Source organism: Solanum lycopersicum, chromosome 6, assembly GCF_036512215.1.
Source record: "Solanum lycopersicum chromosome 6, SLM_r2.1".
NCBI lineage: Eukaryota > Viridiplantae > Streptophyta > Magnoliopsida > Solanales > Solanaceae > Solanum > Solanum lycopersicum.
In genome coordinates this window covers 31,618,704-31,690,792 of record NC_090805.1, presented here as the reverse complement: position 1 = coordinate 31,690,792, position 72,089 = coordinate 31,618,704, and positions in this window count along the sequence as shown.

Genomic DNA, 72,089 nt, shown 5'->3' with positions numbered 1-72,089 from the left:
ATGCTTGAATTCAGAGAATGTTATGGATGTGGGGAGACTGGACACATTAAGAGGTATTGTCCAAAACAGAGTTATAGATCCCCAATAGCTAGAGGTAAAGATGGTCATGGTAGAGGCCGTTATTCTGGAGGACGTGGTGGCCGAGGTAATGGTGGTCACCAAAACGGCAGGAGTGACGGACAAATGGGAACTACTGCAGCGCAACATGGTAGGGGCATCGGGCAAACAGGTGATAGGGCCCATTGTTACGCTTTCCCTAGGCGGTCGGAAGCGGAGACATCAGATACTGTAATCATAGGTAATCTTTTGGTTTGTGATTGTATGGCTTCTGTATTATTTGACCCTGGCTTCACATTTTCATATGTATATTCTTCATTTGATACTAGTCTTAATTTACATTGTGAATTGCTTGACATGCTTACTCGTGTTTCTACTCCGGTGGGTGAGTCTATGATAGTTAAAATGGCGTATAGGTCTTGTCTTGTGACTTTTGTGGGGAGCAATACTTATGTAGACTTGGTTATGTTAGAAATGGTTGACTTTGATGTAATTCTGGGTATGACTTGGCTTTCCCCAAATTTTGCAATCTTGGATTGTAATGCTAAAACTGTGACGTTAGCCAAGCCTGGGACAGATCAGTTAGTGTTGGAGGGTGACTACACTTCCAATCCGGTTCGTATAATCTCCTTTCTTCGTGCTAAGAGAATGGTTAGTAAAGGGTGTTTAGCTTTCTTGGTACACCTCACGGATGACACTACCCAAGTACCTTCAATTGAGTCGATTTTGGTAGTCCGCGAGTTTCTGGATGTGTTCCCTGCAGATCTTCCTGGTATGCCACCAGATAGGGATATTGACTTCTGCATTGATCTTGAACCGAATACTCGCCCCATTTCTATACCCCCTTATAGAATGGCTCCCGCTTAGTTAATAGAGTTAAAGACCCAACTTCAAGAGTTGTTAAGTAAAGGTTTCATTAGACCAAATGCATCCCCTTGGGGTGCTCCGGTGTAATTTGTGAAGAAGAAGGATGGGAGTTTTCGGATGTGCATAGACTACTGGCAGTTGAACAAGGTAACTATAAAGAACAAGTATCCCATTCCTCGCATTGATGATTTGTTCGATCAGTTACAAGGTGCTTGTACCTTCTCAAAAATTGACTTGAGATCTGGTTATCATCAATTGAAAATACGGGCTACAGATGTGCCCAAGACTTCTTTTCGGACCAGGTATGGGCATTATGAGTTCTTAGTAATGTCTTTTGGGCTTACGAATGCCCCTGCTGCTTTCATGAGCTTGATGAATGGGATTTTTAAGCCATATCTGGATCTCTTTGTGATCGTATTTATTGATGATATATTGGTATACTCAAAGAGCAAGAAGGAACATGAGGAGCACTTGAGAATTGTATTGGAAATGTTAAAGGAGAAAAGGCTTTATGCCAAATTCTCCAAGTGTGAATTTTGGCTAGATTCAGTGTCCTATTTGGGGCAAGTGGTTTCTAAGGATGAATTGATGGTGGATCCTTCTAAGATTGAAACACTGAGAAATTGGGTAAGACCTACTAATGTGTCAGAAGTAAGGAGCTTTGTTGGTTTAGCTAGCTACTACCGCCGATTTGTCAAGGGGTTGTCTTCTATTGCTTCCCATTTGACAAGCTTGACTAAAAAGAATGTTCCATTCGTATGGTCGGACGAGTGTGAAGAAAGCTTTCAGAAGCTCAAGATATTGTTGACTACTGCACCAATTCTCACCTTGCTTGTGGAAGGTAAGAATTACATTGTCTATTGTGATGCATCCTATTCGGGTTTGGGTGCAGTGCTAATGCAAGAGAAGAACGTAATTGCTAATGCTTCGAGGCAATTAAAGGTGCATGAACGTAACTATCCGACCCACAATTTGGAATTGGCCGCAGTTGTGTTTGCATTAAAGCAATGGAGACATTATCTATATGGGGTCAAGTGTGAAGTCTATACAGATCATCGTAGTCTACAGTATGTCTTTACTCAGAAAGAATTGAACTTGAGACAGAGGAGATGGATGAAACTACTAAAGGATTATGATGTTACCATCTTGTATCACCCAGGAAAGGCTAATTTTGTGGCAGACGCCTTAAGTAGAAAAGCAGGGAGCATGGGTAGTTTAGCCCACTTACAAGTTTCTAGAAGCCTATTGGCTAGAGAGGTTCCGAATCTGGCTAACGCCTTTATGAGGTTAGAAGTAAATGAGAAGGGAGGATTTTTGGCTAATACGGAGGCGAGATCTTCTTTTCTTGACAAGATCAAGGGGAAACAGTTTGATGATGAGAAACTAAGCCGAATTCGAGATATGGTTTTGTGAAGAGAGGCTAAAGAAGAAATAATGGACGAGGAAGGTGTTTTGAGGATTAAGGGAAGGGTATGTGTGCCCCGTGTTGATGATTTGGTCCACACTATTCTTACAGAGGCTCATAGTTCCGGATATTCTATACATCCTGGTGCAACCAAGATGTACCGTGACCTAAAGAAACACTTTTGGTGGAGTAGAATGAAGCGCAACATTGTTGATTTTTTCACCAAATGTCCAAATTGTCAGCAAGTAAAGTATGAACACCAGAGGCCCGGAGGAACACTTCATAGAGTGCCCATTCCTGAATGGAAGTAGGAGAGAATTGCAAGGACATCCTGGTTGGTCTTCCAAAGACATTGGGGAAGTTTGACTCTATTTGGGTAATTGTGGACAGATTAACTAAGTCTGCTCATTTCATTCCGGTCAAGGTGACTTACAATGCAGAGAAGTTAGCCAAAATTTACATCTCAGAAAATTGTTCGATTGCATGGAGTTCCATTTTCCATCATATCAGATAGAGGTACGCAGTTTACTTCTATGTTTTGGAGAACATTGCATGCTGAATTAGGTACTAGTTTGGACCTTTGTACTGCATTTCACCCTCAGACCGATGGTCAGTCTGAGCAAACAATTCAGGTGTAGGAAGATATGCTTCGTGCATGTGTGATAGAATTTGGGGGTCATTGGGATAACTTCTTACCCTTAGAGGAGTTTTCATACAATAATAGCTATCACTCAAGTATTGAAATGGCTCCTTTCGAAGCATTGTATGGGAGGAGATGTAGGTCTCCCATTGGTTGGTTTGATGCATTTGAGGTTAGACCTTGGGGTACAGATCTTTTGAGGGATTCATTAGAGAAGGTGAAATCTATTCAAGAAAAGCTTTTAGCGGCTCAAAGCAGATAGAAAGAATATGCGGATCGAAAGGTTCGAGACATGGAGTTTATGGAGGGTGAGCTAGTCTTGCTGAGGTGTCGCCCATAAAAGGGGTGATGCAGTTTGGTAAGCGAGGTAAGCTAAGCCCAAGGTATATTGGTCCATTTCAAGTTCTGAAGCGCGTGGGGTAAGTAGCTTATGAATTAGCCTTGTCCCTAGGACTGTCTGAAGTGCATCTGGTATTTCATGTGTCTATGTTGAAAAGGTACCATGGGGATGGAAACTACATCATTCGTTGGGATTCAGTTCTGCTTGATAAGAATTTGTCTCATGAGGAGGAGCCTGTTGCTATTTTAGATACAGAAGTTCGCAAGTTGAGGTCAAGGGATATTGCATCTGTCAAAGTTCAATGGAAGAATCGGCCGGTTGAAGAATCTACTTAGGAGAAAGAGGCTAATATTCAAGATTGATACCCACACCTGTTCACAGATTCAAGTACTCCTTTTCGCCCTTGTTTTTCTTCTCGTGATCGTTCGGAGACAAACGATGGGTAAATTTGTATCTATTGTAACGACCTGTTTAGTCGTTTTGAGCAGCAGATTTTATTTTGGGAAAAACTACCTGAGACGACGGATCCCACGACGGACCGTCGAGGGGGTCTCGTTCCAAAACACATAGAACTCTGAAATTTGGGTACTGAAATCGACTCTCTGAACTTCGCGACGAAATGACAGGATGGACCGTCAAAAGCATGACGGGCCGTCACAAACTCTTTAATAAAATGAGTCTCTGAACTTTGTGATGGAAGCAGTAGGATGGATCGTCACAGTCACGACGGCCCTTAAAGACTGCGTAATCCCAAGCTATGTCGGATTTCTGTTAAATGTTTTAAGGGGCGTTTTGGACTATTCCTGCTATAATTATAAATTTAGTGGGTTAATGTTAATAATTTAACTACTTGAAAGGGTTAAAGGAGATAACCTTGAATTAATTAATGGGTTAATTCATCATCTTTTATACTTAATTATATGCTAATTAGGGTAAAAGAAAGAGGGTTTGAATAACAAAAATAGAAAGAACAGAGGAGAAAGAGAAGAACGATCGAGATAGAGGAGAAACGAAGAGGAAAACAAAGCCTTAGGGAATTTTCTTGCTTGATCACTAATCTTCGGTGGCGGTAGGTTATGGTTTTTATGTTATTCGTAGTAAACTCTTAATAGCGAATGATATGTATTGGGTAGTGTTGTAAACCCTTCTATATGCTTAATTGTATGCTTGCATGAATGTGATTATATAATTGTGATAAAATAAGCATGATGAAGCTATTGAATTCTAAATCTTGAAAAGCCCTAATCTACTTTGTTAATGATGATGCCTTGGTATAAAAGAAGGTTTGATGAACGAAAGTAGTGAGATTAGGGGATCGGGTGCCACGTTCCGGTACCAGGATAGTATATGAGGATCGGAGTGTCACGTTCTGACACCAGGATAGTATATGGATCGGGTGCCACGTTCCGGTACCACGACATTATATGAGGATCGGAGTGTCACGTTCCGACAACAGGATAGTATATGGATCGGGTGCCACGTTCCGGTACCAGGATAGTATATGAGGATCAGAGTGTCACGTTCCGACACAAGGATAGTATATGGATCGGGTGCCACATTTTGGTACCAGGATAGTATATGAGGATCGGAGTGTCACGTTCCGACACCAGGATAGACTATGGATCGGGTGTCACGTTCCGGCACCAGGATTAGTAAAGAGAATGAATCTTGAAATATGTTAATATACTCAATTTAATGAACCTAATTTCCAAATGAGAATGATGGGGAGGCGCGAGTCCTCATTGATGTGCTTGGTGTTGTGACCAAGAGTTATGGTAATTGTAAATGCCGCATGTTGAGTATTGTAGTTGATTTTATGATATTATCTGATATATAGTGTTTTCTATTTTGAGTTGGCCGATGATATCTACTCAGTACCTGTGTTTTGTACAGACCCCTACTTGTATGTTTCTTTCTTTGTTATTTGTGGAGTACAGCAAACGTACCGTCACCTTCAACTCAACCTCAACTCTAGCCAGTCTTCATTACACCGGATTTCAGGGTGAGCTAACGCTTCTAGCTTGGACTGGATCTTCTTCTTCATGTCTTGATGCCTTGAAGTTCCGGCATGAACTAGCTTTTTATTTATGTTTAGTTTCTTAGATACTCCTAGCTTTAGTAATTTGAGGATAGATGTTCTTGTGATGATGACTTCCAGATTTTGGGAATAATAAGTAACAAGTTTTTAGAAGTTATTTAATCGATTTTCATTAATGAATTTAAGTCTTCCGCATTATATTTTGTTCATTATGTTTGAAATGATGGGGTTTAGATTGGTTGGTTCGCTCACATAGGAGGCTAAGTGTGGGTTCCACTCATGACGCGTTTTGGGTCGTGACATTGTTACGACAATATTTTTGGACAGTATTTCTCTTTTTGAGTGTATTTATATTATGATGTTCTTATTTTTCGTTATTTTCATTAAATTGTTTAAGTAACTTCTCGTTGAGTGTTGTTTCTACCCATTATGTATGTTACTTGTCATTCCACAATATGGGTTGTCTTACCTACTGTTGAGTTATTGTAGGTGTCATCATCAATCGAGGTTTCGGTCATGACACAAAAATAGTCCACAACCAAGCAAAACGGAAGAATCGCCAAAGTTGATAACCTTCTTTTGATGAAAATGTACAACTCAAAATTAACGATTGAAAGAGGTGTAATAACTTTTACCTTATGAAAGTAACTTATAGCTTCTGCTACTTACAACTAATTTACGGGGAAACTAACTGTGCAACCCACAAAAAGAAGAACCACATGAAACGAAAAGAAATTTATTTCATGTGATGAGTTTCAGTGTACAGAATAATTTTTGTGAAGCACTTAAGTTTTAGTAATCAAACCCTAAGGAGTATTTGAACAAAGGAGAACATAGAATCTCTTTTTCAGTCTTAGGAGGAAGATGGTTTTGAGTGACAATGATTTTTGAATATTGTTTATATAGATATCAATTTATTGCACTAACCTGGGGCCACCTTAAACTACATGCTTTGGCAGTGTGTACGAAATTTGAATATCTCTTCATTTTGAAGTTGTATTTGTGAAGAGTTTAATGCTTTGAAAGTTAGATTTGTAGAACATCAATTTTGTAGGTTATATATTGGGAGATATGATCATCCAAAGTCAAACTACATAATAACCTACATATATCAATTTCATGGTATGATCACTCATTTGGAAGTTTATTTTAAATACAACTCATCAATGAACAATGTAAGGCAAAAAATTATAAGATAATTTTTGGTGCATACAACTTCAGCTTAGCGAGTTAGTTACGTTAAAAATATGTTGCGTGTTATGTATTCATTAATTATTGTTGCGCTAACGTGATTTGTATGAGTGTGTCAAAATTGAACCGATCTATAAATTAAACTCAAAAGAGTGTTATTTGATTATTAATCGTTATTAGGTTATTCGGTTAAAAATTTATTAATGAATTTATTATAAAAATTACCGGGTTATTTGTGAGTTTTGATTTTTTATTATTGAGTTATTGCGTAAACCGATAACCCATAAAGAATATAATAAATTACTACTTTACCTGTACAAAAATATTAAATATTAATATCAATACCTTACTAGTTACTTTCATTTGTCCTTTAGCCTGCACTTCACAATAACTTTGTTTTTAGTAATTAGCTTTCCATTAATCTCCAAAAGAACATTACAAATCATAGCATGCTACATCACAGCAATTCTATCCTTAATCAAACAACAACCTGTCTAGAATATAAACTTATGTATTAGACTACTTATTCTTGCGGGGGGGGGGAGGCTTTTTCAAAACATACATATATGATATCTTTAGCTACAGTTTCCCAATTTTGCCTTCTTGTTTAAAAAATTCTTAGATTTGTCTCATTCCAAATCCCATAGTGATATCTGTATACATCATCTTGAACACCGGCGCCTCCTTGGATTTCCCTTTTGCATTGTTGATAGTGCAATGTATGTATTGCTCTGATGTAGTAGCATTATACATTGGCATGTTCATTCATCTTAAAATCCTATCCCACAAACTTCTCACATAAGTACATTGCACAAAGAGGTGCTCCCTCCTCCTGAACCTGGCAAAGGCAGCATGTTTTTTCTAAATCAAGACACCATTTGCTCAGTCTTTCAGTTGTTAGCATCTTTCCACTAAATTTAATCCATGTTGTAAACTTTGATTTTTGTCTAGAAACATTTCATATACATTAGAAATTTCCATGACACTTCATGTTTATCTTATATCATAATGTTATAGAGCTGTCTTATCACACTTTTCTCAGGATTGATCGTAGATAAATTGAGATGCAACAGCCCTTGCCTCTGATATTTTCCAAATCATCCAGAATGCCTGCTTCAGTATTTAGATATTATCTCCTTGTTCTCCTTTTATGTAGTATGTATGTATCAATCTAATCCACAACTTGTCAACTTTGTGCTCCACATCGCAGTAGTTTTTAGTTATAGCAGCCTTGTTCCAGATTCTAAGATTAGTTATGTGCAGACAACCCACACACATAGGTAAGCCTAGTGTTTCCCACGCCACTAGAGCTTTTTTGTTAATGGTATTACTTCCTGACCAAAGATAGCTCCTATAGTAAGCATCGATCATCTTCATCACCTTAGATAGCATCATAAACAGTTGCTTCCAATAACAAGAATAACATTGAGTTCACAACTTCAAATTATACAAAATGTCAAAACATAAAGTAAAGACAATATTCCTCTTGTCACATCAAATTGTTGGAGGATTCACACAAATATTTCACAAGAAATTTCTTATTGGTTAAATCGAAAATCAAAACATTAAGATTCAAAATCGATAAAAAATATCTAATCGGATTCTCTCTTGGTTTATCATACTTGAAAACCAAAAATCAATAAACCGAATTGATAATAGATAAATCTGAAGTAAAGCGACCAATGCACATCCCTAGTGATTTGTCATCATCAAATCTATTAAGAATATATCGAATCATAATATGATTGCACTTTAATATATTAAAATAATAAATCAAACTACATGTATTATAATAATTATATCCAAATTACACTACAGATACATATAATTTACTAGCGAAATTATTTGTTAATATTCATAATATCAACTAACATCTCTACTTGATCCATTTAGTACATAGGAAACGTATTAGACCATAAAGTTGTGTTATTACCACTCTAGTGAAATTATTTATTAATACTAAAAGTACAAATACATTTAGTTGACTAGAGAAATTATTTACTAATATTTATACTATAACGAACATCTCGACTTAATCCGTTCGGTACATACAAAATGTACTAGCGCAAGTAAACATTTATTTATAATTTTGCATGAGCTTATTAACAGTCCATATGCCGAATGGTTTATGATATATGTAAAATTCAAACATACTAACACAGTGATCTATTCATATAAAAACATTATATAAAGTAGAATAAAAAAAGTGTTTACTAAAGATTAAAAGGTAATACTATAACTTACCCACATGGCTAATAATATACCCAACAATTTTATTTCTTTGGGTGTGTTCTAGGAAGGAAAATATTTTCTCACGGATTTACTTTCAAAAACCTAAATGGATTAATTAGTTAATTATTAAATTTCGTGTTGTAAACAGATAATAGTATTATTTTAAAAGTATTCATATATAATGTATAGAAACATTATGGAATTGGTGGGTGTGGGTAGAGCATTCAATATGTGTTAGTCCACCCCATCCGGGCTTATCCATACAGGCTTTAACATTTTACGGGATAGGTCGGGCTAGCTCATTTTTTGTGTGAGCCAAAAAACGATCAGTCCAACCCACAAGTACGCGGACTACATGCCAGCCCACTTTCTAAAAAAATATATTTTTGTATAATTGTTAAATTAAATTATAAATAATTATTTAAAAATAATATTATAAATATCGAAAAACAATATTACATTATGTTTATATTACTACTTGTTAATAAAATTAACAAATAAAATTATCTTTATAATATTTATTAAGTTCTTTTTTCATGTAAAAATATAAATATCTAAATATAAATATTATCTAATTATTTTGAATTTGGACTCTTTTTAATTTTAAATTTTAATATTATATAATACTTTTTAATTAATTTTGATCAGCCCACAGGCTAGTCCTACTGATATTTCTCAAGCCCCACAAATTAGCAGGTTTATGCCGCCAGGGGTAAAAAGTCATTTTCTTAAATGGGCTGCGAAAATCTTAGCCCGACCCTATTAAATCTCGGTTTATGCAAGGCCCTCTAGAGTCCATTGGTGCCTTTCTGATGCATCAACTAGATTAGATCCAGTATTTATTAGACCGATGTCCAAGTCTGCTCTTCGACTGATAACCATACTTCAACATGTCCAATTCAACCATTTTTTCTGCACTTAAAATTTTACATCAGTTGACTCTACTTCCTCGATGACCGTTGCGATTTGCATGATCTCCAAAGGATAGAAAGTGGATCCGTCTAACTCATTGGTGATTGGGATAGAACTAACAGAATTAATGGGAAGGCTAAGCTCTCCATGGATGGAACTTCTATGCGACCCCATTCAAACGTCACACACTTAGAGTAGTCAATATGGTCTAGGCCTGTTGGATTGGCCTGGCCTGGCCTGGGATTTGATAGGGCTGGGCTACGATTTTCGGAGCCCATTTGAGAAAAGTATTTTTTAGCTCGGCTTGAATAAGTTTATTGATTTGTAGGGCTTGAGAAATATCGGTAAGACCTGTCCATGGGTCAACAAAAAATTTTCAAAAATTTAATATTAAAATTTAAAATTAAAGCGAGTATAAACTTAAAACAATTAGGTTAATATTTATATTTAGGTATTTATACTTTTTACATAAAAAAACTTAATAAATATTACAAAGATAATTCTATTTGTGGATTTGAATAAGAAATAGTAACATTAACATCATGTAATATTGTTTTGTCGATATTTAAGATAATACTTTTAAATCATAGTTTATAATTTAATTTAATAATTGGATTAATTATGTGTTTTGAATCCTTTTAAAAAATAATTAGTTATTTTAAATATACTCTTTAAATAATACCATTTATAGCAACTTCTTTAATTTTTTCCTTTTCTCTATGTTGCACTTTCTTTCTCCTTTTTTGTGCCTCACTCTCTCTTTTTTTTCTTTCTTTCTTTCTTTCTTTCTTTCTTTTTATTTAGTATATTCTTTCTTAATTTTTTTTGTTCTTTTTTTTTCTCCCCTACTATTGCTCTTTTTCTCTCTTTTCGTAAAATAGTCAATGAGTCTAGATTGTAAAAAAAACTTGTATTAATAGTTAATTACACAAGTAATATAATCGTACAAAATGAAGAGGCATAAAAACATTAAAATTAATTAAACTTTAATTAAAATGTATTATAGACATTTTAAAGTTGAATTATTAGAAGAGTAGTAGTATAATCTTAACAAATGAATCGGCATAAAAAACTGAAAACCAAATTAAATTTGAATAAAAATAGTATTACAAATATGTTAAACTTGAATTTTTAGAAGATAATTAAATATGAATGCATAATGTAGAAAACAAAAGAGCATTCTTTGATTTGCATGTAAACTGAATAAAACTTGTATAAATAATGAATTAAATAACTAACTAATCATAACAAATCAACCGACAAATTGCAAAATGAAATAAAAATACAAAAGTGTATTACACAAGTATTAAAGTTGAGTTAAAAGAGAAGAGAGAATTAAGCATGAATAAAGAAATGTAACAAATAAAATATTAGACAGTGACTTATAAAGTGAATAAAATTTGAATCAATAATAAATTAAACAAGTATCCAATAGGAACAAATAAATAAAAAAATCCTGCAAAATGAGTTAAATTTGTATTAAACGGTATTAAATTATTGAATAAAAAGAGAGAATTAAGAATGGATGGTAAACATAACTTGACGGAAAAGACAATGATTTGTATAGTGAATTAAACTTGTAACAATAATGAATTAAACAAGTATCCAATAGTACAAATAAATCAAAAAATTGTGAGATGAATTAAATTTGAATTAAAATTGTATTACACGATAGTTAAAGTTGAATTAGAAAAGAGAATTACAAATTAATGAAAAACGTAACTAATGAAATATATGAAAATGATCAATAAACTTATAAGTTATATCGAATAATGAATCAAACAAGTAATCAATAGTAGCTAATCAATCATAAATCTTTAAAATAAATTAAAATTGCATTAAAATTTGTTATGTAATGCAACTTTAATACAGTTAAAACACAATTTTAATTTAATTCATTTCAATCTAATATTTCTCCTAAAATTAATTACAAACTTCACCAAACCCTCTTAAAATTGAGGTATAAACTATAGACGACATTTTCTACTATTTGTAGGAACTACATATTAAAACTTATTACAACTTCGTAAAATTCAAATAATGAATCCAAAATTTAAAGATTTAGAATGACTATCAATGGTGAACTCTTTGAAATGTAATTTTAAAGGTTTGAATTTTCTACTTAAAAACGCGATTTTATACAAAATTTGAGTGTTTTTGTTCCTCTTTTCATCTTGTTTTTTAATAAAAATAGTGACATGGACAAAAACTGATTTACGAAATATAGTTATTCAGATGAAAATTTTAAAGAAAAGAACAAGAATTATAAAAAAAAGGGGAGGAAGAAAAATAACACTAGAGAATGAAACAGAAAGTAGAAGAGTAAAATAAAGAAGAAGAAAGAGATGAAGAAACAAGATTGTAAAAAGAAAGAAAAAACGAGTCAAAGAAGCAGAAGAATAAAAATAATAAGAGTAAAAAGGGTTGAGAAATAAGCGGACACCGTACAATTTTCTTAATTAAAAAATAAATATATTTAGTTAGAATAATTATATTGACATAAATGGTAAATTTTTTTATATCACAACATATTCATGTGATTTATCCATAATAATTCTAAATATAATATATTGTTTAAATAAACTGGGCTTGCCCGGCAAGTATGTAGCCCACGTACTTGTGGGGCGGGCAAGTCATTTTCTGGCCCACACCAAAAATGGGCTAGCCCGGCCTAACCATAAATATCGAAGACTATATGGATTAGACCGGATAGAGTGAGCTAGCCATATTGACAACTCTAACAAAGTGATGAAGAGTGGAAGGAACTGCTCTTGCCATACGAACCCACGGTCTTCCAGACAATAGGTTGTAGTTTGATGATACATCCATCACTTAAAATAGAATGGGGAATTCGGCAGGCTCTACTTGCAATGTGAGATATAAAAAAGGAGAGAGTGAGACACAAAAAAAGAGAAAGAAAGAGTGAGACAGAGAAAAGGGAAAACTAAAGAAGTTACTATAAATGGTAATATCTAAAGTGTATATATAAAATAAGTAATTATTTTTTAAAAGGAATTCATTCCCGTAATTATTCCAATTATTAAATTAAATTATGAATATAATTTAAAAATATTATCATAAATATCGACAAAACAATATTACATGATGTTAATGTTACTACTTCTTAATCAAATCTACAAAAAAAATTATCTTTGTAATATTTATTAAGTTTTTTTTTCAAATAAAAGTATCAGTATCTAAGTAGAATTATTAGCATAATTGTTTTAAGTTTGTACTCTCTTTTATTTTAATTTTGATACTATTTTTTTTCATTAATTTTTATTGGCCCACGGGCCGGCCCTATAGATATTTCTCAAGCGCCACAAATCAACAGTCTTATTCAGGTCAGGCTAAAAAGCCCTTTTCCCAAATGGGATCAAAAAATTGTAGCCCATCCTTATTAAATCCTTGGCTATTGCCCATATTCCAGCCAAAGGCCAATGGCTTATTCCTACTTGAAAAAAGGATTGGAACTATTCTATTTATTTGGTTTCCAATTCTATAAGGAAAAGGATTGGAATTGTAATCCTATTTGTAGTTGGTTTTGGCTTTGTAAGGAAAAGCCAAAATTAATTGATCATTAGTATTGTCTTTGAAATACATTAGAATATAAGGTTTTTGAGAGTGCTTTCAACAAGAGAAAAGAGAGAAAGAAAATGGTTCTCTTGTTGCAATCTTTTTCTCTGACCAGCAATGTTCAGGTCGTGTTTTCCGATTAACTAATCGTTGGATCGGGCTGATCTTTGGACTGAGTGTTCCTGACATCTTGATGCTTGATTTGAACAGTGGAGATCGGATTCGGAGGTTAGCAACATCCTTTTTTAGGTCCCGAACAGAATCTTGGTTTGGGTAGTGTTTCTTTCTGTTTATCTTTTGATGGTGTATCTATTGTTTGTTCTCTTTTGGCACTTTTTGTGTAGCCATTAGAAGAATCTTTGTAATCCTCTTATTGGTATAGTGAAGCAATTTGGATCTTGTCACACCCGTGGTGGTTACCTTCGATTTGAAGGGTTTTTCCACGTTAAACTTAGTGTTCTTTATTGTTTGTTTTTCAGTTTCATCTTTTCGTCACACCAACTGGTATCAAAGCTAAGGTTATTCATATGGAGGGGAATATGAGCAATATGTTATATCTAAATGGTAGAAACTACAACATATGGAAAAGCAAGATGAAAGATCTATTGTTCGTGAAGAAGATGCATCTTCTGGTTTTTTCTGATCATAAACCCGAGAATGTGCCCGATGAAAATCAAGAATTTGAGCACCAACAACTATGAAGATATATAAGACAATGGTTTGAAGATAATATTCGCAACCATATTGTGAATAAGACACATGCAAGAACATTATGGGAAAAGTTGGAGACACTTTATGCTTAAAAAATTGGCAATAAGAAGTTGTTCTTGTTAAAGCAACTGATAACCTTTAAATACAAGGAGGGAAGTGATATTGTTGATCATATAAATTATTTTCAGGGTATTCTTGATCAGCTATCAGGATTAGGTGTTAATTTTGATGATGAAATAGAAGGACTTTGGCTTCTGAATACTCTACCGGATTCTTGGGGAACTCTTCGTGTTTCTTTAACGAATTCCGCTACAGGTTGAAAGGGGACTATGGAATATGCACACAGTAATGTGTTGAATGAAGACGTTAGAAGAAAATCTCAAGACACATCTTCACATTCAGATGTTCTATATACAAAAGATCGATGGAGACATAATACAAGAGATCTGAGGAGTAGAGGTAAAAGTAGAAGCAAGTCAAAATTCAAGAATAAAAATATTATATGTTATCATTGTGGAAAGAAAGGACATATTAAAATATTCTTTAAACAATTGAAGCAAGATCTTAAAGAAGGGAATAAGGAAGAAAAAATCAAAATAATGTAGTTGTTATTGTCCAAGATGACCTTTTCTTCGCTTGTGATAAAGACTTAATCAATATTTTATCTCTAGATACAAGTTGGATAGTAAATTCTAGAGCTACATCACATATCACACTAAAAAAAAGACTTCTTTTCATCTTATACTTCTGTTAACTTTGAGGTGTTAAAGATGGGTAATGCTTGTGAGGTTAAGGTGTTTGGTGTTGGCACTGTTTGTTTGAAAACCAATTCCGGTTCAACTTTGGTCCTTCAGAATGTCAAGCATGGTCCAGACATTCCCTTAAATTTGATCTCTGTAGGAAAACTAGATGATGATGGCTATCATAATGGCTTGTGCAATGGACAATGGAAACTCACCAAACGCTCACTGATTTTAGCTCGAGGAAGAAAACATTCAAATTTATATGTCACACAAGGATCAATTCTTGGTGACTCTATAAATTTTGTGTAGAGCGAGACTTTATCAGAGCTGTGTCACAAGAGGCTTAGTCATATGAGCGAGAGGGGAATCGCCTGTTTCGAAAAGAACAATTTGCTTGCTGGTATGAAACAAACAATGGTGAAAATATGTGTTCATTGCTTTGTAGGGAAATAAAAAAGAGTTTTTTTTTACAGTCATCCTCCTTCAAGAAAGTCTGAGTTATTGGAGCTAGTACACTTAGATTTGTGTGGTCCTTTCAAAGTGATTTCAAAAGGTGGTGCACTTTACTTTGCTACTTTCATTGATGATCATTCTCACAAGATTTGGGTATATCCTTTAAAATCCAAAGATCAAGTGCTTGATGTGTGTAAACAGTTTCAATCCTTAAATGAGAGACAAACGGGAAAGAAAACATGTATTCGCACTGATAATGGTGGTGAGTATATTTGTCCCTTTGATAAATACTGCAAATCCCAAGGAATACATCATCAGAAGACTTCTCCAAAGACTCCTCAATTAAATTGTTTGGAAGAGCGGATGAATATAATTTTAGTTGAGAGAGCTTGATGTATGCTTTTATAGGATAAACTTCCAAATTCCTTTTAGGCTGAAGCATTTAACATTGTTACTTATGTTGTCAATTTGTCTCTTTTTGATGCTTTGGATGGTGATGTTCCAAAGAGAGTTTGGTTTGTTAAGGATGTTTCTTATGATCACTTGAAAGTGTTTGGGTGTAAAGCCTGTGTGCATGTTCCAAAAGATAAGAGGTAGAAATTGGATGTTAAAACTAAGCAATGTATCTTTATTTGTTATGGTCAAGATGATTTTGGATATCGCTTTTATGATCCAATTGATAAGAAAATCATTAGAAGTCCTGATGTTGTGTTCTTTCATGGTCAAACTATTGAAGATATTGACAAGACTGAGAAACTAGATTCTCATACTGATGAGAGCTTAGTTGATGTTGATCCAATTCCGATTATTGATACATCTTTTGCACATAAGGGATCCCAAGGTAATGATAAAGATAATGATGAGAGTGTAGACCATATAATTGTTTCTATATGATGATGTTGTGGTTGATAATCAACCAAATCATGTTGGGATGACCGCTTCGGATGCTCTAGAAACCTCTTGTAGAAGATCTACTAGAGAAAAGCGAAGCTCAACACATTATTCTCGTAATGAGTATATCCTCTTGACTGACATGGGAGAACCTGAAGGTTATGATGAAGTCATGCTAGATACTCATTAGAGATAGGTGAGTAAAAGACATGGAAGACGAGATAAAGTCATTTCACAAGAATGGCACATATGATCTAGTGGAGTTACCGAAAGGTAAGAAAGCTTTAACAAATAAATGGATATTTCGATTGAAGAAAGATCTACATACATTTTAACATACATACAAGTTCTAGTTTAGTCGTCAAAGGTTTTGGTCAAAGAAAGGGGATTGACTTTGATGAATGTTTATCTCCTGTTGTGAAAATGTCCTTCATTCTATGGTTCTAGCCTTAACCTCAAGTCTAGATTTAGAGGTTGAGCATATGAATGTCAAGACTACCTTTTTTCACGGTGATTTAGAAGAGTCGATCTACATGGACCAACATAAAGGTTTTGTAGTTAATAAGAAAGGAAATCATGTTTGCAAATTGAGAAAGTGTTTGTATGGATTGGAAACAAGCTCTAAGGTAGTGGTAGTTAAAGTGTTAATGTGTCATTGAAAATCAAGGATACAAGAAAACATCTTTAGATCATTGTGTATTCTTTCAGAAGTTTTCTGATGGTGATTTTATTAACTTACTACTTTATGTAGATGATATGCTAATTGTTGGCAAAAATAAATCTAGAATTGCATTCCTCAAGAAAGAGTTAAGAAATTTGTTTGAGATGAAGGACTTGGGGACATCGAAGAAGATCTTAGGCATACAAATCTATTGAGATAGACACAAGAAGAAGTTATCTCTATCCCAAAAGGAGTATATTGATAAAGTACTCAAGAGGTTCAACATGACAGAGACAAAAGTGGTTAGTACACCTCTTACTAAACACTTTAAGTTGAGTACGACTCGAAGTTCATAGACTAATGAAGAGAAGAATGAGATGTCGAGTATGCCATATTCTTTCGCGGTTGGTAGTTTGATGTATACTATGATATTCACTAGACCAGATATTGTACATGTTGTTGCTACCGCTAGTAGATTTCTTTCCAATCCTGGAAAAGAACATTGGGGTGCAGTGAAATGGATACAACGATATTTGAAAGGTACGTCAGATATGGAGTTGTGCTTTGGTAGTGGCAAGTCTGAACTAGTATGCTACACAGACTCTGATTTGGGAGGAAATCTTGACAATTCAAAATCCACTTCTGGCTATTTAATCAATTTTGGAGGAAGAGATATTTCTTGGAAATCAAGAATTCAGAAGTCCATAGCTCTATCTACCACAGAAGCCAAATATATTGTGATTACTGAAGATGCCAAGGAATTTCTTTAGATGAAGGAGTTTATCAAAGATCTTGATTTTTAAAAATCAATATTTGTCTTATTTTGTGATAATCAAAGTGCTATTTATCTCACCAAGCACTCTACCTTTCATTCTAAGTCCAAATATAGTAGTAGAAAATATTATTGGTTTAGAATTACCCTAGATGAGAAATTATTTGTGGTTGAGAAGATACACACTAATGACAATCCTTCAGATATGCTTATGAAAGTGGTGATCGTAGATAAGCATGAGTTTTGTAGAAGTGCGGCAGGCATGAAGCCTGCGTAGAGATCCTCCACTTGAAGTCCATTTGGCCTCTTGGTTGGAGGAGAAGGTTTTTGGGATATTGACCATGTTCCGGCCAAAGGCCCATGGCTTCATCCTACTTGAAAAAAGATTGGAATTATTCTTTTTATTTGGTTTCCAATTCTATTAGGAAAAATATTGGAATTGTAATCCTATTTGTAGTTGGTTTTGGCTTTGTAAGGAAAAGCACAACTATATAAATCGAGGATGGTCTTGAGAGAATAATTAATTGATCATTGGTATTATCTTTGAAATACATTAGAATATATGAGAGGTTTTTGAGAGAGCTCTCATCAAGAGAAAAGAGAGAAAGAAAAGGGTTCTCTTGCTGCAGTCTTTGTCCCTGACCAGCAATTTTCAGATCGTGTTTTCTGATTAACTAACCAGTGGATCTGTCTTAACTTTTGATTGAGTGTTCCTAACATCTTGGTGGTTGATTTGAACTGTGGAGATCGGATTCATAGGTTTGCAAGATCCTGTGTTAGGTCCCGAACAAAAGCTGGGTTTTGGTGGTGTTTCTTTCTATTTATCTTTTATTTGTGTAGCTATTTTTTTTTCTCTTTTGGCACTTGTTGTGTAGCCATTAGAATAATATTTTTAACCCTCTTATTGGTATAGTGAACGAATTTGGATCTTGTCGATCCCGTGGTGGTTACCATCGTTTTAAAGGGTTTTCCACGTTAAACTTATCGTTCTTTATTGTTAGATTTTTGATTTCATCTTTTCGTCATAATAGGTGTAGGGATGTGTGTTGGGTTATGAACCTGTGGGGTGAGGTGGAGATAAACTGTGTTTGGATATTGGGATATTGCTGAGGATATAGTTCAATAAAAATTATTGCCTCTCCCTAAATACTCTACATTAAATAGGCACAATATTAGACATCCTATAACGTACTCAACCACGTATTATACGAGTTAGTTTTACTCGACACTAAATTTAATAATAATAGAATACCTTCCAAATTTTATCTCCTTAGATAAAATGAATGATCCCAAAATTTCTACTATAACCATATTTAGACGATTAAATGCAGTAAGGAACACAAGTCCTTTTTCCTTTATTATTGTTAATGAAACACTTACAAGATAACAAAAAAATACAAGATTACAAATGAAAATAATGTAAAGAAGATAAGTCTCTTAAAGGCTGAGGCGCGAATATCTCGCTCTCTTTAAGGAGATCTAAGCCTACTGCAGCAAATGTTTTTCACCAGTCCAGCAGTATTACTCTTTGACTTATCCCCTCTAGGATACAACATCCTTCATAAAGTATAATCAAGAACATTGGACAACAGTTGAGTCCAAAACTTCACACGTAAGAACACATCCATTCAACAAATAAGAACTCTATTTTTAACTAACTCTTTCTCTCTATATTTTCTCTAGTGTCTTGTGTGTTTTAAAATAAATCAAGACCATCAATATTTATACTAGAAGAAGTCTTCCTAGCAATGAATAGGAAATAACTAGTGTAGTAAATAGTGAAGATAATGGTCTTAGGAGTTACATAGGTTATAAAGAATAATGAAGGAATAATTTGGAGAAGTAATGGTTAGAAAAACAAATGTATCTCAACATGAATATTAACATATTACCTAATTCCAAAGTTCACTACAATGTTTCTACTACAAGTATGAGTTAATACACCAAAATAATTTTAAGTTAGGCAGAGTATAAAATGACATATATAAAATTGTAATAATATTAAAAGGATAACAATATTAAAGTTCTAGAATAATCCCCCACTCGTTTAATTATTAGACAAGAGAGTATATCAGCTGAAGGAAGACTATCATGCATAATGAAGGTGTGCTCTGCATTTAACCTCCACTTAGTGAAACAGTAACTTTTACTCCAATGTCGTACTGGTCTTATACTTGAACTATGATTGCTTAAGGGAAACAAAATATAACTACTCACACATAATAATCAAGGTGTTGACATGAGCTTTCAAGAAAGCATGTTATGGCCATGTGCTATCCGAGTTTCATGAATGCATCTTAGAATAAGTAAATTCTCATAGGAAGCAACCTACTTCCACACATCACATATTTGTCGAGAGTGGACCTGTTCAATAATAGTTTTACCAACTCAACCTCCACAAACAACAGGAAACAATGCACTTATATCATAGAAAGGGAATTAAAAAAAATAGTGCATTTGTCACAACAAGTCATCATATGATTTGTTTTTTCCTTTGAACCTGGTCATAGGATCTCTAGTCCCCATGTTGGGTTTCCCAATATATGACTCAAGGATTTATATGTTTCTATACCATCCGCCTCTATGTGTGCCAAACCTTTTCACTCATTAAGGCCTTAGTAAGAGGATCTAAAAGATTATCATAAGATTTGACATAATCAATATTAATGGTACCATTTGTCAAATACGATCTTACACTATAAGACCCCAAAAATGAGATAAGGTGTCTAGAGACTACCATGTTTTTCTTAAAATTTAATGTCCTAAATATTCTTAACATATAGTACATAGGCAGTAGCTAAAATATTAGAGGTACGGGAAGTCGAACGTTAAGGGACGACTAAGTCATCTAGATGACTATATGTGGTTCTATCTGCTTATGGGTGTTCAATGATGTTATAAGGTTCTACAATTTTTTATTATATGGTTTAGAGTCAGTGTAAAAAGTTGGAAATAATTTTGAAGCCGAACGTCAAGGGACGACCAAGACGTTCGATGACTAGTCGCTTATGTGCCTCAAGTGTAAATACATGCTTAAATTTGTATGAAATAGGTCTAATAAGTCTTGAAATTGTTTTGAATTATGTTTCATGTTTATATATGAAGTTTCATGAACTTTGGAGGTCAAACGCCCAAGAACGTCCAAGGCGTCGAAACACAACCCCTAATACGTTCACCATATGTCATGTTGGGGACAAGGCTGTTTGGGCGTCTTAAAGGTGTTTGTTTTTGAGTAAATTTATGTGGAAGGTATATAAATTGTTAATATTAATTATCACGTTGGAAACGTCTGGGTAAGACTTCTTAAGGTCTCCACAAGAGGCCCCAAAAGAAGGACCCAAAGCTGTCTAAGACACTTCATCGGTAGTGTCCATTGACGGACCCAACGACGGATCATTGGTTCATCAACAACCTTTTCAGCAGGTATCGTCAAGGTATAAATAACTTGGGAAGGTCTTAAGAAAATTTTGGCTAAGTATCAGGCGACAAAGTCCAGGCATGGCCCGTCATGGCCTCGACGCCCCGTCATTGCCATCGTCGCAGGTTGCCTTCACATGGCATCCTCTGTGTGTTTCATTAAAGGGGTGAATGGTAAATTTACCCCACGTCCTAAACTTACCATAACAGATTTATGTATCTATTTTGGGTGTATAAAAGTCATCAAAAACGTGATCACCCCATTCTAGAATCCTCTAACAAGATTGAAACCTTTCTCTCAAAAAAAATTTTCCTTCAAACCTCCTTTGTTGGTGAAGCTCAAGAATATCTTGGAGATGGGTTTTCAATGGCTGAATCATCAAGCTTTAGAGGTTTTCAACTAGACAAAGGTATGGTGATCTTCATCTCTAGTTATCTTTTCATCTAAAGAGCTATTCTCAAAGATTTCAAAAGAGAAAAATATGATCAAACACTTTCTTCTTCAATCTGCCATGGATTCTTTATTAAATTGATCTCTAAGGAATAATATGAATGTATTTATTATTTATATGCTAATTTGGAAGTGGTTTTCCATCCAATTACATGATGAACCCATGCTCCATCACTGAAACGATTAGCCTTGCATCGGCGATATGATCTTGAATTGCTATCAATTGAATTATGATTCTATTACATTGAAGTGATTGCATATACTACTACTTACATGAATTTATGTTGAATTGATATTGAAGGATCCATAAGGATCAATGTATGAAGATTTAAACCTGAATAGTCTATGTTTCTATGTGTTATCTTGAAGTAGATTGTGGAATCGTTTGTGTAAGGTTGTAATAATGTATGAACAGCCGTAGATATTGTATTACTGTTATATAATGGATGAATTTGATAGGTATAAATCCTTAATGAACAATCCAAAAAAGCATGGATTAATTGATCAAGATTTCTTTAGGCTATGAAGTCAAAAAGCTATGTGTGTGATGGATCTTGGGTTGTCGTTATATTAAGCATGGTTTCTTCTTGATTTCTTACCGAATTAGCTACTGCACAATGAGTGTATTGTTTATAATGTATGAATGATGATCAAAGTATTAGAAAGTTCATAGTATTGGTAAATTTTCCTATACTCTAGCAAATCGACAAGCCTAAATGCCTATGTCGAAACCTTAATCTTGAGTGTATGTCATCATGATTTCAATATGGTTAAATATAGGTTTATATACTGACTTATATTGATATTTTATATACGTAATATGATTTAAAATCAATGCAAGGGAAATTCGCTAATGATCTATGTTAGTCTACTTTCCTAGTATGTTGATGTGTTGTATTATGTTATATTATAATCTTGTAGCGGCTTGTACATGGTTTCTTATATGTTTAAAGTACATTTATCTAGTTCCATATATGTAAATTATTGGCAAAATGGGTGTATTTATCAATGATAATCAAAGGGTGAGAAATTGTTAAGAATGCTTATTCCCTCTACTCTTCTACTTCTCTATTTGTGTATAGTAATGTTGATAAATACTTGTATGGAATTGTCTTGTATGGTCCACTTATTGTGGAGGTGTTAAATTTATTTTCATTATATATGTTTTGATCATGCCCTTGAAGGCAAATTGATGAATATATGATTTAGATATTTAGATGATCACCTTATAATGTAATTGTGCCTATCTTCCTATCTCGTTGTGATGTAGGTTATGTTGCTATTGTATGAGTATGTGTATATTCATGTTAGGGTATTTTATAGGTGCTGAAATTGATGTTTTAAAATTGTGAGTAGCCCCTACCCATGTACCCCTTATATGGAAGTGTAAATCGCTAAAGTTAGGAGCCTGGGTTATAATATTTATATATTCTTGCCTCTTATGCTATTATGTGTTGTGTGGTATGTTCTTGGAAGTATAATGTATTATAAGAGGGTGTCTTCCTCAATGAGTAATTTACAGCGATTATGTGATCATATTGACCAATGTACACACACTGTCACTCACATGCATGTTACAAGTAGTATAGGTCATGGTGTCTAAATTAAAGTTTTTTCTCATATTAATAATGTCTATTACTATACATCTAAAGTATATTTTTGTGAAGTATGTTATGTATTCCTTGCTAGGATTAGTTGATAGGTGTACTAGTATGGGAAATGGTACGGGACCTTGTCTATACATTGCACATGTGTATTTTGATAGAATAGTTCCTACGTTTTGTTTTTATGATTATGAAAGATGAGTATATGAACATGTTATAAATATTATGTGTATGAAATGATGAAGTATGAATGTGCATAGTGTCTTAATGGGTTTAAATGAAAGGATTTCTCATATAGTTATTGCATATAGACTCATTCATTGATATATGAACTTATCTAACTTAATGTGTTATGTGAAAGGTTTGCTCACATAGATGTATAAACACACATACATGTATGAATATCTAGTAAAGAGAGGGGCAATGAATGGTGTATTCGTGTTTACCCTAAAGTAGATGATGTTTTACATATGCTTTGTTCATTTAAATGATTCTTTAGATGATTTAGGATGATGAACTTCCATCAATGACCTATGAGTTGAGCATATGAGGGGATGACTCTCATAAACCTATGATTTATAAAGTAAAAATATAATAAAGTTTTTCAATGAAGGGAACTTAGCTTAGCACCTAGTGAACTTGAATATGATTGTGTGTCCCTTCCCATGGTAGGAAGGTAGGTCACCATAATCAGATGAGGTGGATAATCAGAACGCCTCAATGAGCATAATTAGGGTAAGCATAAGTGCATAGCTACAATGCCTAATCTTGGCATAAAGAGGGGTTTCACATGTACCTCTAAGTTCCATAACTATGTTGTCACTATAAGATACTAGATAGTGTATCCTCCTAGAAAGCTATGTCACATTTGGTTCTACGTTGGCCGGTAGACCACCCTTTATCGGTGTGGGGTTCTATGACACCAGATTCCATGTTTAGCATCACATGGTATATGTCAGTTAAGGCTATAATTTCCCTAATATATAATGGACAATGGATTTTAATTACTAGGACCCTAAATAAATGACTTAAGGAAGGTTATTTTTGATAGGTGGAAGTAATGAACCCATCTAGATATTGCACAAGTAACTACATAGGAAGTTCTAGGAAGGTGTTCTAATGCATGTCACTATGTACATGTTTTCTGTGCATGACATAAGAGTATTTGCCTACTTGTTATGAACATGAGCATGATATGAGTGTTTATATATGATATTGATCTTGTTGACTATATGATGAAGGTCTTGACTTCACTATGTCTATGTGGTATTATACTTCTATGAAGATATTTGTTGACTTGTGAAATAAAAGGAACAGTTCACTATAAAGAGGAATGACCTCACTGTAAAGTGACCTCAAATTGGACTTAAATTCTATAAGTATTTTTCTATGATGTTTTTGACTTTGATTGTGTTTATATTAAGTATGAAAGTTATATATATGCTATTGATAAAGGTTTTATGATGATTTACTCAACATGGCATGAAGTATGATTTAAAATAAAATTTCCCTTTTAAAAGCATGTTTTTCATGGTTGTCATACTTATTACATTCTTGCGCTAATACATGTTTTCTCTACTTTTTATACAAAGTGTAGGTTATAGATGCATAAAGGGTGTCTTTAATGATGAAGATCTTGATAGGTGATTCCGAAGCTCAAGGAAAGGAATCCTTAATCCAATGATATCCTAATGTGTACTTATTATAAAGTATATTAAATATTGTATAATTTGTATTATGTCTTATGGGCCGTGTCACTAATGTACTCCAAAGTTATCGAGTCTAAGATGGTAAAGAGACTTTGAATATATATATGTCTTATGACTTATATTTTATATGTATATGAAGTAATGTTTCTAGCATATGAGGTGTTGTGAAAAGTTTTAAATTTTCTCTTAAATTTACTATGCCGATGCGATGAATGATAACTATGAGCTTGTATAAGACCTCAAAGAAATCAAGTACGCCATGTTAATTCTAGGGGGTGCTCCTCCATCGTGACAATTAATGTGTTTCCTCCTTATAGGTATGGATTTACCGTTATAATAACAATTTTGAACACTACCAATTGTAGCGGTGATATCACAATCTATTAAAATAAGAGGAATTAGTTTTTCAAAATAAGGTATTTAAAGTATTGAATCTCTTAACGAATTCACTTCCTCACTACCTAAAACTATAGCAATTAGTTCAGCCTCCATGGTAGAGTTAGAAATTATAGTTTGTTTTTTCATCTCCAACAAAAAGCACCACCACATAAAGTAAAGACATAACGAGTGGTAGAACACGAATCACTTGATAAAGTGTTTTAATCTGCATCACAAAAGCCATCAAGTATTGCAGGTATTTTTTATAGAACCAACCCCTAACCTACGCCGTGGACATGGCCATCACCCAATGACCATTATTTGCCTTGAGCGAACCGTTGGTATAACTTAGTTAACTCAGTGGAAGACTTATTCATTAATAAAACAAGAACATTCTCATCAATAACTTAAAATCAATGTCCTTACCAAAATGACACTTTAGTCTCAAAATGAAATATCTTAAATAAATGAGACAGCTGATCTAACTTACTATCTATCTATAAAGCCTTGATAAATACTAATATTAATGTTAGGACAGGCCCCACAACATTATAATAAAGAAATAAGACGAAAAACAATAAAGGGAATCCTCCATAATGCAAGGAGTCTTAGCAATGACTTTGAGAGTTTAAATTGGATCAACAATGCGTTGGATGCTGATCCTAGTTACCTGCATCTGCATCATAAGACGATGCAGGCCAATTGGCATCAGTACATTCAATGTACGAGTATGCTAGTTGGAATTCTAAAATAGCATAAGCTTCAAATGAGTAAGGAGAACACTTAACTTGACTCTTTTCAACTCCTGGATACTCAACACAATATATATAAGGCATTAAAAAACATGTGATATAAATATAAATAAAACTTTAAAGCTAATAAACCATCTTAGTTCATTAAAATAAAGCAATAACGAACTTAACTTTAAACATTTAAAGTATTAAAACTTCATTGGAAGATTCTCTAACTGACAACCATCATTGTGAGCCTAAGATAAGATACAATGTTTTACCTATTTTACTTAACTTAGTTGATCCACTAGCTTAACTTATGTGATAATTTAAAAAGAATGACCCATTAACACTCATATTGTCTACAGGGTATACATGGGTACTTTAGTTAATATAAAATCTTATCCCGATGACGGTGCTAAATACTACTCCGAAAATATACTTAGCGCATGCTTTTATAATAACTTCATTTCTTTTGGTTGATATAATTGCTCAACACTTGGCTTTAAAATATCTCTAGAAATCAACGTTCCATTTTCCTTTTCAAAACTCTTTTGGGAAATCTTTGTTTTCTCTTAACTTAAATGTAAAAATATTTTCAAACTTTCTAGGGAATACTTAGTTCTCTTATATATTTTGACAAATGAACTCAACTTTTTACTCTTTGTTTGACTTGAAACTTTTGAACTTAATTAACTATTTAGGAAATACTTAGTTCCCTTATATTTCTTTGAAGGATAGAATTCACTTTATTAGTTCTTTCTTTAACTTCAAACTTGATCCTTAAATGAAGTTAAAACCCTTAAATAAGACTCTTGGAGACTTTAAGAAACTTTACTTAGTTTATTTTCTTTTAAACCTAAAGACTTAACTCTTACCTTCATAGACTTTCATCGTAACTTTTCTTGAATTGGATTATGGATTCAAGGTTCATGATTTCATGTTTATGGATAATTTCATAAAGCTTAGATGTACCTTAGAGTATTTCCATTGATTAATACTTGTAGGTACAACACTTAAGAACTAGTACGAAGAGATGGGACGAAAACGGGGTCTCTAGGAAACACTGGCGCTCTAAGTGGCGCGAGGCGCCAGAGCTTGAAAGACAGAGACTTGATTGAGAGGCTCTTCTTGGCACGGTGAACCAGGAAATGTCGGACTTGCTTGCCATGAGGGGCTCCTGCAGGCGTGGCACCCCTGGTCTTATCAAAACAGATGTTCGTCTTTCCTTCTCCGTTTTTCAACTCTAAACTTTCTAAACTTTCATGGACCTTTTCACAATTACATATGATAACTAATAAACTCAATACCAAATGTATTAGACCCAAAAAACAACCTGAAAACACAAATCAAATCAACTAAAACATACTTCAACTTATCTAACAAGAATTGTTCCACTGTTCATCAATAACTTTAATTTCATTATTTAATCTATTAAAACTTCACTGAGTTTAACAAATTGGTGTGTGGGTGAATTAACCCAATACAGAAAGATCCATATATCAATAAAGATTACCCCGACGAATTCCACTCGTGAAACCTTAGCGTTCTTGCTGAATTCTTGATTTTATCTCCTTTTCTACTGCTCTTATCTTTTCTTCTAATCCCTACGTGTGAATTGGTTCTGTAAACTAACTTAAGGCTTATTTTTACACCTAATAGACCTTAAACCAAATTAGGAAATAGTTGGGTCAAATGAAATGTTTACCCTTTCTAAAATCCGGATTCGAACCTTCCTCAACCCAATGGGCCAACTTTTTATAGACATATCACCCTCATTGGATAATTCTCACACTCGGTCGCGTTGAAAATATCTCCCTGAGGAATTTTTAGTAGTATAAAGAACTCACTCTAACTCATCCTGAGAGAGAATTTATGGCCATTCGAAAATGGAAAAAACTCACTTTCTTAACTTAGGAAATTTTCTAGATTTTTCATATTTTTTAAGAGTGATTTTTTGTATTGGTTAGCTTATTATTGGCTATTATGAGTGGGAAGATGTTACAATATTTCCCCCTTTGGAACATTCATCCTCGAATGAAACTTCTTTAACTATGCTATGAATAGTGACATTTAGTTCAATACTTCACAATCCAAAAGTAAATTACAATCATGTTTGCTCATAGTTCATAATGAACTAAGAAGAGAATTAGTACAAGAATTCAGCAAGAACGCTAAGGTTTCTTTTTATCCTCCTCAACTTCCAAGTTGTTTCTTGAACAAATTGAATCCTCCAAAGGACTTTGACTAAGGTATATTTCTTTGTTCTCAACATGCAAACTTATCGATCAAAAATTTGACCAAAATCTCATCATATTATAAGATATACCTAATATCAACTTTCTGAATTGGTACTATCAATGATGGATCACCCATAAAATATTTCAACATGGATACATGAAATAACGGATGAAACGTGGGTAATTCTTGTGGAAACTTTTACTCATAAGCAACATTGCGAACTCTCTTAGATATTATACAAGGTCAAATATACAAGGTACTAAGTTTCCCCTTCTTACCAAACCTCAAAACCCCTTCATGGGTGAAACCTTAAGATATACCCAATTGTCCACCTTAAACTCTAACGGCCTTCTCCTAATATTAGTGTAGGACTTTTGATGACTCTTTGTGTTGTTCAACTTCTCTTCAATCACTATAACTTACTCCATCTCTGTGTGAACTAGATATGTCCTTATCAACCTTGCTTCACCAACATAGAACCACCAAATAGGAGATCCACATGTTCTCCCATAAAGAGCTTCCTATAGAGCCATTTGGATGCTCGAATGATAGGTATTGTTGTAAGCGAACTCAATGAGAGGTATGGGATCATCCCAATCCCTTAGAAATTAATATCACAAACTCAAAACAAATCTTCCAAGGTCAAGATACTATGATCTACATATTCATTCATCTGAGGATGAAAATTAGTGCTTAAGTCCACCATCAAACCCAAACCTTTATGACAGACTTCCAGAACTGAGCAGTAAATTTTTCACCTCTATCAAAAATAATAGAGAACAGGGACTCCATGAAATCTTACCACTTTTTGAATGTACATCTTAGCATAATAGGTAGTATTTACGGCAAACAGTGGGCTGATTTTGTAATTTTATAGACAATTACCCAAATAGAATCATGTTGCCTACGAGATCTTGTAAAGCCTGTGATGAAGTCCATATTAATCATCTCCAACTTCCATTCGGGAAGTTCAATTTCCTAAGCAAACCCTCCAGGCCTTTGGTATTGTACTTAACCTGTTAGTAATTTGGCACTAGGCGAAAAAGTCTGCAATCTCTTTTTTATGCCTTCCCACTAGTATACCCCTCTCAAATTGTGGTACATATTGGTGGAACTCGGATGAATGGAATATCTAGATTTATGAACCTCGTCCATGATCCTCTATTGGAGTCTATATCCCCTAGGTACCCATAATGTAACTTGATACTTCAACACACCATCTCCCCCTTTTTAAAAAGCCAATACTTTTTGTTTATGAACATTCGACTTTAAATCAAGACAAATGGGGTCTTGTTTTTTTGTTTTCTTGCACCTCTAAAACTAGTGATGATTCTACCCCATTAGTCACCACTATCCCTCCTTCTGTGCAATTCATAAGTCTGACTCCCAAACGTGTAAGTTTGTGCACATCTTTAGCTAATTCCCTATTTTCTTCCACAACATAGGTGGTACTCACATGTATAAAATTCTTAATGAATCAACAACAATATTAGTCTTAACAAGGTGGTAAAGAATACTGATGTCATAATTCTTGAGCTTTTCTAATCACCTTCTTTGTTTGAGATTGTACTCCTTCTGGGTGAACAGATATTGTAGGCTCTTGTGGTCAGTGAAAATGTCCACATGAATGTCGTACAAATAGTGATGCCATTTCATCAATGCGAAATCCACACCACCTAACTCTAAATCATGGGTTAGGTAGTTTTTTGCATGAACTTTCAAATGTCTATAGGCATAACCTATGACCTTGCCTTTTTGCATTAACACACAGCCAATCCAAATCTAGATGCATCACAGTACAATACAAAACCTTGAGTACCATGCAGTAGGGTCGAAACTGGATGCGGTAGTCAATCTCTTTTACATCTCCTGAATGGTTTCCTCACAAGCCTTAGACCATTGAAGTTGAACTTCTTCTATGTTTGCATGGTCCAATGAGACGAGATATATTAAAATACTCTAACAAATCTCCTATAATAGCCAGCCGAACCCAAGATACTCCTTATATCTTTTTGAGATGGGGGTCTAGGCCTACTTTGAAGTGCTTCTATCTTTTGGGTATTAACTCTAATTCATCACTTGAAATGATATAGCCAAAGAATGGCACATACTTAAGCCAAAACTCACATTTGGAGAGTTTGACATATAACTCCTTGTATTTCAATGTCTGAAAAACAATGCTGAGGTTACTAGTATGATCTTATTCATTCCTTGAATAAATCAGTATGTATCAATGAAGACGATAACAAACTAAGTTACATAAGGCAAAATACTCTGTTCAAAAGATTCATGAATGCTGCTCCTAAAAACTCGTAAAGTCAATACATTGTCCTAAAAGTTTTCTTTGGAATGTCACATCCCCTAACTTTCAACTGATAGTAGCCTGATATGAGTTAAATTTTCGAAAAGCAAGAAGCACCTTAGAGCTGGTAAAAAAGATCATTTATCCTTGGAAGAGGATACTAATCATGATGGTCAACATCTTCAATTGGCAGTAGTATATAAACATCCTAAGGGAACCATTCTTCATTATCACAAATAAGACCTGAGCGCCCCAAGGTGAGACACTTTGTCAAATAAAACCTTTATCAAACATTCTTTGAACTATTCTTTCAATTTTTTTTATCTTTACTTGTGTCATTCTATATGGCGGAATAAAGTCAGGATGAGTATATTGATTAACATCTATGCCAAAGTTTATTTCTCTCTCATGAGGGACTCTACGTATATCATTAGGAAAAACTTCTTGAAACTCTTTTTACAATAGGAATTGAATGAATGGAAGGTGCCTCAGCACTTTAGTCACTTAATCGGACTAAGTTATAGATACACCCTTTTGAAACTAACATCCTTGCCTTAAGATACAAAATAAAACGACCATTAGTCACCTTGACTACTACTCCACTATATGACTGGTTCATTAGGAAGTTGTAACTTCACAACTCGAGTTATATAATCTATTGACGCATAACAGGCATGGAGTCAGTCCATACCTAGAATGACATCAAAATCTATCATGTCAAAGTTCACTAGATCAACCATGGTGTTCTTCTGACTGATAGAGATAAGATAATCACGACACACTCTTTCCGCTAAAATAGATTCTCCGAAAGGGGTAGATACACGAAAAGGTTCACAAAGTTTCTCATGAAAAATATCAAAATGCTTTACAACATAGGGGGTTAAAAAAGATAAAATTCCTCTTGGGTATAACAAAGCATAAACATTAAAATTAAAGACATTTATCATACTCGTGACAACATCTAGCGGATTCTCTTGCTCTTGATGGCTATGGATTGAATAGAAATGGTTATACCATATGCTGGTACCAGAAGTAGCTCCTCGAGGTGCAGCCTTATCGGGTAGACCAATTGATGAAAACTGAGCTTTGTAGTCCAGCCTTTGTTCCAGATATGAAACACTAAAGGATGTGGATCAAAAAGGTTATAAAACAAGAACTCAACGTGTCTCCAAATAGTTTCATGAAGAAATTCTATATTCTGAATGATCCATAACGCACAGATGTTGTAGGCAAGCAATGAAGGTGATTAATATGACGATAGAAGTATCGTCGATTCGATTTGTGATTCCCACTCACCTCACTGAATGATCCGCTGCATCATTAATTCTAAACACTAAAAATACGAGATTTATATTAGTATATAATTTAAAGATTCACTTAGAATACTCATAATTAGATATTTTATTTGGTAACTCTTATTTTCCCTAAAGTTTTATATGGTCACGAAGATTTGAACAAGAAAGGGTTGCATCTTCCAAAAATTGGAAGTTGGTCTCCTTGATTCTTCTTTCATTTCCTAAATCATGACTTATTTCTCTATACCCATTTGATTTCGACATAATTGAAGATATAATTTTCTATTACTTGATGTGTGGCTAGAAACCCCAATTTTTGAGTGTGATTTAGCAATTATGAGTTGATATTACTATTGGGTCTAGATTGCTGATACTTTAGATGTATTTTAATTGTGATTTTACCTAGTGGTTGTGGTTTAGATTAATGGGTTATAATCGCAAATATAAACCACCAATATGTTTTTTTCTTGCTCGAGAGGTAGGTCATGAAATTAAGACCGCTAGAGGAGTAGGTTGACGTGTGACTTAGAATGAGAGGATGAGACCTAGTCCCATATCCTAACACTCAGCTCGAGAGATGATAGGGATAAAGCATAGGCTGGTGTTCATGAGGCAAATGTTGTTTGAGAGGACCGCATGAAATAGGTTAAGTTGCTCGAGAGAGAATTTATTTCCATCTAAAGCTTAGCCTAGTCATTATTTTCTTTCAAATTTCCTATTAAAAAATGTACCTAATGATTTATTTTAACTTTTATTGCGGTCAAACCACAATAACTTCTACCCATACTTATTTTCTATCACATCCGGAAGAACCCCCTACACGTAACCATTGTTGTCGTCCTCGGAGAGGACTAGGACAAGCCTTTTAGCATTCGTGATTACATTCATAGGTTAAAAATGTGCAAAATTTAAGACTTTTCATCTAAACTACTTTATGAAGTTTAATTAGACCTCGTGCTTGCACATAATATATTCATATCAAGTATACGTAGACCTTTCGTATAAAAAGATTACATAGTCTTATACTTTTGTGGCACACACACACACACACACACACATATATATATATACATATATAAGATGCATAACATAGTCTTATAAGGGATGTCTCATATTATACAATCAAAATAAAGTCAAATCAACATGGGCATAAGACCTTACACAAAATGTATAATTGCCTGTTAGGGCTTATAACAATATCTTCAAACAACATGAATGAAATGATATTCTTTAGACAATAGCAATGTAACATAGGTAGAGTGATAGAAAGGCATCCACCTAGGAACATTAGGACATACCCGCTTGTAAAAATGATCCAAGCCTTCCTTCAAAGTCGTCACAAACCCTTCAAATACCGAAACTTAAAATGTTGGGGTAGCACATCACTTGTACTAAGTAAAAGATCATATGCACACAGAATATAAAAATCACGCCAATATGAAAATTATTCAAAAGCATGCAAAGTCACTTTGGAAATACCTTATGAATCTTCGAAAACCAATACAAGTTAATAATCACATATACTTAAGTCAAGACCATGTACATCATAAGACCAACATTACCAAATCTAGTCAAGTCAATATTCAAATCAGCATAATTGAGCATACAATCAAGACAACTCTATCATCAAGTTATAATATCAACAAGAATGCATAAGAGTTCATAATGTCATTAGTTAAGAAATACCATTTCTCATACACCCCCTATAGAGTCAACTAGTAGAGTCCAATCTCCCTACCTACATGTATATATGTCGGTTGTTTTCTTATATTAATGGAAACAAAAGTTTAACTTGTTAATGTAAGTAATATCTTTGTGGGGTCTTGGAAATTAATATGAGCAATTGGTTAATGTTTTTGTATGCGTGATTGGCTGGAAGATAATGGATCATAATTAATTATGATATTCTCTTCATTATATATATAATTTTTTATATGTTTAACTATATATGTATTATATTAAATGAACTAGAAGTATTTGTTGCAATATCTTTCTTTCTAGAAAAAAAAATTGTACAAAATTTTGAACGAAATAAAATGTTGATGACAATTCTTTTATTTAATCACAAAGATTAAATAGTAATGAAATATTGATTTTATGTGTTTTCTTAGAACATCCTCACCACCGAATGAATTTAATATAATTCACTACTTATTTAGTCGCTAGTTTGATAATTTGTGTTAACCCTCCTAAATTGAGTTATATATAATTCTATCAATGTAACTATAGGATTTTCACTTGAATTAAACTATTAGTAGACTCTCCAAATGAGTTATATCTTAATAAGTTTATGGACTGAAGAATCATTCATTTTATATGTATATCGTATGTATAGTTCTCCAATCCCAACGATTGGTTGTTCAAGATGCATGATTATATATGTATATGATGAGTTTGAATGTGAATATTTAAAGTTATATGAATCTTTGATTGATCTATTGTAACTATTTCTTCAATCTCATATTCAACATGTCTTCTTTTAATCCTATTTGTACTATTTTAGGTCAAAACTAACAAGGGGGTTCTAACTATTTTAACTAGAGGGGAAAACTCGACATCGTGTTGACAGCTGAAGAATATAAGTTTGTACTTCATGAGGAATATACATTGAAACCAAATGAATAGTGCAGTGATGAGGATAAGTTAGCTTATCAGAAATTGCATAAAGTTTATGAGATGGCGCCACGTAACATTATAGCTTTCATTGTCAAACTTTTTTTTTACATCAACATCAATCTATGTTTTTTGCTATTAAAATTCTGGAGAATCTCAAACAAATAACTGGAGACAAGGGTCGATACGCTAAGAAGATTGACATGAACTCTAATGAACACTAAGATGGTTGAAGTCACTCTTCCAAGAGACCATGTTATGAAGGTTATATGTCATCTAAATGAACTAGAGGTCATGGGAACTTAAATTGACATGGACTCAAAAGTTAAGATGATATTGCAGTCTTTACGTGAAAGTTTCTAACAGTTTTTCTTAAATTGTAATATAAATAAGATGAATCTATGTTTTGCACAATTGCTGAATGAGTTGAAGGTGGCAAAGACTCTAGTAAAAAACATGCACCATCAATGGAACTAAATGTTGTGAAACGTTCTACTTCTTAACTACAAGGTGGACAGAAGAAGAAAAAGACTCACAAAACTAAGGCAGTTACACCTCCAACTGGGGGCGTGAAAAAGTCTAAGGTCACTGTTTTCATTGCAAGATGTCAAGCCATTGGAAGACACACTGTCAAGTTTTCATATCCCAAAAGAAAAACAACCCAGGTAACTCACTTTCACTTGTCATTGAAAAAATTTTAGCGGTTGTTTCTACCACTTCTTGGTGTGTAAATTCGGGAGACACTGATCATATCTGCACTACTTTGCACAATGTTTCAAGAAATACGCAAGCTAATTAAAGGTGAAGTTATTGTTTTCAAGAGGATGGTGCAACAACTGCAGTTTTAGCATTGGGAAATATTTTTTTTTCCATTTGATAGTGGTAAGAGTTTTAATTTTAAAAGATGTTCTATAAGCACCTGCTGTTAGAAGAAATTTAGTTTCAATTTCTAAAGTTTTTAGATATGATTATGATGTTTGTTCTTCTGTTAACGTCTGTGTTCTAGCTAAAATAAACATCTTTTCTCTACTGGTACATTGATTGATGGTCATTTTATTATTAATGTATATCCAGTATTACAACAAACATTAGAAATGAATAATGTTAATCTATCAAGTAAATCAAACCATTCTTCTGATTTTAATACTTAACTATGACACTTGTATCTATGTCATTTAGATCTAGATAGGATTTCAAGGTTAGTTTGAGAATGAAATTTAGTTTTGATAAAAGTTGAGGCAATAACAGCATGTGAATCTTATTTACAAGGAAAAATGACATAGAGACCTTTCCCTTCAATGTAAAATAAAGTCAATGATAAACTAGAGTTAATTCATTATGATTTTTGTGGCCCGATGAAAATTCAAGCGAGAGATGGGTATGTGTTCTTCATGACTTTTATTGATGATTACTCAAAATATGAATATATTTGTTTGTTACACCATAAGTCTAATGTCATTGAGAAATTCAAAGAGTTTAAGGCTGAAAAGGAGAAACGACATGGAATATATCAAGTCAATGTAATCTTATCATGGCTGCGAATACGTTTCTAATGAATTCAGTACTTAATTATCAGAACAAAGAAATAAATCTCAAATGTCTGCACATAGAACATCATAATAGAATGGTATAATAGAAAGAAGAAACAGAACTCCTATAGAAATGGTTAGATCAATGATGCGTTATTGTGATTTGCCTTATTCTTATTGGAGATATGCCTTAGAAACTTCAAATTACACTCGGAACTTAGTTTCTTTTGAAATTAGTTCATTTGAGACCCATGGAACCGTGGACTGGACAGAAACCTAATTTAAAACATTTTTGTGTTTGGGGATGTCCAGCACATGTACTGAAAGGGAAGGTAGAAAAATTTGAACCTGAAATAGAAGTATGTGTTTTTATTGAATACCCTAACGGAACGAAAAGTTGTATGATTTATAATTCTAAAGAAAAGACAATCATTGTGATTACCAATTCCAAAGTTTATGGAAATGGATTTTTTAACAAACCATATTCGTAGAAGTAAACCTATTATACAAGAATTAAGAAAGAGATAAAATATCAGTCCACTAAAAATACTGAAAAACAAATTCAAATCCCATATGTTAGAGTTAAAAAACGGTTGCATTATAGTAGTGGGAGAGATGATAATAAACATCAATTCCCAAAAAGATCTTCGAAATTCGTTACATCAAGGTAATTGGAGTAATAATAAGCAAATTGTATTAGAGGATGAAGTCGTTGATATCTCTGCAACGCAAGGTGCTGAAGATAACATGGACACTCAAGATCTTAGAAATTATGTGATTTTACCATAAGATCATTATAACCTCAAATCTCTCCGAACCTGCCCCCACAATAGTTGTGTCTCATCATAATGGGAGATTTATAATAAAACCACTTCGGTATGAAGTTTTCGGATCGTCTTTGAAAGAATCCTTAAAGAATCAAATACCGAACCTGTGAGTTACGATGAAACACTACAAGATAAAGATGCAAAAAAATGGATTGTTGGTATGAAATAAGAAATGTAGTCCATGTACACTAATTAAGTTTGGGATCGTGTAGAACGACCTGTATATGGTGTGAAACCCATCAGATTCAAGTGGAAATAAAAGAAAAATAGGGGAGTAGATGGAAAAGTGCAAATCTACAAAGCTAGACTTGTTGCAAAATGGTTAACTTAGAAAGAATGGATCGATTATGAGGAATATTTTTCGCCAGTAGTCATGCTTAAATATATTATAATTCTATTATCCGTTACTTCTCCTTATGATTATGAATTTTGGCAAATAGACGTCAAGACATTTTTCCTTAATGGAAGTCTTTATTAAAGCATATTTATGCAACTACTTGACAGTGTCATAGAAAAAGGTAAGGAACACTGGTTGTGCAAGGTTAATAGATCCATTTATGGCTTAAAGCAAGCTTCTAGGGCATGGAATATTTTTTTGGATAGTGAGCACAAATCTTTTGGTTTGGAGCAACATCTTGATGAGTCTTGTGTGTACAAAAAGTTGAACGGGAATAAAGTGGTGTTTTTGGTACTATATGTAGATGATATCTTGCTCAGAGGAAATAATGTGGGCTTTATTAGATAAGTTAAGGAATGGTTGTCGACTAATTATTATGTGAATGATTTGGGAGAAACTTTTCACATCCTTGGGACATGTGAGTGATGTGTTTTGTGTTTTTGAGCACCTAGTTACCATCCTTTCGAATTATTATGAGGAATATATTTTGCATTATGATAAACTTGCAGTTGCTTTATCGAGTTGATGTTCACACTCTAAAATTCCATTGAAGCTTGACATTGATCTCAAAAATTGGGAAACTCCTCTTGATAAGCCATCAGCTGAAGAGCCACTTAATCTTAAGATGAGGGAGATCCCATCTCCCCTTCAATATGTATTTTTGGGAGTAAAAAAAAACAATTTCCCATTATCATAGTATTGTCGTAGATCTACTGACTAGAAAGTGAAATTACTTGTCAATGTTTTGAAACAATAAATTAAATTTATTTGATGAACAACGATGATATTGTGGGAATCCCTCCCCCCCCCCACCCATATATTTGCACTCATAAAATACAATTGTATAGTGAATTAACACCAAGCATAGAGCACTAAATAAGTCTAAACCATCTGATAAAAGAAGTGGTGGAGAAAGAAATCATCAACTGGCTCAATACAGTCGCACGGTGGTCCCAAATGATAAATGGTATTTTGGTCCATGAGATAGTTATCTGGCAAAGTGTATGAATGAACTATAAGAAATTAAACACATAGACGGAGAAATATAATTTTTCCTTTGCCATTTATGGACTAAATGCTCGATACGCTTGTGGGTCGTGGATGGTATTGCTTCTTAGATTGTTATTCTGGCTAAAACATGATTTCTCTTGCACTGGAAGATCAAGAGAAAATAAATTTTACATGTCCCTATGGGACATTTTGTTTAAAAAGAATACATTTTGGGTTGTGCAATGCAGCGACAAAATTCCAACAATAGACACTCTATTTTTGTAGATACAGTTGAAGGATCAATGGAATTCTTTCTATATTATTCTTTTGTTGTGGGTGAATTTTTGATCATTTTTCAAACTCTTTGAAATTGAACTAGAAAGATGTGCTGAAACAACAACCTAACTAAAATAATAGGTAACTCGGCGTTAATCCCAAATTCAAAACTAACAAAGTCAGATGGAGAAATGAACTTATGACAATCACACATTCAAATCTCAAATTATGCCAATGGGATGTTCAATAGATCGATTAATCATGAGAAGACTCATTATTGTAGACTTAGTTTCAGTTAACCGAAGTTATTGAAAATGGAATACAATGTCAAGTTAATACTTTTCCCAAATCATACGATGAATTAACAAATTGAATAACCAAATGATGCATGGAATTGTAAAGTCCCCGAATAATCTCTTTTGATAACCACACTATTTTTCATGATGGCACTAAAAATATGAGACACCTCAACCATTTCAAAATCCATACTCCTCTTCTTGGTGAAGAACTGTTTCATGATAATTGGTTAGCTTGGAATTTCTAGTAAAAAACCAACTAAATGAAGATCTATAGAAAAATTCTTGAAACAAAAAGAAATTTCTGGAACATTGCATCTTCGTCTCTTTTTTTAGTCATTACAGGAATGATTAGTTTACTTTGGGCAATAGTTTTGTAGGTTTTGACCGATAGGAAGCCCATGCATTTGATAATTGAAACTCTCGGGTGACTAGTGTTTTTGGAACTTAATTAAATTGTTTGGGTGTTTAATGTTCCGGTCTTTGTCAAATCCCTTTATGTCAATTCCATTATTTCCTTTTTTTACTAGTGTTTTATTCATCATACACTTTCACATTATCACCCACTACTCTTCAATTTTGAGTAATCAGTACCAAGAATATTTCATGATTAACGTTGGAATTTGCCATCATATCATTGAAAAGAATCACTTGTGGTTTAGACTCTAATTTGACCGAAAGTTAGCTCATTTTGAATTGGAGGTGGTAGATGGAATCCAAGTAATAATTTAACATCTAATTCAAGGATGTGATATACCACTAACTTTTATTTAAACACATCTTCAAACCCTTCTACCATATTTGTAATACAAGACAACAAATAAACCACTCAAAAGCTCTGGGAGTTGTCCCTAGATCTTGGATTATCACCCATGTGCATATAACTCACATCATTAAAATTGTGTCTCCTAAAAAATAGTTTTGATCAAAGCAATATTGATTGTGATCTCTATTTAAATCTTTACTAAGTATTTTCCAACATTGATTATTAACCTGCGTTATTGAGATCGGGCAAAAACCCTTTTCTTATCTTGACAATTGTTGTACTTCTTTGCTTTCAATCCCGCTTCTGGTTCATAGATTTAAAACAACTGCACATGACATATTTTTTTCAATAATATTAGTTAAGTCATCATTTTTGCTATGTATAATCTGGCTCTCGGTTCTTACCCAATTGTTCCTTTGTCATCGCCATGGTTAAAGGTTCTAGACACATGATCTTCTAAAGTGTACAAGGCAGAGTTGATTTTTATTACCTCATCAAGAAGGGTAGATTTTATATCAAACGTTTGTTGCATGATTCCTCCATAAATGAGCTGGTCTTCCACACCTTTGTTCACTGGATCGAGGCTCTAGTAAATATTTTGTTGCAACACATTATCCGACAGTTTGTGAGTTAGAAATTGGAGTAGGAACTTCTAGAACCTCAACCATGTCTCATGTATAGCTTCGTCATCTACTCTGTTGAAGTTCTGAATATTATCTCTCAAGTTATTCATCTTAGTATAAGAAATAAAACATACATAAAAAGTATCAGTCAGCTCCACAGAAGAACTGATTGATTCTTATGGAAATTCGGCCAACAACTTCGTTGATTACACATTTAACGTTCTAGGACACTACATCAAATTCAACTGCTAATGATCTCTATGTATTTAAGAATAAATAACTACATGCGAATATTCACTAATCACTCATCCAAAAAACGTTTACGAATAAAACTACAGTTCATGATTTGAGTGATACAAGTGTCAAATATTTGGGGGGGTAGTTGTTGTTGTAATTAACAACAACAACACCAATTAAATTAAAAGTAAAAAACATAGACACGGGAATATTGGGATATGATAGGATTGAGGGCCAATGTAAACAAGTGGGGTAATGGTAAGTTATAGTGAATCCAGTGTAAGGACCCCAAAAATAATTAGGTCCAAATAGAGCCTAACGTACAGTTCCATGAGCTAATGAGGTCCTACAGTGATAAATTATGGTATTTAGAGGCAGTATATATAGTTTGAGAGTATTTGGAGGTGAAACATCCAAGAAAATCCGATGTCATTTGAAAGCTAGACTCGAGACATGCTAGCATGCATTAGTATATTTCATAAGGTTTTAGGTTGAGTTTGGGATACATATTTATAAGGATGGTTCCTAACACCTAGATGGACATATTTAGATTTGAAACGTCCGGGCATTAATCTCGAAGGACCCACCTAAGGGTCCTTGAAGAGGGACCTTACTTGGAGATAAATTGTCAAAATAGTCCTAACCAATGAGGGGCACCGACGGACCATAGGTGCATTAACGCCTGTTCGTGAGGGACATTGGTTTATACTTAGCATATTGAACTTAATCTCTAGAGTATCAGTATATGACCATAATGAAGTCTTGCAAGGATGGCCCGTCATCAGGTCGATGCCGCATCGATGGCGAACCGTCGATGCAACCTGCAATTTCACGCAGCTCAAAGTAATGTGGAGGGGTGAATTGGGAAATTAACCCAAATTCAAAATAAATGCATGGGCGGTTGGATTAGGTGATTTTAGTTATTTTAGGAGTATTTTAAACAATAAAATACCCCCTTAGACTATAGTTTCCAAATCAAACCCTCTCTCTCTCACAATAGAACTCTCGAGGACACACTTGAAGAAGAAGAAGAATTGTGGGAAGCATATTATGAAGAATTCACCAAGGGTTCAATCAAGGATTACGTATATAATGTAAGGTATGTCAATATTATTCATCCATGGATGTCCCCTAGTTTTCCTCATTTGTGAATCTAAAGAAACCCAATCTAGGGAGGGTTGTGATAACATTGTGGGTAAGGCTTGATTGTGATACCAATCTAGTGGGTAGCATTCAATAATTATTATGTGGTGATTATATTCTATATTCATGACGTTTTCACGCTGAATTATAGTAATTGATGTTGAAGGTAATCATGGTGATTTTTGGCTATTAGATACTAGATGAAGGTTTTATCTTGATCTTTTTAATTCAATTGTATTCAATACTATTTGATCCTAATTGAATCACCTAGATATAAATTGAACTAGTCTTAATTGATCTAGGTTGGTCTTCAATTGTAAATATGGAATTCAACCTATGTGATTATGTATGTCAAGAATTACCTTATAATAATCAAATTGAATGAAGTAAGCATGTAATTGGATATAGATCATGATGAATTAAAGTTAGAAATCATTTAGGGGTTAAAGTCATTAAGAATACTCTATGATGATGTTTTCTCTAAACTTTGACATGAGCAGTATAGGAGAAGTAAATTCTTTCACATAGATGGATTCTAGGTTAACCTAAAAACCTTATATGAATCAAGATATGATGAAATAGATTCGCTTGAAGATGAATTGTATTATCAATTCATGTATTATAGAATTGGTGATATAAGATTAAGGTGTGATAGCTTCAGATGTGAATCTCATGATAGGTTGAGAGGGTGATCTCATGATAGCTTTATGTGGAAAGTCTTAAGGGTAGCTTGGGATAGTAAATCTCAAGGAGTCTTGAGTCAAAATACTCATGTTATCTAGAGGTGATAAACTTCATGGTAGCTTGAAAATGGTGGTTCCTATAATAGATTGGTATGGAGTAAGAAAATCTCCCATAAAGAGCATTGTGTTATGTTGTAAGGATACTTGATCATGTTAGCTTGACTTTGTTAGGCCAAAACCATTTCATGGAAGCTTTAAGGGAAAGGCCTATACTCTCCTCATGTTAGCTTAACATGCACGCAAGGTGCATTTCATGGTAGCTTGAATTGCATGCAAGATGCATTTCATGTAATAGCTTGATATTAGTTTGTCATGACAGGTTAGGGTTGATAACTCATGGCTTGTATGTATAGACCCATAAGTCTGGCATACATTTAAATGTAAGTGAACCTAATATGTATGTAATGAAATGATAAAATCATAGAAGGGTTAAGTACGAGTGTAAAATACATTAAATTGACAAGTGCATTGTCATATGATGAAATGCACAATGAAATGATTAAATAAATAATGACATGATGAAATGCACAATGAAATGATAAAATGAACAATGAAATGATGAAACCCTAGAAGGGTTAAGTAAGAGTGTAAAACACAGCAAATGGCCAAGTGCATTGGCATATGATGAGATAAAAACTAATCCAAATTTGGAAAGCTCACTCACTTTCCTAATCTCAATTTGGCAAGTCCACTGACTTGACCTTCTACAATCATTTTTTAGGAAACATCTATTCTTACTGATGCATGTCCTTTGTGTGTGCTTGCATATACCCATACTTAATACAATTTTCTACTAATCCCATACAATTCTGCAATTTAAGGTACAGGAACAGGTGGACTCTGGAGACCCAGGTTGACGCTGAAACTATCCGGACGTGGAGCATTCATCCATACATGGAAGGCCATCATGATTTCGAGGATCCTTGCCCATTATATTCTAGCTTAGTTATAGGATTGAGCTAGTTTAGTATGTTCCACCAACATTTCTTTCCGCTTTAGTTCAGACATTGTATTGGTGCAATAGCATACATTAAATTCTATATTAAACTATTTCTTTAATTGGATCATCTTAATGTCAGATGGTTGATGGTGATCAATTATGAATCTACTAGAATGATTAATATGTATGTTAACATATTGCATATGCAACTTCATTTGTCCTTATCGTAGTCGGACATTCATTTTTTTCAATTATGAGCACTATTCAAGTCATCTGTATTGATCAAAATTGATACTCAAATTTAAAAAAGAAAAACCACATTCATCACAAACAAAAGGTGGAAAATTTTTTGGAAGGGTAAAAAATATTTACAATTAAAAACACTGAGCCACACACTCAATCATTTAACAAAAAGTAATGTACAACTAAATTTTACCTCAAAACCCAAAAATATATATATAAAAACCAATATTCACAAAAGTGAACACACAAAAGGTAAGCCCCACCCCACCACAAATAGGTATTTTCCCACAAATACAAAAAAAATATCCAAAGGTAAAAATAAAATTAATATATAGTGTGAAATAAAGAGGGGATCATGTCTAAATAGTCATTTCATCTGTATGGGCCTCAAATCCAGTGCATCAATCATATATTGGGCCTCAACAACCGGAGTCTCTTAATAAGAAACGGTAGTACCCGACCCACAAAGAGATGCCATAGATTTCTCAACAAGCGATGTATGGATCAATGAATGGATAATAATCTCCATAAGATCTGCCAAGTCTTCATATATGCTCTACTCGTGTATCGATATCTTTTCCACGTCGGTCATTGCATATGACTCGTCAACTACTGCCGCATCCATGTGTATATCTTCGGTTGTAGCTAGAGAAATCCTTGAAGAATCAAGATCATCAAAATCATATGCAGCCTCCAGTAATGAGGTAAAGTCGGTAGACATACGATAGTCTACGTTGTTCCTCATGTATGTTACCCCCCACTTTCACTTTCATATCCTCAGAGGTCTCCTTTCATTTGCTCTCAAATGCCTAGACTCTCGTGGCGAGCGTGTTAATGGAATTATAGGGGACTTAGTGTAACTAAACACTAAAATGGCAGTCTCAGTAAAAAAAAAGATGTATTTCTCAAATTCTAGTAACCATCACGTCAACTGAGTGGGACTGATTCCCTATTTTTAGGATTATCGTCAGAGTAATCTTGCTCTACTGGGAGGAAATACATGTTCTTAGAGCATGTGAAGATGAGGTATGGGCAGAAGTACCTAAAGTTTCAGAGGCTTGATTAGACAAAGGTTCCTCTTCATGTATCGAGTTTAGTATCCACCTTGGAGATGTCTCTATAGGAGCTTCCCTCTTCCTTCCAGCTTCCTCTGTAGTATATTCGGCCTCAATGCGCCTAATGTTAGTAGAGGAACAAACGGTAACCTAAATATATCTCATATCATCCTGGGGAACTCCCTCACACAAACATAACTCAGTTATCAGAACTGGGAATGGCATGGAGGTCTGCCTATTTTTGTCCCTTATGGCCATCTCCTTTCCAATAAGGAATCCCATGTCGGTGCTTCTCCGAGATATGATAAAACCAAGGCATGCCTCCTTAGCATGATGGAGGCTTTACTCGTTCTTCGATAGCATGATCGTGCTGATAATAAATCCAAACTAGAACCAAGCAGCACCACTAAAGTCCCTCTTCTACATAAGGTCTCCTACCTCGGTCCACCTAGGGATGGTAGCATAAATAAGAAGTGTAACCTAGGCTTTCTAATAATCTAAATATTGATAAACAATCAATCAAATATAAGGGTGTTTAGAATAAAGATATATACCTAGTATAGTGTTTATCTACTCAGTATTCTTCCTAAATTTTTTTCCACAAACCATGAAGAGTTCACCGTTCTGAACTCTCTTTCATTATTATTTTTCATTGGGACCAAGTCACTATAGATTTTTTAGAACACTCAGATACATTAAGGAACGTAAGTTCCTCACGGCCTCCTAAATTAATCAAACGTATGGTAGTGGAGAGTGTCGCTCACATTTGAGTATTTTCCTTCGAAGACCTTTGTGGATAATATCTTATTCTCAATGACGGTTCACAAACCATCGCTTTTCAATCTGTTGAGAAGTGTAGGAGAACGGATAATTAGTGGCACAAGATCCACGGGAGGAGAATGAGCTGGAATTGAATCTGTTGGTGTGAAAAGTAGAGGAAACCTAGAGTTGTTAGGGTATGATCTATCTTGAATCTCAGCCCTCCGAGAATACATTGATTAATTGTCCTCGAACATAGATAGAGTAGCATGTGTTCCAGTAGTATCCATGTTAGAATTTGGACCTCTTTCCCTTGCCTTTGTCACATGGTGGAGGATCTTGTCTACCTTTTTTAGAGGATTTAACTACCCTTCTTCCAAAATAATACCCTGACCGTACTCTTTTCCGTTGTGGCATGTCTATGTTTAGTCTCACAATGTCTCCATAACAATGGGATAAGTTATAAATGCTTCCACCAAAATCACATAAATACCCTTTAATGTATTAGAATCTAGCTCTTGCAACAGTTGTAGATAGACTCGTCAATCTAGACAGCGAGTGACTAAATGATTTTAGCGAGCTAGATAAAGCTCTTCAAACAGACTGGCTCTGAATTTAATAGAAAATCTTGTAATTAAGCGACTGGAAGGTCTTTCGGAGAATCACCAACATCACTCGTTGAGCCTTGACAAGCCCGACGAATGTTATAGTGCAAAAAGATTTCAAAGATGCAGGTAAAGGTTTATAAAGAAGAACTATTGCCAAACAACTTATTTACCATGAAATTGACGACGAGATTAAAACTTTTGGCGAACCGTTGAGTGGTTTAGTGAGCTTAACCCATATCGCCAAATTACCCAATGTGCGTACTTTTAGAACAAATTATTTAATATCAAATACATAGCACCGAAAGTAAAGTTAAGTCATGCACGAACTAAATTAAGGAAATACCTATAACTTTTATCACATTGGGATACTCAAAATTCTCCTTGTTCAGCAAAATTTGGCCATTTGATGAGTTGTACCATTATGAATGACATCACTCAATATATCACTACATAAATTATGTCATTTGGCAAACTTATGGGTCACTTAAACTTCACCCGACTAAACTTAACAACATGCAAGCACAACCCCATAAAATTTAAATCGGTTTTAAGGAACAAAATTTACAAGAATTTGGAACTTTAAATAGTACGCGCGAGATCATCAAATTAAAATAGGCATTCAAATGTTGTAAGACAGGACTAGAACACTATATCACGAAAATATCATTTGCATAAGAGTGAAAAATGACAAAAGTAAATGTGAGATTCGGGAAACCAACCTTTTGATGCAAATTAATGAAGACTTAAATGCTAGGTGGCAGAGTATTCCAACCATGAGCACAAATCATCGACTAAAATACTTGGAGAATTGAAAAACATTATAAATACTAAATAGTTGTGAGTTTGAAAAGATTAAAACTCATGAAAAGTGAAAGATTTGGATGTTTAAGCCTTTAGCCTTCCAAAAACTGTCTTTTTCTCTCCCATTCGGTGCACTAGTCGTGCTCGCTAGTCAACTTGGTTACACGCTTAATGGGGACTTCGCTCGATGAGTTTTGCATGACCACCAATAAATATAAGGTCAAAATAGCATATTTGATGAGTTTTACACAACCCACATTCAACTTGTGTTAGGTCAAATGACATTTCATCTTTGGTGGTTGGCCTCTTCGATGATACGCCACCAGTAACATTAACTCACAAACCTGAACTCACCAGTACCTTTAACTCGCCAACCTGAACTTTTCAAACACTACCGACAATTTGATATGCACAATAAACTGTGTAATTTACAAAATAAAAAACAAATAAAATTGTAAAGGGTCTTGGGTTGCCTCCCAAGCCGTGCCTTATTTAATTTAGTGGCACAATGCAATCCACATTCAAACCTCATCCTTGAGGTTTGATATAGTATATCTAGGCAGCGCTTCCTTTTGTTTCAGGCACAGTTTAGATAGTACTTGACCCATGAGGGATGCGATTAGCCAAATAGATCTTTAGTGAGAACGAATCTCCTAATTTAAGACTTCAACATTCTTCCTCAGATCCTCCAGCTTTTTTTCATGCTCATTGACCTTTTCGATAATTATTAGAAGAATATTATCGGAACGTCTACTTTCATTGTCCTTAGACATTTTTTGCTCATGAGTCGGTATTTTTCTATCATTCTTTTTGCACTAGACATTTACCTTTAATATATTCTTGTAAAAATCATCAAGCTGAGTTAAAAGTGGGACAAAATAGTGTTTCTCCTCAATTCTTGATTAGCCTCAGTCCCTTGGCCAACTTTCCTACCAATTATGATTTATTTCTCTATTGAACAAGTGTTACAAACCAAAACTAAAAATTAAGTCATTGGACCTGTAAGGACCCCTAAATGAATTAGGTCAAAATAAATCCTTAAAAGTGTGTCATGAGCTTATGTGGTATAAATCATTAATTATTGTAGTAGAAGTTAGTTTGAGGATTTTAGATGTCAAATGTCCAAGAGCATCAATGATGTTCTAAAGTTAGCCCCTAGATATGCAAGTGTGCTGAGTATGTTTCATGGGGTTTTAAGTAGTGTTTGAAGTTAATGTTGATTGTAAGGGTTATAAACATATAGATGGACGTATTTAGGGTCAAAATTTTTAGGCAAGACTCTCAAAGTACAAACTTAAGGGTCCTTATGAAGGACCCAAAAGCTGGCAGTACACATCCTTGGCAGTGTCCAAACAACAACCTCCTAAACGACGCCCTGTCATTGTTTTACGCTCCGTAGATGAGGGTCGTTGCTCCACACTTAGGTGTGGGATCTAAGACCCAAAAATTCATGCTCGCTCTCACAAACGACTTACCTGGAGGATGTCAGTATCATTGCATCAATGGTCCGTCACTAGCAGGCGTCGATGGATATCAAGACAAGGATCTAGATCCAAGACAAGACCAGCTTTGTTGATCTCTCAAAGGTCGCAAACCAGAATACATACGTCATCATTACTTCATCTAGGTTAATTTAGTGAAAAAAATGAAATTTTGTTTGCTTAGCTTTATATTGGAAAACATTGATCTCACATAATACTATCTACGTAGACTCGTAAGCGTTCACAACAACCATTCAATACCAAGATAATCAAATGAAAGATAGTCAATATCAGTATAAAATATAGAGTTGCCAAAATGGTACTAATCCAATATCTTAAATAACTGGGAAAGAAACACTAGTGGAACCTACTCTACTAGCTAATGCCTACGTCTAATGCTAGAATAAAATACTAAGCATCCTCGAAAGCATGAGGGTCTACACAATTGGGATGATAGCTCCACGTCCGGATATCTTCAGCATCGATTCATCAGTTCTAGCATCCAGCTGCAGCTGCATCTAAAAGTAGAGAGTTGTCTGGTATTAGTACACACTTTAACTAAGTATGGGTATATAAAAGCACACACCAAGGAAATGCATGATTAAGTAGAGCTCTCTCCTAACGATCTGAATTATGGAAAGTCAAGTCAGTGGACTTTTCAAAAATGGATTAGGAAAGTCAAACTATGAGAGTAACATGGATCATCAAACGTAACATATTGCACACAACACATAACATATTGCTTATTAGCTCATAACATATTTCATATCATTCGTCCATATGCCACGAGACCTTGGAATCATGGACTTGTCCTTAGGACTTCCCAAAATGAGGGCTCAACATATGGGACCTCAAATAGGGAGACTTCTTTAAAAAACATAGTGTTTGCTTCATTCATTCATACATACTTCATTTTCATTCTTTCATATACTAGAGCAGCCACCAGTCATACCTAGGATGTAGTTTAAGACTCTCATTGTGTTCACTCTGCAATGATCAAGAATAACCTAGTTTCATTATTACGTTTAGCTCACCTCTTGATTATATTATCATAACACCTATGGTATCGTTCATTTCATTATATGCTTTATTTGAGGTTGTCCTCATTTTTTGTTTTGGAGAACTTTAACTTTAACTAACATAGATCATGTGAGCATCATGAAATCTAATGTCTGCTCTACACCATTTTCGAAGGAATACATCACCTCTCATAGCTACCCTATCGGTGCTTAGTATAAAGTTCCATTATATTTAACTCATACATCATGAAAGCTGGATTCTAGCATGAGGACATCATAGATCATTAGATGATTTCCCATCTCATCATTAGTATTAATTATGTATTAACTTCAGTACTTTCATTAGTGTGTTCATAGATACTGGTCTTTTCATTAGCTTTACAATCTGATAGGTGAGTACATCTTGGTAACGTTTACTTAGGCTCATTCTATATTTCTCTCATCTTTCACATTAGCCACTTATTATATTGTCACCTCATTCATTAACATTAACACATTTGCTTTTCATAATTACTCACCCCTTCACGTGAAAGTTCATTTTATCATATGCTAATGCACTTGTCAATTTAGTGTGTTTCACACTCTTACTTAACTCTTCTAAGGTTACATAATATTATCACATATATCTTAGGATCACCTACTTTTAAACGTATGCTAGACTTATGAGTACACACATACAATCCATGAGGCTTCATTCATAGTTTGTCTAATTGATTCATATTTACCTAAGATTATGTGGTACAAGACTTATGCATCTTTTAGATATTGAAAGATATTGATTTCGATCTTTAGAGGCCGCATTCATTAAATATTTACTTATATATGACTTATGTGTCAATTCAAAATTGGGAAAGGTAACACAATTTCGAATCCCTTGAACAACACTTAATCTAATTTTAAACTTGATAATTGCATTTTTATGATTTGGGAGACCCTAGTTTAATTCCCATCAATCCCATAGTATTTCTTTCTTGTTCTCCTCTCCTTTTTTGTTTTAAGGCAAGGAGGTTGTGGGTTCAATCCCCCACAAGCTCATTATTTTTCTTTGGATTTATCTCTTCACTTTCTAACCTATCCAAGAGATTGTGGGTTCAATCCCCACTCTCCACATTTGTTTTCTCCTTGATTTTTCTCGTAACTCTCTCATCCATTCAATAAGTTGTGGGTTCAATCCCCACTCACCACATCTATTTTTCCTAACATTTTTTTCAAAAATTTTTTATGAAATTTTCATTTAGTGAGGTCATTGGTTAAATCCCCAATGACCTCACTTTTTTTAAAGAAATGTAAATGAAGCTCATTTTTTAAAAAATTGGCCGACACTACATTTTACAGATGGCTTAAAATTTAGTCTCTTCCAATCACTTTTTGTCTGAAGCATTTGTTGATTTTTTTGTATCTCTCATGTAATGATGTATTGTATTCAATCCTTAGTGATTTCACTTATTTTACATTCATTTTTCATCGCATTTTGCACCACATTGTTTTGACAAACCCAACCTACCAAATCCTTGAAATTTGTTCACTATTTTCATCTTCTATTATTATCATTCATATGTTAATTCTTAAGGCACTTCGTGGATCAAGTGCATCTTTAAGTGTAATATTTTTTATGATTATATTCAGCAAAGAATTACCATTACATCCAGCAAAATTACACTACTTTTACACCTCATGATTTACACAAACATTCGCACATAAAATTTAACCATAAAAACATATCATTTTTTGCATACTTTCGGTTGACATAACTTAACATGCTTACAATTTCAAACACATAATAATGAACACATTATCACAAAAATCACTCTTCAACCTTAAACTACCGTCAAACATACCAAAAACATGATCTCTAACCTATTTCACATTGATATCAAAGGGATACTAGTGACAAGGAGTTCAACAAGAAGGGGAGCAACCCTAGTTTCAAGATTCGTTGAATTCATAGGAAAGAAAATTTTCTTGGATAAAGGATTCTAGGAGGTAAAACCATACTTTATTTCAATGTTGTTCAACCCACGAATTTCTGCCCAAGAACCTTCTGTAAAGTCACGTCTGAATCCCGAAACTCCAATACAAACCCGACGGAACTTTGCCTTATATTTTTGGTTAGCTTTTTTGTTTATATTTTTCGTGTATGTTCTTCATATGTGAAGAACTCTTGTATCTTTTATGTTCTTTTGTTTTTGTTAGGAGGAGAGAACGTGAAAGAAAGAAAGAGAGAGAGGGGCAGATCCTGAGAGTGAATGAAACGTGAAAAAGAGAGAGGTTCCTTAGGATTAGGATTCTAGTAGAGACTTAGTCAAAATAATGTTTGTTCAAGTGTTAAAATTTGATTATTTTTAAGTATATGTTAAATGACCATAATGCGCTTAAAAAAATCAGATTATAAACCTCAATTTAATCCACTTGAATGTTGCTTCCGTCAAGGTTAAAACCTGTCACGTCCGCATTGAAAAAATGGATCCCTACGGGTCAACACGACCCAAACCGCCCAATTAATTAATTAATAATATTATTTTTATTTTTTTAAAATCAGAATTTAAATATTAATTAATAAAATTAATTCACCAATATATATATTATCAAGTTAAATCATTGCTCCCACCTAGGTTCAAACCTGGGTGGAGCAAGATTTTGCTCAATGGGAAATTTCATCCATTTCTACCAAAAATGCCCCTACACATTACTAATTAAATAATTAATTACATATTTAGATTAATGACGATACTGCCCTTAGCCTGGAAAAAGACCATTTTAACGCTAGACCCTCCAAACATAAGATTTCCCCTTTTAAATTTCGTTAAAGACTCATCCGGGTAAATCTTAATATTCGGGTGCCCTACATGGTTGGACCCAACCTTTTTCGAGCTCAAAAATCCCCAAGTTAGTTGGCTTGCCTCTCTTAAAAGTTCATAGGTCTGTTTCAACGTGCATCAATCCGTGTGAACCCGGTCTAATGGCATTCTAGACACATTAAGAATTACTTAGCATATCGATTTTTAAGGCTGTTACATTATCCCCTCCTTAGGAACAATCGTCCCGAATGACTCTACACATCATTTTAAAATAAAGAGGGTGATTTGCGAAAATATCTTAACATACTTGAGACTTTACTCTTTGTGAATTTTTGTTTCACACATACTCTGCATAGTGCATATTACTCAAGCTTATCTGAAGCTTCATATTTGAGATTGAGGATCTTCCTTCTCAATCGCACTTAACTTGATGCACCTCACATTCATGCAACACAAAAAAATCATGCCCACGCTATAATAAAACAGCAACATGAATTCATTTTTAACTCACATGGTGCAATTATTACACATACAATTTTGGACTTAGAACACCAAGTTTACTATTACAATAAAACGTAGAGTTTCTTCAAGAAAACCAGCATTAGGAGGAGTATATCTAACCCCTTAGATAACATGTGGTTGGCCTTAAGACTTGAAATAATATGGGTTTGTTAGATTGATCCACGCCCTGCCCATTTATACTCTATCTCATTTTGAAATTGAAACCTCACTACCCTTGCTTGATAGTCTATGGTAGCATAAAACTTATGGAGAAAATCCATACCTAAGTTATTTAATGCTTTTTTTTGGTGAATATCTGATTCACATATTAGTAGGTTGGTGCACATCTTTGAAACTTACTACCAGTTTCCCATTAATAGACTAAGGAACTCCTTCGTAAACTAGTCTCATCAAACCATACAACATAAACAAAAATGTAATTCACATAAGTCAGAAACCAACATGATGACTACAACATATTAACTTCATAATAGTGCATAAAACCATACATATGAAAAACTACTTTAGGCTAAAGACCTTAGACTATACCAGAGGTGTCCTACTTACACCCCTAGACTTGAGTGCGAGGAATAATTGCATCCTTGGAGCTTTTTCACTTGGACCATTCAGCTGAACTTTATCCTGCCCTTTTTCTCGACCTCTCATATACGGAAAATCCTTCATCATGATACCCGATTATCTACAAATATAACAAGACTTAGAGCCCGTCATACACTCTTCTCCATGATGTTTTTCACACTTCCTACAAGGTGGCCTCTCTTGATGTTTATCTACTTCAGTGCTTCTCTTTACTCTAGGCTCGGAATCCCTATCGTAGCGACCCTTGGATGAACTTCACTCCCCTTGGTGGTATATTCCTTTCTTGAACAAGGGCTTATCCCTGATTTCAGTACTACTCTTCCTTGAAAACATCTTCTCAGATTGCCTTGACATGTTCCCTACCCTAGTATGATTCCTCTTTCTATTTTCCTTCACTTGATGGAGAAAGACCATAAACCTGGAAAATTCCATGTCTTCATGCAGCATAGCTTCCCTACACTCCTCCTTGATATTCTTAGCAATCTTAGATCCACCGTAAACGGGAGGATCATCCTTGTGAAGTTCCTTAACCTACTAGCCATGGTGTTGGTAGGTGGATTCTTCCTGGTAACACCTTGTTGCTCTGCGTGGGCTGTCATAGCTTGAGCTTGTAAGGTGATGTCTTGGCCCATCTGTACCAGGTTTGTCCTTAATTCTTCACCTTTCAACCCATATGGGTTAACATGCATCTCCATTTCAGACGTTTGGGGCTGCGGAGGAACTTGGTTGCCCTCAGAAGCTGCTTCTCCTCTTCCCCGACCAGCGTTCCTCCTTGTGTTCACCTTCTGAAAAAGTAGAATTGATGTTAGATACTCTCATTACACCAAGGAATTATACATTAGAGAAGGTACGATAAGATCAGAAGAAGGTAATTTTCTTACGCATCATATAGTCTCTAATTCAGGATAGTGGTATACTTCACTACCATGACTTAGAAACTACTTGATGTAGTTGATGTGAACTGATTATCCTCGGAAATTAACCTAGTGATTTGAATGAAAACACTTTAAATCATCGCTTCCACCTATGTTTGAACTCGGGTGGAGCAAGATTTTGCTCAATTGGCAATTTAGGTCCTTTCTACCCAAAATACCACTCCACCATATTAATTAAATATATAATTACATATTTAGGGTAATTATGATAATACTCTTATGGTAGCTTATGGTTGAGGATTCATGATCCCCTATGGACCAGCTTATATCAACATGATTGATTTTATGTTGGTTAGGTTGGGAGTATTGTATACTTCCTTTATTATCTTGGATTGTAAGATTAGATGTTTTCCATGGTAGTAGGTATATTATGTTTTCATGTTAAGCTTAATAGACAAGAGCACAAGAAAAGTTATCTTGGAGTAGTCTTTCCAAGGGAAGTACTAGATGTCAACTATACATGTAACAAGTATGACTTGAAGTTTCCTATGACATGACCCCCTACATGATGTTTTTTTAGCTTCAATAGTTTTAATAGTTTCTTTACATGACATGATTGACTTAATATTGAAGTTTATTGTCAATATGAAATAGGTCTACTAGATACTCCTAAACTAAAATTAAACTAAATAGGATGACTTGAAGATATGCTTAGTGTGTCAGGCAGAATGGGATGCGTCACATGCATTGCATAAGTATTCTTTGAGATGGCCTAAGGTCATACTGGTCATATGTCATGATAAACTTATGTATTAATTATGAGAGGGGATTATGATAAAGAATGACCCAAGAAAGGTACTTAGTTTTGGTAGTTGTATGGGATTCTACCTTACCCTTGCTCAAGGATACTTGAAAGTTAATTGTGAAGTAGTTCATTTGAGTAAGAACGAAAATGATGTTAGTAAGAACTCTTATATTCTTTATGATGATTTATTATTCTTATGATATTCATGTTATGCTTATGATTTTATCTCTTATGATTATGTTTATTGTTGACTAATCCTTTAAGATATCTCATGTTTCATATGATAGTTTCCTTAATTGGTAAATTTCGTACAAACACATATTTTGAGTACATTCTAATCCAATTTGGGTATTGAGGAAATTCTGTTGCTTTGAAGGGTAGAATTTCCAAGGCTTTCAAGAAGAGAAAATTTGTAAGTCCTCCTAGCATCCAAGGACACCACCCCACTGTTGTCTTTTATGTTCATTACTCTGCTTGGATTTTTGTGGGCTGCGTCCCAAGACATTAGTACTGATGTTATCATAGATGGTTTTTGTGATATGTTTTAGAAAGTCTTCCGTTTTATGAAATCTCTTCCACATTATGTTTTTTAGAAAATGTTTTAATCTTAGTGCTGCTTTTCATATATATGCAATTAAAGATGTGTAAGGGCTTGTACAAGACCTCCTAGAGGTCAAGTATGCCATGTTACTTAAATGGGGTACTCCCTAGTCGTGATAGCACCTATAAATAATCAAGAGAAAAATTCAACTTAGAAAATATATTCTAAAATAACACCACTACCCGGTAGTGGAACTATTTTGATATTAGGTATTAGGACAATACTTCTAGGTAAAGTGCCAACAATTGTTAGTCAATGTATGACACAAATAAATGGGTTGGGATTGTTACTACAGGGAGTGGTACATAATTAGTAATAAAAAAATATATATGAATATGCTATAATAACTCATAGCTAAAATAGTTTATGTAAAATTTATAGTTAAAGTTTGGGGTGAAACAAGTATCAAATATCGTTGGGTTTTGGCTAAAATTATAACCTACAATAACAACTAAATAAAAATAACAAATATCGAGATGGGATTCATGGGATTAGATAAGATTATTCTCAAATATAGACAAATGGGTAATGGTAACTAATAGTGAATAGTTGTAAAATAGGTTAATGCAAAATCAACATGTGAAGACATGTAAATCAAAAATCCTTTTTCATGCAATTTAGAACCTTCAAAGAATGGTTAACATTGTGTCAATTAAGACATACATAAAACATTGAGAAGATGCAACTTATACTTATACGCAAGACTCTTATCATGAACAAGGTACTAGTAACTCTTTGGTTTCAAATTCAAGTAAGAATTAAAGGACAAGGTAGAGATACATAACTCCTTACTACCCACATCATCATCCCCCACTTAGGGTAAACCAATTTAAGAGCAACTTATCTCAACTTTAAGAGCATCCTAGCTCACAAACTTATTAAGTATGTATATCACATCTCTGTTCATGAGAGATAAACTTATGCACACCCTTCATTAACATTACCTAAAAGTGATTCTCAACATAGGAATTAAAAGGAACTCAACATACGACCATTACGGTCACTCCAAATTTTACCATCTAGGCACATTATCCCCTAACTGAGGTAAGCCTAATTACATTATGCCCTTAAATACCAAGGTCAAAGTAAGTCAATATCGACCTACTCACTCTTTATATAAGAAGGTTTGACGTCATTGAGGGTCTTCAATCCAACACTCATATTAAGGAGCCCACAATCTCAATCATTACGAGGAACCATCTGAAGACTAATCATTCCTCTAGGATCAACACCTAAGGAAATCAATAATAATCGAGATAGGTCATACTACCCAATCATAAAAGGCCTTAACTACAACATGGATACCAAGGGTCATGAAAACCTAAGGGGAATAAATAGAAGAGATATTTCTTATATTTCAACACTAGGAAAGGTAACTTCTAGGTCATTTCAACCCACATTATAACCTTGGGAGGAAACTTCAAACAAACTACACCTAGGTACCTCTAAGAACTTCCTCCAATGGTCATACATAAGAGCAATCTTAAAAGTAAACTAACCATTTTTAAAGAAGGTCAACATCCATGCTCTCCTACTCTTTAAGGTTTAAAGGATACATACTACCCTCTAAGTCAACCTTAAGGCAAAACATAATCCATACTTGAGGAATAAAACCCTTCATTCCCTTTTCCTTACTCTCAGAATAGGTTCATAAGAGAAACTAGTCAACCAATCATAAGGGTTCTCTCAATACTCACATACTCCACAATCACCTTAAAAGGTAAGTCCACTACCTTCTCTTATAGAATAAAGTCTATACAAAACTCCAATCCATACAAGGCAACTATCAAGAATCACTCACATACAAGGCAACAGTTAAACCATTATACATATATAAAGGCAACATTCATCTATAGATATTTACCACATTCCATCTAAGCATTTTAAATCTAAACCATAACATTAAATTATCACAAAACCAAAACCATGTAGCAACTTGTCATTCCTAAAGGAACTCAATTCAACTATAACAACTCTTTACAAGCCATAACCATATCATAGCATAATTTTCACATAACACCTTATTTCTCATAAATCAAATATATATCCATAAATGTCACCACATCAACGCATGTCCAATGCACCTTCATATATACTCATCAAACCATAAAACAAAGATAAGCATAAAAACTCACCTTTTCTCCCTAAAGCATAGAGATAGCATATCATCCAAGCAATTACATGTAAAAGACCACCGAACAACATAACATAAGAGATGAAGATCATATCTAGTTATGTCCTATGGCATGACATGAGAATAATGAAGAAGGGAAACTCTATCGTCTTATAGCCTCTTGATCATAGATGTGTCACTACTCACCACTGATGAACAAGACTCTACTAGACGTGGCAATATGAGACTTTTAGACCCTAAAACCACTTTTATAAGTTCAAATCTGGTACCACATTTATCACGACCAGGGGCACCCTTTTGAAATAACATGATGTACTTAACCTCTTGAGGTCTTATACAAGCTCATAGTCATCATTCATCGCATTATCACAGGTAAATTTACCGGAAAATTTAAACATTTCATAGAAGATCCTATGCTAAAAACATCACTTCATATATATAAAATATCATAATACATAGTTAGACTCAAAGTCTATTTTGCCATCTTAGACTTAACGTCTATAGATTAGGATAAGGACATGACCCTATTCAATATATCACAATAACTAGGCTATTACATAAGATTTAACACAAACATGACATACAAATCCTTGTATCGTAACGGTACCTTTATTAAGCTTGGAAAAGATATATCAAGCCCTTCACCTAACAGACATCCTTTAAGCATCCATAACCTACACTTTCCGTACAAAGTAAAAGAAGAATGGTGTTAGTACAAGAATGCACTCAGTATGGCAACAATGCATAAACATGTATTCAAAGAGGACATTTAGTTAGAAACCCATGCATCATGCCTTTTTGTAAAACTTCATAAAAGATTTATTCAATAAGTACAACATAGCTTATATACTTCACATAGGTATAGAAACTATTCATAACATAACCTAAAACCACACAATTCATTTAAGGCAAACTTATCATATTTATAACATAATCTTCCCTTTACTGTTATTTTCTTACCCCCCAAGTAACCCTCTAGTAATACTTGGTGCAATGCATGAATAGTATCCCATTTAACTACTCACACTCAAGCATCACCTTAGGTCACCAAGGTGTACATTAATACAACCTTCATTCATTTTTAACCATATTTTCCCATAACCACCACATATCAAGAAACACATACTTTACGTATGACCCAACATGCATTATAGACCACATAGGAGACTCATTCCAAGACAAAATTCAAGTCAAGAATACAAATAATATATTAAGAGGAATTAATCAACAATAGCACACTTGGACTCATTTAATTTAAAAATCAATATACCTTAGTAATAATCCCAATCTAATCCTACTAGTGCAATGAAGATGTGAAGTCCCATAACCTCTCACATACTTATAACCTCTCAAAGAGACCATAAGCATACCATTTACTACATACATCAACATTACATTTATAGTCAACTACATGCACAAGTAGGACCTTCATCAATTGACAAGTAAGACCAATATCCTGCATATTCAAGGTAAGACCTCATCATATAGACAGTAAGACCAACAGTCTGCATCCAAATTAAGACCTCATTAAATAGACACCATAGGACTCATATAATGCATATTATCATACAACTAGATCAACACCATAATGCCATGCAAGTAAGTCAATGCCATAGAATCATTAAAAGAGACATATAGATATACATAAACATATATAACACAGTCCTAGAACTCCCTTCAAGGGATATTTTGTCAATGCATAGGTAAAGTTACATACCCTCACCTACACTAAGCAACTTTCCATAGGATATCCTTGTTAGGGTTCATTACTTTCCTTCCATTGTCCATTTTACTTGAGCGAAATCCTAGACTTAACCGACAATAAGAAAATGTACGCCAAACATGGAATCCGGTATCATCCCCTCACACAAAAAGGGGGTATCATACTTGCCAAGGTAAGACATGAGTATTATATTAGCATATTAGCATATATCACTTGCTAGATCCTATGAGGCGACAATGTAATGGAAACTTGGAAGTACATTGGAAACCCTCCTAATGCCAAATGTGGCATTATAGTTATCCACCTCGTGAGAACTATGGTGAACAATTCTTCCTTTTTTGAAGGGAACCCCTAATCATCATGTTCACTTGGTAATAAGCTAACTTTCCCTTATTGAAAAGTTTTTATTAACTTTACTTTATAAAAATGGCTACACGATAATAAACACCTCATATGCTTAACTCATAGGTTATAGATGAGAATGTCCTTTCATCAACCTAATTCATGTGAGAAAACCTTTCACATGGACATAGCATAGTCAAGCATAGTCTAGTTTATAGTACAATTTAGAATACCTGTCAAGAGACCCTCTCTTGTGTACTTACATGAAAAGACCTTTAACATAAACACATTAAAACACTACATATATGCATAGTTAATCATATCATATACTTAACATCATAGAATATTCTTTCATGATCATAGCTTAGTTATACTTTCATATTCACGTGCATAGTGTAATCACCCTGAGTTATTCTATCAATGTAGACATGTGCAATGTATAGTCAAATGCCCATACCCTTGCCAACACTAGTACACTTATCAAGTCATCCTAGTTAAGATACATATCATACTTTGTGGACATATATTTTACATACATTGTAGTAGACATTAGTGCATATGAGAATCATCCTTTAATTAGACACCATGAATCTATACTACTCATAAGCATGCATGAGGTGTGTATGTACATTAGAAAACATTATCATAGAATTGCACTTAGAATATTGATAAGGCAGCCACCCTCCAAGGATCACAATACACATTCCTGCACAATACACATCACTTTATAGCATACCAGACAATACACCTTCAGATTGTGTGCAACACTCCTAACCTTGAATAAGATCAGAAATTTATGTAGGGGTACATCGTTAGGGGTCATTCACCAACCATTGATAGCAAATAGACAAACCTAACCCTAACAAGTTCATTCATCTATAACATAGATCATCAATACACTAAGAACATGATTACTAGATTAAGAGACAAGGCATAATAATTCACATTGTGTAATCATCACAACCATACTTCATGATTCATAACATGAGTTAAAGGCCATGATCAGCACATAATAAGATTGACAAGAAAGTAAACACCGCCGCTGTAAGTGGAGCATACCAGTTAATGCCATACAAGACCAATTAAATTATCAATTCTATAGAAAAGTAGAATAATTAGGGAAACCTTACCAACTAACAAAGCTTTGATCGTCATTGATCAATCCTCATAAATCATCAACTATCAACAAGGAAAGAAGTCGCTATAGGTACCATAACAACAATGAAATCTACAATTAAATCAACATAATATCAAGATCCATTACCCACATTATAGTCTAAATTGAGAATTGAGAAGGATCATGGGTTCATCATGAAATTGGATTGAAAATAACATTAATAACATTCGCTAATCATCAATACATTATAATCATGCTTTTGAAATTAGTTTTAGAAGTAACCCATGGCTATATTGGAAGATGGACAATGTGATCATGAAACTTCTTCGAAAACATTGGAAGGAACTCCTTAGATGAATGGATAACTAAGGATGAAATATCACCATATATCATTAGATAAAGAAGCCACGAAAACATATTGAAGAATCCATGGAAATGTCACCCGTAAGCTTTACCTTGATCTTCACCTCCCATGTAGGTTTCTAAAAAGGTTTTGTTTTGAGAGGGAAGGGTGAAATATCAAGAATGAATTGGGAATTTGAGTTATCATTTTTTAAACTAACTTAATTTACCCAAAAATACTTAAATTAAATAAATAGGGTCGATTTAATATGTGGGGTGAGTGTCCCATTCACCCCCTTAGTGGACCGCATGCCTGCAATAGTATTATACGTTCCATCAACGTGGGGACTGACGGACAGTCGTTTGAATGATGGGGCCATTCTTCCCTTCCGTAATTTATGACTGGGGCTGCATTTGAAATGCTTAAGATCAAATTCCCAAGTGTTGAGATACGCACCCATCGACGGGGAATCACATAGAGTACGGGCTGTCATATCCAAGCGAAGAGAGATACTGCCAATGCAGTGTCTAGGAAGCCTTGAGTTATTTCTCAAGGACCCCTTGGGTGGTTCTTGGGAATTCGTTCTCGTACATTACAAATATAAATACGATCATATAAAATTAAGTACCTTCATTATAAATTTGAGCATTAAACAACCCTTAAAACATACTAAGTCACACTAGAAGACACTAGCACATCTCAAATCTAACTTTAGTCACACTAGAAGACACTAGCACGTCTCAAATCTTACTTTCGAACGTCATGGACGTTTAATCTCCAAATAACTTAAAATCAAGTATGCATACTGTAAAACACTTAATTAACACATTATTTGAATTTTTAGGCACATATAAGGTTGTAGACACCTAAACTCAGTTTGAGAGACCTTACATATACCGTATTTAGACTATCAATTAACAATACCCAACTACTAAATAAACCCATAAATACATAATCACACCACAAGAATTGAAGTTTTTGCTAGACATCATAAAACATACAAATTGTTATTAAATGGTATTTCCATCAATTGGGCATGATTAATATTGCCTTCGTAGTTGTCTATGATGAAAAATCTTCAAAACCCAATTCCAGCGTTTCTAAAATGCAAATCTTTATATCTTCAAACCAAAGGAATATTCTCTCTAAATTCTGTTGTTAGCACTAAAACTTGGAAACTTAATAATATCATGATTCAACAAAAGATATTATACTCGTGTAAAAGTTTAAACCAATATTTATAGTCGCCCAAAAATGTGCTTCATGGGACCATTTGGCTCAGTTAGTTGGGATCGCCAAGTAGATAGGTGATCAAACCTTATATTAGCCTTTAGAATCATTGAGATTCTGTAACTTTGGGAGATCTAGTACTGCATTATGGAACCATTGGGCGGCTCATCGACAAATATTTTTTATTGCCCACTTGATTTTCTCCTTCAAGGCTTGGCACTCTAGAATATTAGGAGTAATATTCACCATTGGCCGACTCACCCAGTTGATTCAGCGATCCTCTGGCCTTCTTTGCTTGGTTTTTCTTACATAAGTTATTTTAATAAAATATGCATTTAAGAACACTAAATCTATCAAAAAAAACCTTAAATGAGTCAAAATTGTGGACTCACCACTTACCCATTAGAAAGAAGGGAAGCAAACGAAGTCATACTGAATCATGCATGATGTTCTTGAAATAGAATGGCCCACACATATCCTAAAAGTTTCAGATGTGGTCATGAGAGTCCTCATGAGCAAGTCCTCCAAATAGGACATTCATTGCAACAAATACAACATGGTCTTTGTCATGTCAAATACCGCATTGCCTACGTTTTGTGGTAATAGGAAAGGACCCATAATTCTGAACTTATTCTCATTGATATCATGCTTATTCCCAATGTCATCATTGTTACCATGTTGGCTGGAACATGTCCCATTGACACTCATTCACGTGTTTAAGAATATCCAACCAAGAACACAAATAAGATAATTCAACTATGACAAACGTAGTTCATGACTAAAATTCAATAAAAGAATTATAAAAACACCACTCGTTAACAACGATGCTAATTTTCATAACCCGCAACTACACTTCATCCAATTCAAAGTGTAGGTGGTAACTAACAATTATAAACCCAACTAAAATTAAGGGTTTATCCAACATGGAATTATTCAATAAATAATTCTATTAAGAGATAAAATAGGGTTCTAATAATTTGTAGAGGTATAAATTTTGCAACAAAAAATCAAATCGCAAGATTTTTTACATTAATGTCAAATAGGGGGATTTGGATAAATAAAATTAGGACTACAAAAACTTGAAATAAGCAAATAGAGAAGGTTTATTGAGAGTGCGATAAATTGAATGGTAATTTCACATAATTGTTGATTACTAGTTAGTCAAAGTCATTGAATCTCAGTGGGTATGATAGGTTTTGGGTTCAATTGTCATTTCTCAATCAACTATTTCTAAACAAGTGAGTTCTTTCTAACCTCAACAGGAACAACACAATTTAACTACTCATTACCTTAATAAACCATCTTTTTCAAGCTAGGTTTGTAAGATTGCATTCAAACTCACATTCTCAAGCTAGATCTACAACAACACAATCACTACAATCATCAACTAGCAATTAAAGTATAACACTTCTTTTTGAACAAGTATACCTTACTAAGACCAAATTGCATTGGCAACTACAATTCCTCAATAAAATCACGAACTATTAATTGAACCCACTTCAAAACAACAATCAAATCAATAACTAACAATTCCCATTAGATAACTAATGCATTTAACTACATAATAACACCCCTGGGTTTTAGCAAAACATACTAAAGAACAAGAAATAGTTACCAACAAAGTTTTCCATCAGATTGGACAACGAATTACAATTCTCCAAACGCTCAAATTTAATTTTTTTAAAAACAATCTCTAAGGATCCACTTGGAAAAAGTTTTCCCATGTAAAATTTTGCGGAAATTTAGAAAATAGTATTTGTCCATATAACTTGTCATAATTTTGACAAATATTTTTGAATCTTTTAAAAATTTAAAAATTCTACACCAAACTTTTATTTGTTATAAAAACACCTTACATAATATATTCTTGCATTATAATATATATTTTTTTAAGTAAACACCAACGTAATGATGGAAAATTTATTGACGATAAAGTGATAATATGGTCATTGATGAAACTGATAAACAATTGGCTCATGAAAAAAAAGTCATGTGTTTTGTCTACCACATGAAGCACAGAATGATGCTTGTTGTAGTCACTCGAAACAACGATATTGCTTCTATGTCAGGGACGCTACTTGTTATTTGTTTCAACCAAGATCCAATTGACTTAAAATGCAAATATATGGTTAGTGTTGATTGTTATATACTTATGGGTATGAGTCATATTCACCAAAAAAAAAAGTTAAATATGTTTCCCAATTAATATAGACAAACACATCGTGCAATTTCACAAAAATTTTAACACAAATATATTTTCCAAAAATATTTGAAAATCTATGACCCAATGCTAGGTAATATTTTCTTTAAAATGTAAAAAAAATTAGAATACTTGAATGTAAGAACTTAAAAACATAGGAGTGTATAGTGTGGGAACTCCTTTTCTTCTTTTTAAAATTAGATTTATATGTTGCCTCAATTTCAACACGGAGTCCACTCAGAGAAAGAAATCAAACTCGTTTTTTATCGTATTAAGGACACTTCATCCAATTCTAAGTGTCAACGATCGATAGTCAGTATGAAATACAAATAAATAAATTGGACCACTCGGAGAGGTATGTGTTTAAGAATAAATTGGCAAATGTGAATATGGTAAAATGATTTATAGTTGTAAACATTATCAAATGAAACATTATGCAAATTAAGGGTTGACATGAATGTTAAATAAGGGGGTTTTGTTTTAGTTATCAACTACAACAGTAGGAAATAATGTAAAGTACAATAACGAGATCGGTTCTTAGGATGGGATTTGATTATAAGCTAATATAGACGAATGGGTATTTGCAACTGTTAGAAAAAATATTGTATATCAGTGAGTAAGTTAAATCATAGTGGGAATAAATATTCTCTCAAAAAAATTTCCCCGAATCAAGTTGATTTCTCTTAATTATCAACAAGCAAGAAAAATAATACCAACCTACACGATAGTCATTTCACTCTCTCGACCTTAGCCCATGTCAATCAAATACACACTAACTATCAAAAATAAGTTTGGTTTTAAAACCTTTTTTTTTGAGCTAGCCAAAACATGAAGGTATAACTACATTTGAAACTATAATTCTTATATTAAACAACAATAATTGATTAAACTCGGTTCTAAACAACATTTAAACTAACAATTAACAATACCCATAAACTAAATGATCTCATAATCATACCCAAAGAATTGAAGTTTTCGCTAGACATTATAAAAAAAATAAAAATTGTTACCAAATTTAGTTTCCATCAGCTGGGTAAGATTGATTTTGTTCTTACAATGTTCCAATTCAAAGAATTTCAAAGACCCACTTTTATTTTCTCAAAAATGAAAAAACTTTGATTCTTCTAAACTTAGGACACTAGGGAAAAACTTGTCTTAATACTTAGAATTCAATACAAAAAACATTGATTTAAAAATTCAACAATAATCTTATACTAAAAAAATGTTCAAACATATATTTATAGTCGCCAAAAATATATAGTTAAGGTTATTTGGTGTAGTAAGTCGAGATTGCTGATCCATATGGAGATCCAAACTTTACTCCATATTCTCGCCCTATTGCCTTCGCCTTCAGTTTCTTCAAGGTCCGCAACTTCGGGTTATCTCCCACTGCATAGTAAAATAATTCAGCGATTCGCCAACTTCCATTCTCTATCGCAAACTTGGTATTCTCCATCAAGGCTTGGCACACTGGAACTTGTGGAGGTCAAATAGTAATTCGACGAGTTTCCAGTGGACTAGGCTATCACTAGGCTTTCTTTTATTTACACATTCAGCTCGCTTTGCTCCTTTTTGTAAATTAGTATTCTTGTTTTTTACCTTAATCCATATACTTGGAAATCTAGGGTTTTACTTCATTTATTGGCACAAAATAATCATTTTAGGAAACTAAATCATTGTAACCAAATTGCTAGATGATTCCAAATCTTAAAGTCCTCACCAGCCAAAACATAATCTTTTGATTGTCCTCAAATAAAACTCAACTTTGGGGCTTGCTTCTTCCCTTGTGGCACTAGGGATCCATAAGTGGAGATGAATTTCCAAACCCAATTAAGAACATAATTTCCTTGGGGTATATTGAACTTTTGGAACTTGTGGGACGTAAAGAAGCTCTTGATCTCCGGATATCTATCTATGACTCCATCAGTAAATAGCGTCTTTTCTTCTATGATGGTCCTCAACAACTCAGTCTTTAGTATAATCATAGACTAGGGAGGAGGACCATGTTTAGCTATTGTAGGAATTACAGTCTGTGTTTGAGCAGGAGTAGTATTGGTGTAGGGGTTCTGATCTTAGACAGATCATTCAACTACTTGAATCGCAGCTCCGTTCTCTAGGCTGATACTAACTCATCATCCTCAAGCTCATAAGTTATAGTATGAGGATCCTGATGCTCACCCTCACTCTTTCAAGTGATGAGGCGAGTGGCAAAGTTCCATCACTGTCAGAGCTGGCCTCTAGTGATGCAAAAGTAGGATTTTTGACTTTTCCTTTTACTTTCCCACCTGTGGTGGAAATTTAGTAATTGTAGCCTTGGATATAGTTGCATCCTCACCAAACTTTATTCCATTATCCCTCTTGCGGGGTTGCATGTCCCTATTGACAACTTTTTGTATAGCTATATCTGCATAAACCTCAAAATGTGTCATATTCATTTGAAGTAATATTATAGAAAAATAGTTGTAGACAGACTCGCTGAATCTATTGATGATTCGCCCAATCATTTTGGCTCTCCATATTAGGATCGCTAAAGGATTGACTCAAAAATTGTCAAAAAAATTGATATGTAATTGATGGGAAGGTACTTTTGGTAAATAACCGATAACATTACACAAGCACGGACTAGCCCGCTGAAAATTACAGTGTATGTCAAGGGTTAGGGGCCCATAAAGGACGATCAAAGAAGACTTTGGCGATTCACGAGTGCACTTGGTGAACTCAATATTCTTGCCGAATGTTACAGAATCTAGACTCAAAGTTGTATGAAAATAAAGGAGATCTAGGTGTGTTCAGCAAAACACCAACTTGTTCGATGAGATCGGCCTACCTCGCCAAACATCCCAACATACCTATTTTCTACACCAACTTCTCAAATCAACAACTGCAAACCTCGAAAACAAGATCTTAACATAAAATCATTCAATAAAATTAAGACCCGTGCCATTGGAATACTCATAATTATCTTAGTTATCCAAAAATCTGTCATTTGATGACTTACGTCATTAGGAAAGACATTAAATACTCTATCATAGAGAAAAATGTGTAATTAAGCACAAATATGGATTACTTAAACATCCCCAAACTAGAACCAACAACATTATTGCATAATCCATGAATTTAGATCAATTTTAAACACCAAAATATTGGACATCAACAAAATAGGAATTTCAGACAAGATATTCAAATTAAAATCGAGAAACCATACACAAACATGGATTAAGAGAGGCCCAACACACATCACTAAGATCAATCAATTTAAAATGAATAGAAAATCTCTATATACGAGTTTTGTTTTGGAAAACCAACCTTTTATGACAAATATATGCTTTGAAGTGCTAGGTGGCAAAGAATTCAAACTACGAACACACAATTGATGACTAACGAGCAGTAAAAATTGAAAAATATAATAAATATAGTGCGGGCGTGAGTTTGGAAGTTAAAAAGTGAGCTAATGTGAAAGACTTTGAAAGTTTAAACCTTTTTCCTTCAAAACCATCTAGTTCTCGCCCTTTGGGCGACATTACTCTTGCTCGCCAAATCACTTAAAGACGCACCGAGTTTTACAAGACCTTCAGTTAATATGGGGGTCCAAATGGTGGACTTGATTGAGATCTCTGACCTATTTGGTTACATGCCGATTTGCTCCTGGGGTGGCTGAGTTATGCAAACTTCAACCTTACAAGTTCTTGAGTCCAGCGCTAGTCGAAGTCAAGCTCGCTAAACTATTTTCAACATGGCGATTTTCTCCTTGGCTTGTTGAGTCTTAAAAACTCAAACCTTAGAAGTTTTTTATTCCAAAAGTGGTCAAAGTCAAACTCTTCGACCTCTTCAGGGGGTCGCCGACTAGGCTCTTTGCTTACCAAACTACACTTTTCAAACACATTCTATACTTTTAAATGCAAAATAATCACACAGTTATTTCTAAAACAAAAAGAAAGGAAATAAAAACTTGGGTTGCCTCCAAAGAAGCTCCTTAGTTTACGTCGTGTCATGAATAAAGTGCCTATATAGACATCACTCGTTAGGTTGAGATGAGACAACTCTTAATGCATTAGGGTCTGAAGTAGCTGAATGGTTATGGAATTAGAATTAGTCACCTAATTCAGTTTTTCCATATTCTCTTTGATCTCTTTCAACATTCTGTCGTATTCTTCGACTTTGTGAGAGTGAGTGGCATTTCTTCTACTTTCCTACCCTCACACTCCTTTGACTTTGTAGGCTCATGAGGGGTAATGTAACTATCTTTCTTTTGGCGAGGCACTTCCAATTTTTTTATATTTATGGCTAAGAGATCCACTTGAGTCAATAATATGGCCAAGACCTTGTCCTTTCTTTTTCTCATTGTTGACCTTGGCCATGTGATCATGTAGTTTTGCTACTATTTCATAGGGTAGTCGTGTGAGACCACTTGGAGAGATTTGATCTACCACTCCTCTGTTCTATGACCTTATATCTCTATAGAGGCAGTTTAGTAGCATCTTATCTGGAATCCATGGGTTGGGAACTCCTGCAATAGTTCTTTAATATTGACCACAACTTATGGAAAGTCTCTTCCTCTAATCACTTCAAAATTAGGATGTTATCCCTACGAATCATCAATCTCATAGGAGGGTGATCCACTGGGTAACCATAGCCACACGATATGCTTATTTCCTCTGTTAGACAACAAACACGAAAACTAAAACTAAAAGTAAGTAAATTTAACGATGTCTAAGAAGAATGAAATTCAATGTCACCAAACGAATCTAAAACAACACCACTCCTCGGTAGCTGGACCATTTCGATTTAATGTATCAACCACAATGCATCCAATTTAAGATGTCAACCATGGCTTGTAAGTATAAAACCCAACTAAAATAGTTGAGCTCAAATCTAGAGGTAGCAGCACGCGTTTCAGAATCATTAGGAAAGCATGAATATGTTCAGATAATTTGTAGGAATATACATTATAGAGTAAAATGATTATCCTAATCAGGGGTGACATGAATGTCAAATAAAGGAGGTTTTAATTTTAGGTATCAACTTTAATAGAAGAAAATAATGCAAAGTAAACTAATGAGATGGGTCCTTGGGATGTGATTTAATTATATGCTAATATAGACAAATGAGTAATTCAACAGTTAGGAGATACTTGTATATTAGTTATACGCTTATCCAAAAAGGGATAAATTTTCTCTCGAACAATTTACTTGAATCAAGTTGATTTCTCTCAAACATCACAAGTAAGGAAAACAAAACAAGCATACAACTTAGTCTATTCTCTCTATTGAGCTGACTATATGGGGCTGAGTTTAGGATTCAATCATTGGAGCTAAAGCATTGTCAACCCAATACCCACTAACCTTCAATTAATAAGCTTGGTTATAAAATATCTCTCTCGAGATAGACAGCCCAAGATTTTGGGTTTTAGCTAGATATTATAAAAAAAAAGAATAAAAAATCATTACAAAGTTGAGTTTCAATCATCTGGGTAAGATTGATTTCATCCTTAAAATGTTTTGATTCGAATAATCTAAAAGACCAACTTCAAAGTTCTCAATAATGAAAAAACATCTATTTTCCAAAGCTTACGAATAACTAGAGAAAAACCTGTCTCATTACTTCCATACTCAGAATTCCATACCAAGAACATTGATCTGAAAATTTAATATTAATCTGATATGAAACTAAATATTTTGCAAAAATATGTTGCAAAGGGTTATTAAGCACCGTAAGTAAGGCTCACTGTTCAAGTCCGCAATCCAAAATTTGGTCTATATTCTCACCATTCTGCCTGGACCTTCAGCTTCCTCATAGTCTGTAACTTTTGATGATCCAACAATGCATTGTGGAACCACTCGATGATCCGTCGTCTGCTCCTTTCTCTCTCCAACTTTGTTTTCTCCTTTAATACATGGCACACTGAAAATATAGGCGGTCAAATATCTATTTGATTACTCGCCAAGTGCACTAGGTAATCACCAACCTTTCTTTTCTTCACTTTTTCAGCTCGCTTCGTTTGTTTTTCAAAATTAGTGTTTTGCTTGGTAGATAAATCCATATACCTTGAAATCAATTGTTTTACATCAGTTATTAGCACGAATTAAAAATTAGAGGACACTAAATCATTATAAATAAAAACATAAATGAGTCCAAATCTTGCACTCATCACTCGTCAAATTGGTCGGGGATGCACTGAGTTCCTCTCTTCTCATCTTTCTGGAATGACTTTATAACCTTATTATTTTATAACTTTTGGGAAAATGGGTAAAGTTCTCTTAACTGCTTGGCGATATAACAAATGCTCATCTTTCTGTCTTCTTCATGTTGATTTTTAACACGTCATTTTGTTGTAGTAGGAGATCCAAATTGCCATCTCCAATCTTAGGGATGCGACACCAAATCACTAATTTGATCACCAAGTTGGTCTTGTCCATAGGCGGGCACTCTAGAACTTTGGGCGAGCTTAAAGTCCAGTTGGCACTATGATGAGTTTCTTTGGCATGTATCATCTTTACATTTTTTGGAATTTTTTGTAACACTCATAATTTTGAAATAAATAATAATAATAAGCTAAGAAACCAAAAATATTCATTTTTTGAAAACAAAGGGAAAATCAGGAAAATTTCCTTAGTTATGAAAGTGAGTTTTGGTCATTTTAAAACTTCTATAACTCCTAGCTCAGGATGATTTAGAGGTAGTTCTTGATATGGTTTAAAATCCCTTGGGGAGATCTTTCCAACGCCACCGAGTTTGCGCATATATGATGTTGTATGAGTGAGATATATGTCTATCGTAAGTTAGGTTGTTGATGTGAGGAAAGATTCAATTTGGATTTAAGGAAGGGAAAACTAGTCTATTTGACCAATCAATTTCCTATTTCATTTTTAGGTGTTTGTTCGGTTAAAACTTAGTTTAGTTCAGTTTGGAGAATTTAACTTTACACTTAGTGCTTGGAGAAAAGGGAAAAGAAGAAGGGAAAATAGAAAAAGTAAAGAATTATCCAAGAACGTAAAGATTAGCTGGTGGTTTGATCTTGGGTAATCCTTATAAAGGTATGTGAGACCATTTAGTGTTTGGTCACTTCAGCCATACACCACACTTGTTTCAATTGATTTATTTTCGGATTTGATGAATGATAAAAGTTAGGTCTTTAAGAACCTTGTTGAAATCATGTTGATTGAGTTGTTGAATGCCCTGTTTATTTGATTCGTGTTTCCGGGTTATTTTTCAAGTTAAATCTATTAGGTATTAAGGGTACTAATTATACTATGTTTTTGGGGAAATATCCATGGAAGATTAGAGAGTTCAGAGATGAAAAACGAACCAGAAAAGTCAAAGATTTTCTTGGCAAGGGCTGGTCGCGCCTGCTAGAGCACCACAAAAAGTTCCCTAAACTTTGAGGAGTGGTATACCGCGCCACTAAGAGATTAACGGGTGCCAGTTCTTCCCATTCATGCCCCACCTCTTCGTACTAGTTCATAAGTAATTTACTCATGTTTCTTGATTCCGACATTGGAAGGTACACCTAAACAACATAAATCATTGATAAACATCAGATCATGAACCTTGAATCCATAATTCAATTCACGAAAAGTTAAGATCATAGTCAAAGAAGTTAGGAGTCAATTCTAGAAGTTAAGAAGCAAATCAAAGCAATGTTCTTAAGAGTTCTCAAAGGTCTTTAACAATGTTTTAACATTATTTTAATACTCAAGTTTGAAGACAATTAAAGAGTAAATAGTAAAGAGTAAAGAGTAAAGTTGAAGTTAAAATTATGTGGGGACAAAGTATTCCCAAAAAGAATTAAAATGCTATCACATTTAAATAAGATTGGAAACTACGATTTCCAAAGAGCCTTCAAGCTAGTTTTAGAAA